Source organism: Setaria viridis, chromosome 6 (assembly GCF_005286985.2).
Source record: "Setaria viridis chromosome 6, Setaria_viridis_v4.0, whole genome shotgun sequence".
NCBI classification, from domain to species: Eukaryota; Viridiplantae; Streptophyta; class Magnoliopsida; order Poales; family Poaceae; genus Setaria; species Setaria viridis.
The window spans coordinates 11214721-11286809 of NC_048268.2; the positions used below are offsets into that span (position 1 = coordinate 11214721).

General features: G+C 46.0%; 2 protein-coding genes across 2 annotated transcripts; one reads left to right on the forward strand and one right to left on the reverse strand.

The window, feature by feature from the left end:
• Nucleotides 1-36557: 36557 nt before the first annotated feature.
• LOC117860299 (berberine bridge enzyme-like Cyn d 4) lies at nucleotides 36558-38356 on the reverse strand. The gene has a single exon (XM_034743567.2). It carries the CDS (start codon nucleotides 38287-38289, stop codon nucleotides 36679-36681), a length of 1611 nt encoding a protein of 536 aa, XP_034599458.1. The 5' UTR covers nucleotides 38290-38356; the 3' UTR covers nucleotides 36558-36678.
• Nucleotides 38357-38736: 380 nt separating this feature from the next.
• LOC117861750 (coniferyl alcohol acyltransferase) lies at nucleotides 38737-40158 on the forward strand. The gene has a single exon (XM_034745294.1). It carries the CDS (start codon nucleotides 38737-38739, stop codon nucleotides 40156-40158), a length of 1422 nt encoding a protein of 473 aa, XP_034601185.1.
• The last annotated feature ends 31931 nt before the right edge of the window (nucleotides 40159-72089 follow it).

The following is a 72089-nucleotide window of genomic DNA, read 5'->3' on the forward strand; positions in this document are numbered from 1 at the left end:
AGAGTATAAGGACAAAATTTGCTGATTTCGTGGAATGATTTCTAGATATTGTCCACAAAAAGATCAGCACCTGGTTCCTTAAGTGGATAATCTATAGAAAATATTCCATTTCCAGAGGCATCCACCTGTGCAAATATGTTTCCACATGATCACTATAACTTGAGGTGGCTACTGCAGTATCCACAGGTGGCAAATAATTACTTTGAATCGCACAACTTCTGCATGAGATTGGCTGCTCGTGGTACAGCTATCACCTGTGCATGGGGCCACCATATGAAAGCTTGCCTTCATGGCAGGCAAGTGGCAAGGGAGTAAACTAGTTCTCACAGAGATCATGCAATAATAATTTAATATCGCACAATTTTGGCGAATCAGATATCTTAAGATTGGATCATGGTTGACAACTAAGCATAATGCCACGGTATAGCGGGCAAGTGGCAATTGATTAAACTAGTCGTTAGAGGGATCATGCAGTAATTATTCAATATTTCACAATTTTTCTATTTAACTATGTCTGTGTTAAATGTTTGTGCATGCAATGCACCTATAAAAATTGATGAAAGAATTAAATGAATCAGACATCTTAAGATCATATCAGGTTTGACAACTAAGCATATGTAATCAAGTTTGCCATCATATGGCAGCTCTTACCGACATGGCAAACTAGTGGCAACGTGGTAAACTAATTCTGGCATGAATCACTCAATAACTATTTAATGTTGCACAATTTTTGCCATCTGATTTTATCTATGATAAATATGTACTATGTACACAACACACCCAATAGAATAGTTGATAGGATTAAAGTGAATCAGTTATCTTACGATCATATCAAGTTTAACAAACAAAGAATATGTTATTATTGAGGTCATCATGCAGCTCATGAAGAATCTTGGAGATGAGTAGAAAGTCAATCCCACATCTATATTATTATTAGTTTATTGTATAAGACAGATTGGATCTGAAGTCTCAGAAAATTGCTAGGATAAGACAAAGGGATCATACAATAATTATTTAACATTTCATAACTTTTGCCAATTGATTTGGTCAATGCTCAATATGTATTAACTACAGAATACGCCTAATCAAGTGGATTACAGAATAAAATTGAAGCAGATAGCTCAAGATCATATCATGTTTGCCGATTGATTTGGTCAATGCTCAATATGTATTAACTACAAAATAGACGTAATAAAATGGATTACAGAACAAGAACAAAATCGAAGCAGATACCTCAATATCATATCATGTTTACCAACCCAGAGGACTAGATATTCTGTGTACAAGTTTGCTGCACAGATATTAGCTATATATATTAAAGTACCATTAGGTCGCATCTGAAGTTTTAGAAAAATTCTTGGGAAGGACATGAAACTTGTTGCGGTTAGGTATATGGGAAAAAGTAACATGTACTTGTGATCCCAACTTTACTATCAACCAGCTTGTTTCAAAATAAATGTCCAATTTGTCTCTAGCAATTCTGGGTCGCACAATTATTTTCACTCGTCCTGTAAAGTCTGCCAACATTACTAAAAATTTTGCTAGCAAAATGTTGGGCATGATAATACCCCTTTTACAAGATTTCATTGATTGGAACATCATTTGGAATGGCAGACGTGCTCTGGTCCAAATATTGGAACATTTTGTTGGTATTGGCCCTTTGTAGGGAAGTGATAATACCACTCCACACAGTTTCATCTCTAAACTCAAATTAGTTAAAAGTATAAAGACAAACATTTCATAGCTAGAGAAATGTCTTTTAGTACCAGATCTAAACCCCCTTTTATATTGGTTTAGAAACTGGTACCGCTATGTGGGTATTAAAGGGTGCCTCACCAATCGGTACTAAACTGTTTTCCGCCCAAAAAAATAAAGAAACAATTTGTTGAATAGCTGGGAGGCACGTGCCACGTCGCAAGTCATAAGTCACAAGATTTTCACGCGTGCGTACTGCGTGGCATCCAAACCCACGACCTCAAGCCTCGCGCAACTCTTTCTTACCATCTCACCTACATAACACATCTAGAGTTGGATATGATTTTCTTTTGAAGTAACCCGTGAAGAGACCTTTAGTACCGGGTCATAACATCATACATGGTGGTGTGATCGGGTCAAAATAGAACCGGTACTAACAGATGGGACGAAAGGTCAATTTTTAGAAGTGTTTGTTGATTTTGGGCATGATTTATCTGCATGTGGGCAATCTCTAGAAAATATTCCATTTCGAGAGGCATCTTTTTGAGAAATAAACCACATGTGGAAATAGGTTTCCACATGCTGACCATAACTTGAGGTGGCTACTGCCGTGTCCACAGCTGGCACACAATTTGAATCGGACGACTTGTGCATGCAAGCCATTGGTTGCAAGTGGTGTGGCTGTCAACTGTGCCTGAGGGCCACGATACGACAGCGTACCTTCAAGGCGGGCAAGTTAAAATGGAGTATAAACTAGTTGCCACAGAGATCATGCAATAATAATTTAATGTTGCACAATTTTTGCCATTCTACTTTGGCTGTGTTAAATATATATCGTGCACACAATACAAACTAATATAATGGATGAGAAATTAATGTGAATAACATATCTTAAGATAACATTAAGTTTGACAACTAAGCATAATTCCACGGTTTGACACCTTACCTACATGGCGGGCAATTGGTAGTTGAGTAAATTAGTCCTCGTAGGGATCATGTAGTAATTATTTAATGTGGCACGATTTTTGCCTTCTCCCTTTGTCTGTGTTACATGTGTATTTTGTTCACAATGCACCTATAAAATTGATGAAAGAATTAAAATGAATCAGATATCTTAAGATTATATCAAGTTTTACAACTAAGCATAATTAATCAAGTTTGACATGATATGACAAATCTTACCCACATGGCGGACCAGTGGCAACATGGTAAACTAATTCTGACCTGGATCATGCAGTACCTATTTCGTGTTGCACAATTCGCCATCTGACTTTGTCTACCTTGCCCTAGGTTTGATCCAAGAGCTGATCTCAGTATTTCTTGCGTTGGCCTTACTCTTAGACTCTCAACGGGAACATAAATCCCATCTTCTCAATCCTATGCTCAGCGCTCACTTCAACTCGATTGGCTCCGCTTTTGGACACATACAAGAACTATTCAAAATTGCACAACTTTTGCCAATTGATTTGGTTAATGCTCAATATGTATTAACTACACAATACACCTAATGAAATGGATTACAGAATGAAATCAACGCAGATAGCTCAAGGTCATATCATGTCTGCCAACTGAACATAATTTAAAGATCCACGGGAAAGTCATAGGAGTAGATCTTCTAGTGAGTTTGTTGCTTAGACAGTAGGCATTGACGGTGGTCAAAAACCATGAGCAAGAATTCGACGAAACCCCACTTTTAACATTCAGCTTGGTGAGAACTGTGTGCAAAGAAGATCACGATCGGCAATGCAACAGTGTGTGATTATACTTTCTTTGTTCTTTTGGAAGGTGAACATTAAAATGCCTCTACACTTTTCCTGTCCAAAAACTTCACCTCAACTGCTCTATGTTCATTCTTTATATACTCTTCCTCGTACCACAAATACAGGGACGACCTGAGGTGGTTTTCCTGGAGAAGAGGCGTCCTCGGCGATGGCAGCGTGTGGACAAGGAGCCCTTAGTCAGTGGTATTTAGCATGGATGCGCTCGATGTCTATGACCCGTTGCCTTCATCTGAACGCCCGGTATATTGCCGTGCGTGACACACCCCTCAATGGGGCAAGAGGTGTGGGGGGCATGATTCCCGGCAGGCCTAGACGCCTGCTAGAGGATGTGGCTTGGCCCACCTGGATGGCAAATGGTAATATATGGAGCAAGTCACGCAAGCGCAAGGAGATACTCCATAGATCCCATGAGAAATGCAATCCTCGTATTTTTTTAACAGATTATTGAAGGCGTGAAAGTCTCGTACCCTTATTTGTTGGCCACTTGCAGTTATTTTTGCATGTAGATCAGATATAACCACTTAATTAGGTAGATAGTTGCAATCGAACTCCTAGGATTGCATTATTTTGTTGGATTTATTTTTCTCAAATGTCAGGATGGCACTATTCCTGGGATGAAGAGTTAGACATATATGTAGCTTAAATTTTAAAGAGATAACATGTGTTACATTCCTCTATATTTCCTTGTAGCCGACTAGGATTAGATCTGAAACATATCTATTACCATACCCTGTCTATATAAGGCAGGTAGGGATGCTCTCTAAAATCACAAGCCATATTCAATAGGTTATATGGTGAGAATACAAACCCCAAGCATAAGATGACGGGTATTACACTTATTAGGTGGCCCCGACTTGTTTAATCATGTGTGTCCTTTGTTCATCCATCTACCTCTAGATTCAGAGATTCCCTCCAAACAATCTACCACCCCGGGAGTATACCATGATGGAATAATGGAATTGCACCCCAACAAGGGGCACAAGCATCAAGTGCTTTTGCTCTCGTGACCTGACAGTTGTGCTACTTCTATTCGGCACGGGATGGCCTTTTCGATAATCATGCAGAAGTGGGATTGCCGTGCTGTTAGGCTTCCCATTACCGCAGCATAGAGTGGGATCCTTGCTTTGTCTATTTCATGATGTGGGAGCCGGAGCACAGCGACATCCCAAATAATTTGGGAAGTGGTGGTGGGGATGCCAAGCATCTCTTCCTCTTCGGTGCTAACTTTCTACCCTAGATTCCTTCTATATCCTTCGAATCAACGATCCAACCAAGCCCCACCGCTTAGGCTCTCAGAGGAACATGGCTCAAAGTTGCCGTCAAGTGGGTTTCATAGAGTAGGTGCCATCCATCATTCCCTGGTCCACCATTGTGAACGAGGAAGTGCTAGAGAAGGTGTGCATGATAGTGGTGCAGCGGGGGCAACATGCACCCACTGTCATCCACGTGGCCTCCTTCCTACTGCGGTTGTGACAACCTAAAGAGATCGTGATGTTCCTTGCCTTCTTCATTTTAGGTTTAGTTCCGACATTCACAGGCTTCTTATTCCATGCCTTGGAGATATGCCAGATCTGCCCCATACTTCAGAACCCCAAAGTGGTGCTGATGATGGCAACCCTTGTGCACCTCTGCGAGATGTTCGTCACCATTATCCCTTCCTTGTTTCTGTTCTAGCACTTCTTCTCCCTTCATGTAGCGCATAGGATGGGCGATCTCGACACCATGTAGTTGCTTGTGGGATGCACCTTTCACCTCTATGCCATGTGGCGTGCCGACTACATACAGTAGTGGCTATGTGACAAGTGGGATGGCTAGAATAAGTATTGGGTGTACATGGACATGTTGCCATCCATGAGCACCTGAGGCTCCCCTCCCAGCCACATTCTCTCGATGTGAGTGTGTGGCAAGGGGCAATAACAGGGAGATGATCCAAGATACTACTGAACCAAATTCGGTCCAAGATGCGGCCCTCTACGTTCTTCCGGATGGAGTGCGGCCCCTATGCTGGTACCCCACCTTCCTTCGTGTCCTTCCCATGGCATGTGCTCGAGGTTAGTGGAGGATGCGGCACTCTGGTGCTCTGGGGGTATCCATATCTTTGTTGCCCGTGGTGCCAGCGGGGAGCGTGTGAGCCCTCAACCTGTGTTACCAGTGGACCTCGAGGATTCAATGGGGAAGAAGAAGAGGCTCAGGCCGCTGAACCTCATCATCTCGGTATCCTTATTATCATCTTTTTCACCACCTCTGTGACTAGCGGCTGGTCACCTAGCAGGGGTGTGCGTGCTAGTAGTGGTTTCCTACCATCGAAGAATTTTGAAATCGTGACTTCGACCTAGACTTTGCGGGCTTGGAGCACTCTTTGCATTTCTATCTTCTCACTCTTTCCTTTTTTTAACCTTGGGTCTTCTTATCTTTAGCACTTCCACCAGAACTGTAGGGACCTCCTTGATGCATGCCTCTAGCCAGGAAGGGTGAGGCTAGGTTATGCGTGCCCTTTATGCACTAACCGAGCACATTAGGAAGTGCTATGGCTAGCACTGCGGCTCTGCCTTTTGCATAGGAGAAGACCTCTAGTGGGAAGCCACCACGGATGCTAACTGCCTCAAAAGGACCATCTCCATTTGTGCATCATGGCTCCCATGTCAGGACTTCCTCTCCTATGGGGGTGCTCCAAGGTTGCATTGGATGTGGGTCTACTCGGTGCCGGGTTTGATCCTCTCCCATATGCAATCACCTAAGACGAGACTCCTACAAACAAGGACCACACCCTACCCATACCAACACCACCGCCTATGCCTCAAGGGATCAGCCCTCTTGGTGGAGGTAAGGAAGCTGGGCATGGCGCACCCCTCGAGATGGGCAAACCCATCATGGGGCAACCAGTGTTTGTTGGGCCAGCAGCAGCCACTGTCGACCAGCACTATGTGGTGCCCCCATCGTGCTCTCCACTATCCAGGGCCACTAACACACCATATGATATGTTATGGAGGTCCTCCTTCATGTCTAGTCAATCTCTGCTCGAGGATGCCAATAATGCCACCCTATGAGACATAAGGGTGATCGAGCATAGATGCCAACTATCGGAGGCCGACCATGCCTACTTCGATGATTGGCACAAGTATCTTATGCGCGAGGTGAGCAAGCACATCTAACATGAATGGGACAACTAACAAGAGATCCATAACAAAGCTGTGAAGCAACAGAAGGAGGTCGAGGTGCTCTCACAGAAGGATGCCTCACGGACTGCGATAGTGGACTAGCTTAAAGGTGAGCTCACACACCATGACAAGACTTGATTTACTGGAAGGAGATTGTGGGTTTGCACAAGGTGGGTGCCATGTTACCCGAAGAGGCTCTCACCATCCAGGAGAGCGGCATGTCATCCTTGAAGTAGGAGTTGAAGGCCAAGTAGGGGGGAGTCACCGCGGTGGCACACATTGTTGATGCTCACTATTGACACACTTTTACCCTTGTTTATCTTCAATAATAACATGAATTTAATACGTAAACTATTAATTACACCTAATAGACCGGTCATTTTCACATATGCAACATATTTTGGTGGATGTTCTGTTTTTGCAAGGAATTCGACCTAAAAGTATACTTTTGGATAAAGCACTGAACGAGCATCGAACCAGACGAAGATGGAGGCCAACGGGCCCAAAAAAGGGTCTAGGCCGATCGGCCTGGAGGAGCCCAAGCTGATCGGCCTAGGGTCCTCTCGAGCCTTCCGACACCTATCTTTGGCAAGCAATCCTCCAAGATGACTTAAGGGCTAAGTTTGTGAAGATGTGGCAAGGATCACTTCACAAACAAAGAGGAATCAAAGAAGATCAAACGGAGCTTTTGAAAAGTCATTGAAGATCAATCTCATCCCGAAGCAACCGATGTGCCAGGCCCACATGCAAGTGAAAATAAGACTTCAAAGCACTAAAAGAGCACTAGAGGATGTGAGGGGCCAAAAGGAAGGGCCAGGTGGATCAGCCTGGACCCTCCCAGACCGATCGGACTAGGGGTTTCCTTCACCCCCTAGCCTTCCAATTTTTACCACGCGCTCTCTGGACTATAAATACCCTAAAAAATCAACCAAGCTCCACACCCAAGACAACGTACTCGATGTGAAGTAGCAGAGAAGCAGAAGGAGCTTGAGGGACACCTCTCTAGAGAGATGAGGGTCGTGCAGTTGTTGGGGGCTAGTGTAGGTGAACCTTTGCCGGCGTGATCATCCTGCGAGGAAGATCACACTGGAGTTCTGGAGTTGGAAGTCATCAAGATCAAGGTAGGATCCCGGTGGTGATCTTTTGATGTACAATCATTCATGGTGAAGTAATAGATGTGTTTATGTTCTTAGCGATCTAAGTATCTTCTTTGATGGTTTTATGCTTTATTGGGTTTACTTGCCTTTCAATCTATGAATCGATGCATGATAGATTGCCTAGGGTGTTCTTGTGGTTGTGGTAACCAGGTTTGCATGCCTGATCTACCGATGAGTATGAGATGTTCTTATGATCATACCCTTAACCTACTTCCGCTGATAGAGGTGATTGTGATAGGATCTTTCTTGTGTAAGGTGGGGGGTTTCGGGATCCGGATCGGAGGTGTAGATTTAAAGATGCTTTTTACTAAGATCATATTTGTATTGTTTTGCTATCCATGTTCAGAATTACAACATATGCATAGTCTAGGTTGCTCTAGATTACTTACCTTTGCTCTATCTGTTATCTGTCGTACATGCTTAGTAGATTGGATCTAAATCTGACATACCAAGTTAATACTAACAATGTTAGTTGAAATAGATCTTGTGATGTAAGTTCCACGGATTGATAAACCTTGGGGGAATACTCTGAGGGAAGAGCTACAACTGATCCATACACTTGCGGTTCACAAATTGGCGTGCTAACAGTTGTCAACAAGCTTTTCTACCGCTATGCCGGGGAACTAATAGTCAAGTTCTAGTTTAACTATGCAATCTCAATCAAAATTTCAGATTATTTCTTGTATATATGTTTTTGCTTTCACTAATGCTAACAGGAGATGGACGGCTACCTCTCCAACAAACCAAAAATTTTTGTGCATGATCCAGAAAAACTTTACAGGCAAGGAAGACATTTAACACAAGTAAGAAAGCTAGAGATAGAAGCTTTAGCTACTAAGGAAGAATTGGAAGTGTCTGGAACATCATAATCATCATCGTCTACTCCAAAGTCGACACCAGTAGCAAGTCCAGGAGGAACAGCAGTTGCTCCAGAAGTACCACAAGCACTTGCAATGGGAGATCAACAACCGGAGCGAGAGCCTACTATTGGGGAACTTTACATCCCGAACATCAATGACTTACCTGTCCATAAATTGGGCGGTGTTGGCTGACCATTTGGGATCGATGCTTCAAGACTGAGGATCTTGAAGAGTTCACCTTTCACTAGCAAGGAGGATGCTAATCTTCATCTACAAGCATTTACGCAGCTATGCAACACCTTCGACATGGATGGAGTTACTCAGAATCAACTAAGGGCAAGGTTGTTCCTTTGCTCTCTACTTGGAAGAGTGCTTCAATGGTTTTACTCTCTACCAGTGGCAACAATTTAGAATTCGGATGAGTTGATGAAGCCTTTCTTAACTGAACATTATTCGCCAGCCAAGACACAGAATCTCAAGAAGCAGGATAGCTACTTTTGCTCAATATGCTTCTGAGATGACCGGTGGCAACAATTTAGAATTCGGATGAGTTGATGAAGGCTTTCTTAACTGAACATTATTCGCCAGCCAAGACACAGAATCTCAAGAAGCAGGATAGCTACTTTTGCTCAATATGCTTCTGAGATGATTGCTGAAGCTCATGAGCCCTTCAATGACTATGTATGTTAAGTTCCACGCCATAATTACCCGAAGGAGGACCTAGTCTAGAAGTTCTATTAAGGGCTGACACCAGCATCAAGGGCAATTATCGAAGCATCAGCTAGAGGATCAACTATAGACCTCAGCCCAACTCAAGCTTTCAAGTTATTCAAGAAGGTTGTAGACAACGATGCAAGGGCATCATCTGGGCACCTATTCCCAGCTCAACCTACTAGAAATACACAAGGAGTGTTGCAGGTGGAGCGTGATCAATTACTCAAAGGAAAGATTGACTCGCTGATGAGGAGACTGGAGAAAATGGAGATAAAGGAAGCTTCAGCTATAGACCTAAAGGCAGCAGAAGCAAGATCAACTTGTGAAAAGTGTGACGACTACGGTCATGTCTGGAACAACTGTCTAGAGGAAGAAAAGTTGCTAGATTACATGAAGAAGGGAGAGTTGTTTCCACTATCCAACTATCGGTATGGACAGAATAGACCTTAATTCAATGCAAGCTCATCTATTATGAACACAGTGTCTCTACGCATTTAGCTGAAGGAGTTCATGGAGGAGCAAGGCAAGATCAACAAAGACATTGTCACTAAGTTCAAGGCTATGGACAAGATTCTAGAAAATATTGATAGCAAAGTGATAAAGGTTGGAAGTTCGAACCACCAAGTGATGAACATGATGAAGATGCTAGAGACTCAAGTTACATAGTTAGCTGGGCATTTTACAGGCAATCAAGGGAAGTTGCCAAGACAACCGATGAATCCAGAGTTAGCTAAAGCTATTCAAACTTGCTTAGGCAAGGAAACAGAAGATCCGGAACATCTAGCGGGAGCTAGGAAGGCTAAACCAGCTGCAAAAGTAGAGATGACTTCAAAGGAGAAGACACCTACCCCAGCTCTGAAGATTGAAACAGATGAGCCAGAGTTTGAGATGGTCGATCAAGATGACACAAAGATTCTGCCAGGGAAACCACGCCATCATCTAGGTAAAATTGATGAACAGTTTGAGAAGTTTGTTGAAGTTGTGTGCAGGTTGAACCTATGCTCGCTACTTTAAGGATATTCTGACGAACAAGCGGGAGATTCCCCAGTTCACTACAGATCCAATCAAGATGACAGAAGAGTGCAGTGCTGCAATCGCTAATCAAGCTCCCGAGAAGAAAAGAGATCCTAGATGTCCAACCATCCCATGTTCAATTGGAGCGCTCATGTTCGAAAGGGCATTATGTGATCTTGGCTCTAGTGTGAGCATCATGCCTAAAGCTATGTTCGAGAAGCTACGCCTGCTAGAGCCAGAACCAAATGCTATGTGCCTGGAGTTGCTGGACAACACCGTTCGCTATCCTGAAAGTATTGTGTGGCGGAACAGCCCGAATTAACTTGGCTAAAACGCACTTAAGTTGCCTAACATGCGATCATGAACATTAAACAAGCCAACTGGGTCGTCCGTCGGATTTCATCCGATAAACCACATACTCAGGATAGAGAAGCATTGCTCACACGAGTGTGAGCGGTTATAGAGATTACAACAGTCCCATCACAACAACATAGTTTAACATTTTATTACATCAGAGTTTTCAAAATTTAGACAGAGTTTGCAAGATTGTAAACAACAAAGAAGTAAAATATGCGGAAGCTAAACGTCGATACATAATACCATGGCAAAGCTGACCATGATATCAATGACCCCTATCCTCGCCGTCCGAGGAGGGATCCCACTCGACCGTCCAACCCGAGGGGAGCTAGGTAGACCAAGTGACGCTAGCAGCCAAACTATCGACAATACCTGAAAAGTTATACCACAGGCAAGGCTGAGCAACTAATACTCAGAAAGACTGACCCGACAGGTGATTACTACTTCACCGACTTCTAGTCATGCAGGCTTTTTGGCTGTGGATTCATTTTTGCCAAAAGCGACTAAAGTTGGTCCTTACTTTCAATATTTTAGCAACAGGTTCTAATTTATTAACAAGTCTAAATTAGCAACTTATACTAAGCAAGCATAGTTTCCAAACAATTAATTACAAGCATCAAGATTAATATCATCATCATGTTCCATCTTTACTCAGTGCAGCATAGCGATCGAGCAGTCCCAAACTGTGAGAGGCAAAAGAATCGATTCGAATTTATTAACCATACACGGCGAACCTGATCCCACGACATCCGCCCACCACGAAGGGTTGCTTCACTTGTCAGCCGTCCCCATCGATCCCTAGGTATGTGTCAGGTTCCAACTTCCTTTGGCATGCAATGCTCCACAGTCCCGGTCTCTGCTGTACTGTGACCGCACTTGCACCCACATGATGCACCATGGGAACAACGTTCCAATGACAACAGGAATATAAGTCACATCCCAGTTCAATCAGGTACTAAGCTTCCCCATCCCATACTAGGTATGAGATTAGTGCTTTCAAACACTTGATCATGAACATCGACATGTTTCGACCTTAGCAAGTTCATTACTAGACCGACTGGGCAAACCACCCAATACCGAACAATAAGCTCGTCCCCATCCATCGTCCTTATGGTTATATCATCACTAAATCAATCAACTCCTATAGCTCGCGAGTGATAGGCAATCACTCGACTTTTACCGTGTCCTATTAAGCATTGTAGGTACTCAACTTTAGCAACTAGTGTTCAGATCAAGGTACTAAGTTTCACGCATCTATGGTTTCAATCAACTCCTATAAATGTAAGTGCACAATCATAACCATCAACATATTGCATAATTTTAAAACAGGGAAGCATGTACCGAGGCTTGCCTTTAGGTTCAGAGAAAATTAGCTGGTCCTCGGGGTCTTGATCTGGCTCGGGCTCAGCTTCCACGTGATGTAGCTCTGCGGCGGGTTCTTCTTCCGACGTGGGGTTGAGCTCGTAGGTTCCGTCGGTGATATTAACTTCTACACGATATGCATATGCAGATAGTTTAGTTTTCCATGCTTCCACATGTAGGCTGCAAGATATGAATTATTGTTGAAGTGTAAGTTGCATTTTGACCACATTCACCTAAACAAGGTTCTAGACTTTCATTTTCTTCATGAAGTAAGGTGTGTTGTGGTATAAAACTCGGGGTTGACTTTGATGGTGATTGTGTACACATTTAAGGTTCTTACAATTTAGACCTCACAAGGAAGGTGGGGTCACTTCATGATTGTTCAAGGTTCATTTGGAAAGTTGTCCTGTTTCTGAATGTTTTTCTGTACCTCTTCCATAAATTACCATTTAACCTTACTATGACTTAATATTTTTCTTTATTCATTTAAACCGGTTAATCTTCCAAATTTTGTTTCCATATTCAAACAGTAACATATGACACTGAGAATTTAGCAGTATCTCAATCATGCCATCAATGAGTTACTGTAAAAATTTGGGATCCATTGGACGAGTACAAAAATAAATAAAATTATTTTATTACCTATAGGTAGCATGTACTTAACCATTTGTATCTCAAAATATACAGTGATTCTGAGGGTGAAACTTTAGTAGTGAGTTGAATGTGTGTGACAAAGACTTTAATGAATTTTTCATGATTTTTAGTGAAGGACAACTATTTTCACATATATTCCCTATTTATCTTTCCATAAAAAGGAAAGTGTGCCTTATTAAGTGTCATCCAGGGCTTCATATGTTTCCTGAGATCTATACTTCAAAACTGGAGTAGTCCAAGTGGATTCACATTTTTCTCTGCTCTAGATTACTCTCTAAGAAAAAAGATAAATTTAACCATAGATTTCATAGATAGAAGTTAAACTGTGATTTAAAGATCCAAATTAGGCTGCAAAGCATTTTTCCAAGGTTCTTCTTAATGCAACAAACATATCAGAGGTGGTTTTGTTATTTTTACATTTATCTGTGATTTACTATGATTTAAAATGACTAAACAATAATAAAGTTATAGAGCATTATGTCTAACAGTAACATTGCAAGATCATTTTTCTATGAAACTAGGTACTTCAATAAGTCCAACAAAATTTATTTGACATTTTTCTGAGCTTCCTACAGTTTTTAGTGCATTTCCAAAGTTATCATATTTATCTGTCGGAAAAAAACAACAAAACCGAAACGACTTTACAACCAGGTCCCTGAAGTTTTCGAAACTTCACACATATGCTGTCAGTTCTATTGAAAAGATCCCTGCGATGTTTTCCCAATCACACCCGTGCCCCTATGGAGTCACGGCGGCGGGCGATTTCAATTCCGGCGAACCTAGGGGCTAATCGACGCGAACAACGCGCGGGGAACATGCAGGTGCTCACCGTGAGGTGATTCGGTGAAGGTTGGGGCGGCGGAGAAGGTGTGCCGATGGCGAACGGCGGTGCGGACGAAACGGCGGCGGAGGATCCTCTGGCATTCCGGTGCAGGTGGTGCTTCGGGCGGCCAACGGTGGGGGCTGTGAGCTGCGCGCGGTCGCGGTGAGGCTTGCGGAGGCGGTGGCGCGGTGCGGGATGGTGCGAAGCAGGGAGCTCCATGGAGGGGTCCGAGCGGCGCCGTGGGGTGTGAGAGTAGGGGAGCAAAGCGGCGGCGAGCTCAGTGTGGGGAGCTATGCAGGCGGCGCATGGACCCCTTTTATAGGGCTGGGGAGGTGCGGAGGGCGAGGGCAGAGCCAACGGGTGGCGCTGGCATGGCTGGAGGTGAGAGGGGAGTGATTGCCGCACAAGGGATTGCGCAGTGGCACCATTGGCGCAAGGGGCAGAGCTCGCGGGCGCTATCTTGTGGCCATTGGCCTAGGGCCAGTCGCAGCGTGCTAGAGCGGGGTTGCCGGGGAAGCTGGTTGGCGAGGTCAGGCGTCGTCGCGTTGCGTCAGGGCTCGGGTTGGCGGAGGCGACGCTGGCCGGTGGAAGCATGAGGCGTGGCGCACCAGGGAGTGGGCGGACATGTGCAGCGTCCCGAGAGATAGGGCAAGGGGGATCGTGCGCAGGAGGGAGAGATAGGGTCGGCGGTTGATTGGGCAGCCGGGGCGCGTCGTCGTGTCACTTCTTCGCCGGTGATAGGCGAGCGGCGTGCCACTGGTGAGCCGCGGCCACGCGGCAGGCAGCATGCGGGGCGTCACGACGGAGCGCGCTCTGGCGCGCACGTTCCAAGCAGGTAGGGTGAAAGGGCCGGGTTTGGGAGCATTTCGTTTGAAATTTTTGAACTAAACATGAATTCTCGCCTTTCTAACACTTGTAGCCCTATCATCCAGCTTCAACTTTTACAAAAGGTTTTTGGTTCAAATTCGAAACCAATTTGAAGTTATGTGTCCCTAAAGTTTGGCAGAACACGAAAATTTCGGACTTAGGAATTTTGTAGTTTGAGCTGATTTTCAGGGTTTTGGCTAACTTTGGCCTGCGATTTGAAGTGCTTCGGTCGAGTTTTGAGCATAGGTCATATAAGAGAAATTGTAGGGGATTAGTAACACTAGAACTTTTATAAAGAGTTTTTCTCAGGTTCTTTTCAAATTTTGGAAGAAATTTAGTTGCCAATGTGCACAATTTGGGCTGCTTTCAGACTGACACATTTCTAGTTTGGGCTAGGTTTGACCATTTTGGCCATTTTTGACCTCATTTTTGAAAAGCTTTTGTGCAGATTTTGGCCTAACTCTAATAATCAGAGTTGTCAAGGACTTGTAGCACTAAAACTTTTATATAATATTTGACTTGAGATTGTATTAGAAATTTTGAGAAAAAGGCCTGCATAGTTGAGGAATTTCACTGTTTTCAGCACTTTTTTTTTGGAGTTTCAAAAGCTACTGATTTTGATTCTAGTTTTTGAACGTCTTCCACTCCAAACTAACAAAAGTGATAATAAGGAAAGTTGTTAGAAATGTAAAACTCTACAACGTTTAGTTTGGCAAAACTTTAAGTTTCTATACAAAATTTCATGTTTTGATTTAACCCCAGACTTGAGCTTTTAAGAGCAAAAAGGACCTTTCACTTGCTAGATTAGTGTCTAAGCCTCCTATTCCAGCTTAACCAAGTTTAGTTTAATTAGAGTTGTTACACCCTACCCTCCTAAAGGAATCTCACCTCAAGATTCGAGTGAAGAAAGGTTAGTGTGGTTTGTGCAACGTACCTCCCTGATCAAAAAGAAAACCGCGGAAGTTAGCGTTAAGGTACTCCTCTATTTCCCATGTCGCTTCATCTTCCGTATGATTACTCCACTGAATTTTGAACATTCTCATCATTTGTCTTGGAGTGTGTCTTTTCTTCTAGTCGAGGATTTTAACATGATACTCCACGTAAGATAAATCAGGTTCGATTTCCAATTCCTCATGTGCAAGAATTTCTGTCGGAACTCGAACACACTTCTTGAGTTGCGAGACATGGAAAATATCATATATTGCTGCAAGCTTCTCCGGGAGTTTAATCCGATATGCTATGGGTCCACAAATTTCCGCAACGTCATATGGACCAATATAGCAGGGAGCTAACATTCCTTTAATTCCGAAACATTGTACACCCTTGGTTGGGGACACTCAGAGATATACATGATCACCAAGCTCAAACTGTATAGGCCTCCTCCTTTTGTCAGAATAGCTCTTCTGCTGGGACCACTTAGCAGAGTTCAACACCTACGACCATACAAGGCTTCAAAAGGTTCCATCTTCAAGCTAGCTTGGTAGCTATTGTTGTATGAGAACTCTGCCAAAGGCAAATATTTATCCCAGCTCTTGTCGTAGTGAATGACACAAGTGCGTAGCATATCCTCCAATATTTAATTGACCCTATCAGTTTGTCCATCTATCTGAGGGTGATACGTCGAGCTATGAATCAGCTTAGTGCCAAGTGAAGACTGTAATTGTTCCCAAAAGTGTGCTACAAACTGAATACCTCGATTCGAGATGATCGTTTTTGGCACACCATGTATGGAAACAATCCGGTCCAGATACAGCTCCGCATACTTATGTGTGGTGTAAGTGGTGTGTACAGGAAGGAAATGCGCTGTCTTGGTAAGTCTATCCACTATAACCCATATGGAATCATGCTTGCGAGAGGTATTAGGCAATCCGACTATGAAATCCATGCTTATATCCTCCCACTTCCATGAGGGAATAGGTAGCGGTTGTAGAGTATCAGGTACCTTCAAGTGGCTTGCTTTGACTCGTTGACATGTGTCGCATTCCGAGACATAATGGGCAATATCTAGTTTCATCCCACTCCACTAGAAATTTTGTCGGAGATTGTGGTACATCTTGGTACTACCGGGGTGAATTGAGAATTTAGAGAGATGTGCTTCATCCAGGATTTGCTTCCAAAGGTCGGTAGCATTCGGTACAACTAATCGATCATGGTACCATACAACTCCCTGCCAATCTTGTCGGAAATATTTATAGCCCTCATCCTTTTGTGCTAGCTTTTTCTTGAGGAGCTTAACTTCCTTATCTGTTAATTGGGCCAGAACTATTTGATCATGCAGTGTAGGTTTGATGGATATATGAATTAACATGCCATGGGAAACAATTTCCAAGTTGAGTTTTCCTATCTCGTGACATAACGTCTCGGCAGAAGTTTGTTGCCGTCAAGCAGTTGCAATGGGCCTTGTGGCTGAGAGCATCCGCAACCACATTTGCTCTACCGGGGTGATAATGTACTTCTAGATCATAATCCTTGATTAACTCTAACCATCTTCTTTGACGCATGTTAAGATCAGCTTGAGTGAAGATATATTTGAGGCTCTTGTGATCTGTATAGATATTACAATGAGTCCCCAGAGGATAATGTCTCCACATTTTTAGAGCATGAATAACCGCTGCTAACTCAAGATCATGTGGCCGTAATGCTCGTGAGGCGTAGGCAATGACTCGGTTGTCTTGCATAAAAACACATCCAAGTCTAGTGCCGGAGGCATCACAATAAATGTCGAATGGCTTAGTTGTGTCCGACTAAGCTAGAACTGGTGCAGAGGTCAATAATCTCCTCAATGTGTGGAAAGCTTCTTCACATTTGTCGCTCCACACAAATTTGACTCCCTTTCTCAATAATTCAGTCATAGGCTTAGCTATCTTTGATAAATCTGGAATAATCACTGATACTAGCCTGCTAGACCGAGAAAGCTTCGAATTTGATGAACTGAAGTGGGCGGCTTCCAATCCATTACCTCTTGCACTTTGCTTGCATCCACTGCTATGCCGTCGCTGGATATAGTGTGTCCCAAGAATTTAACACTATCCAGCCAAAATTCGCACTTGGAGAATTTGGCATACAGTTGGTGATCCCTCAAGTGTTGAAGAACCATGCGAAGATGCTCTGCATGTTCCTCCTCATTCTTCGAGTATACTAGGATATCGTCGATGAATACCACGATGAATTTGTCAAGCTCAGGTATGAACACCGAATTCATGAGATACATGAAATAAGCCAGCGTATTAGTGAGCCCGAATGACATAACCAGGTACTCGTAGAGTCCATACCGTGTAGAGAAAGCAGTCTTGAGAATATCGCACGGTCGGATCTTGATCTGATGATACCCAGAGCGAAGATCAATCTTGGAGAATACTCTAGCTCCAGCTAACTGATCGAACAAAACATCAATGCGGGGCAACAGATACTTATTCTTTATTGTCACCGCATTGAGAGGTCGGTAGTCCACACATATGCGCAGACTCTCATTCTTCTTTTTCACAAACAAAGTTGGACAGCCCCAAGGTGATGTACTTGGGCGAATGAAACCCTTTTCCAACAATTCATGTAACTGGGTTTTCAGTTCTACCAGCTCTGCGGGTGGCATCCGATATGGCCTCTTTGAAATCGGTGCCGTGCCTAGTTGCAACTCAATAGCAAACTCGATATCTCTATGTGGCGGCATACCTGGCAAGTCATCTGGAAACACATCGGGATACTCGCATACCACCGGGATGTCTTCCAATCGAGCTTCAAGCACTGGATAGGCACAAGAATTTACGCACCCTCGGTGGGGTAAGTGTATGGTTGAGCTGCCATATCTGGGTGAATCTATGTGGACAGCTCGAGCAGAGATGTCTAGTGCCACTCGATGCCGAGTCATCCAATCCATACCCAAGATAATATCTATCCCCTCTAAACCAAGCATAAGGAGGTTTTCCTTAAAAAGGGTTCTTCCTAACTTGATAGGTACATTGAGGTTCATTTGGTATGATGCTACTTTCCCACCCTGGGTAGAGATCATATATGATCCTTTTATGTGACAGAAACTCAACCCACACCTAGCACCAGTTTTAGTCCTGATGAAACTATGAGATGCTCCCGAATCAACCAGAACAAGGACGGGTTGGTTATGGACAGAGAATGTACTCGTCATTACTGGTGCGCCTTCCGGGAGTTCTGCAAGCTTGGTGAAGTTTAACCTGCCATGTCAAACCTGCACCTTTGGCTCCTTTCCCTTGTTGCCCATCACATTACTTTGGCCAGGCCATTGATTCTTGTTGCGGGGGTAGTCCTTGGCAAAGTGTCCCATATTCCTGCAGGTGAAACAATAGTTTCCATTGGCAGGGCGTGGCGGTGGTGGAAGGGTAGGCCATGGCCCCTGCGCCTGGAATCCAGGGAAACGGGGTGCTGCCTGCGAAACAGTATCAGTGCCTGTAGTGCTGCGGACTCCCACGTGTCCTCAAGTGTATGCCCATTAGCCACGACCTCCGAGGGTGGCCACTACGGCTGCTCAGGGGGTGGGGGAACCTTTATGTGCACGTAGCTCTGGGGTATCCCGTGGTCCTGGTACACGCGTCCCACATAGATGGGCGTTGACGGGTACCCAAACGAACACAAGGTATCCCACAAGATGGCGAGAAAGCCCTCAAAGTGGAGGCACATCGAGTGCAAGGTGCCATCAACGCCAACATCGATGTACACGGGGTCGGCCATCTGGAACAAAAAGGGACAAATGAGAAATGGAATCAATACTCGGAAATCAAAAATAGATTTCTGGTAAGTTAGACGAAAACTCATAACTCAGCAAGTATTCATCCAAAATTTCTCAAATTTTACCAGCATGTTATTTTTGTAGTGTGTGACAAGTTTGGTATTCAAAGGTGGAGCTAAACAAATCTTAACAAGGTGATAAGCTCAGGTTTTAACAAGTGGTACATGCTAGAAATTTAACTGAACACAACTCTCAAACCAGAGACCCATTGGAGCTGAAATTTTACCACCAGGTTCTTTGTCAAGTGATTAACAACTTTGGTTAAAGGGTGCCTAACAGAAAAAGTCCTTAAGGTGGTCGAAAGATTAAAACGCCAACTGGTGAACAACTGACTACTCAACAACAGGGGTTCAATTAGGCTGAATAGAACTCACAACTTACTTGGGCAAACTTCATCAAATTTTATCAGCATCTTTTTTAGGAAATTTTTAACAACTTTCTTATACCAAGTTTCTGGAGAAGGCTTAAGGAAACAACTTAAACAAAAAAACTTTAACAAGTTTGGACAGCGGAGCAAGACAGTTAGAGAATCCTTATCACGCTTAAGATTTTTACAAGATTTCACAAGCAAGTTCGATTTGTGTCTTTTAGGTTGCGGCTTTTATTCATGATGCATGCATGTCCTAGTTGGCCTTACAACTGAAATAATTTCCAAAAAGCTTTGGACTTACGTAATTAGTGCCGGTGGCAAGGCAATCAATACGGCTTTCACTATAGTAACTAGATGAGTTGCTAATCATCGTTTCTTACGTAAACGCGGTTAGTGTACCTGCAGAAGATTTGAACCTGAACCTTTCATGCCAGCATGTCACGAAAGCATCCACAAACATTACCGTTCACTATAGAATCGGCACCCATGCGTTTAACACTGCATGGACAAAGCAACAACTGTGGAAATAGGCCCTTTTGAATAGAACCATATAACCCTTCGCATACTTGTGATGCGGAATCTTGCGCATGTATAATAGACATGGGAGAACAACCGTGATGATAGGCTCGTTGGAATTGAACCATACTACCCTTCGCATGATTTAACATACGGAACCTTGCGCACGTGTAATAAACGTGAACGAAAATAACCGTGATGATAGGTTCATTGGAATCGAATCCTATCACCCTTCGCATACTCACAATGCGGAATTCTGCACACGTATGATAAACGTGGGTGGAAAGTGCTGGAAATCAGTATAAATAATCAATAGTTAATAGCCACCTTAAATAACCCAAAAATTCCCCTAGGGCTTCTCGTACTAAGTTCATCCTTAACAAACTTATGAATTTTTCAAACTAGTTTCTTGAGGGTTTTATTCAGAAAAGGGTGTTTAAGGTCTATGGTTCTCTCTACCATGCTTCGAGCTCTGATGCCAGCTGTGGTGGAACAACCCGAATTAACTTGGCTAAAATGCAGTTAAGTCGCCTAACATGCGATCATGCACTTTAAACAAGCCAACTGGGTCGTCCATCGGATTTCATCCGATAAATCACATATATAGGATTGAGAAGCATTGCTCACACGAAGATGAGTGGTTACAGAGATTACAACAGTCCATCACAACAACATAATTCAACATTTTATTACATCAGAGTTTTCAAAATTCCGACAGAGTTTGCAAGGTTGTAAACAACGAAGAAGTAAAATATGCGGAAGCTAAATGTTGATACATAATATCATGGTGAAGCTGACCATGATATCAATGACCCCTGTCCTCGCCATCCAAGGAGGGATACCACTCGACCGTCCAACCCAGGGGAACCAGGTAGGCCAAGTGACGCTAGCAACCAAACTATTGACAATACCTAAAAAGTTCTACCACAAGCAAGGTTGAGCAACTAATACTCAGCAAGACTGACCCGATAGGTGATTACTACTTCACCGACTTCTAGTCATGCAGGCTTTTAGGCTGTGGGTTTGTTTTTGCCAAAAGCGACTAATGTTGGTCCTTACTTTCAATATTTTAGCCACAGGTTCTAATTTATTAACCAGTCTAAATTAACAACTTATACTAAGCAAGCATAGTTTCCAAATAATTAATTACAAGCATCAAGATTAATATCATCATCATGTTCCATGTTTACTCAGTGTAGCATAGCGATCAAGCAGTCCCAAACTGTGAGAGGCAGACAAATCGATTCGAATTTATTAACCATACATGGCGAACCTAATCCCACGACATCCGCGCACCACGAAGGGTCGCTTCACTTGTCAGTCATCCCCATCGATCCCTAGGTACGTGTCAGGTCCAAACTTCCTTTGGCATGCAATGCTCCATAGTCCCGGTCTCTACCATATTGTGACCGCACTTGCACCAACATGATGCACCATGTCCCAATTCAATCAGGTACTAGGCTTCCCCATCCCATACTAGGTATGAGATTAGTACTTTCAAATACTTGATCACGAACACTTACACATTTCGACCTTAGCAAGTTCATTACTAGACCGAAGGGGTAAACCACCCAGTACCAAACAATAACCCGGGCTCCGTCCATTGTCCTTAGGGTTATATCAGAAGTAAATCAATCAACTCCTATAGCTCGCGAGTGACAGGCAATCACTCGACTTTTATCGTGTCCTATTATGCATTGCAGCTACTCGACTTTAGTAACTAGTGTTCAGATCAAGATACTAAGTTCCATGCATCTATGGTTTCAATCAACTCCTATAAACGTAAATGCACAATCATAAGCATCAACATATTGCATAATATTAAAATAGGAAAGCATGCACTGGGATTTGCCTTCAGGTTCACATAAAGTTAGCTGGTCCTCGGGGTCTTGATCTGGCTCGGGTTCAGCTTCCACGTGATGTAGCTTTGCGGCGGGTTCTTCTTCTGGCGTGGGGTGGAGCTCGTAGGTTCCGTCAGCGATATTAACTTCTACACGATATGCATATGCAGATAGTTTAGTTTTCCATGCTTCCACATGCTGGATGCAAGATATGAACTATTGTTGAAGTGTAAGTTGCATTTCGACCACATTCATCTAAACAAGGTTCTAGACTTTCATTTTCTTCATGAAGTAAGGTGTGTTGTGGTATAAAACTCGGGGCTGACTGTGATGGTGATTGTGTTCACATTTAAGGTTCTTACAATTTAGACCTCACAAGGAAGGTGGGGTCACTTCAGGGTTGTTCAAGGTTCATTTGGAAAGTTATCCTATTTCTGAATATTTTTCTGTACCTCTTCCATAAATTACCATTTAACCTTACTATGACTTAATGTTTTCTTTATCATTTAAACTGGTTCATCTTCCAAATTTTGTTTTCATATTCAAACAGAAACATATTCCCTATTTATCATTCCATAAAAAGGAAAGTGTGCCTTATTAAGTGTCTTCCAAGGTAGATTCACATTTTTTCCTAAGATCTATACTTCAAAACTGGACTACTCCAAGTGGATTCACAGTTTTCTCTGCTCTAGATTACTCTCTAGGCAAAAAGATAAATTTAACCATAGATTCCATAGACAGAATTTAAACTGTGATTTAAAGATCCAAACTGGGCTGCAAAGCATTTTTCTAAGGTTTTTCTTACTGCAACAACCATCTCAGAGGTGGTTTTCTTATTTTTACATTTTTCTGTGATTTACTAAGATTTAAAAGGCCTAAACAAGAAATAAAATGATAGAGCATTATTTGTAACAGTAACATGTGCAAGATCATTTTTCTATGAAACTAGGTGCATCAGTGAGTCCAGCAAAATTTATTTGACATTTTTCTGAGCTTCCTACATTTTTCAGTGCATTTCCAAAGTTATCCTATTTATGTGCCAAAAAAAACAACAAACCCAAAACAACTTTACAGCCAGGGCCCTGAAGTTTTTGAAACATCACATATATGCCCTCGGTTCTATCAAAAAGGTCCATGCGATGTTTTTCCAATCACACCCGTGCCCCTATGGAGTCACGGCGGCAGGCGACTTCAATTCTGGCGAACCTAGGAGCTAATCGACGCGAACAACGGGCGGGGAACATGCGGGTGCTCACCGTGAGGGGATTTGGTGAAGGTCGGGGTGGCGGAGAAGGATCCTTTGGTGTTCCGGAGCTGCGGTGCTTCGGGCGGCCAACGGAGGGGGTTGTGAGCTACACGCAGTCATGGCGAAGCTTGCGGAGGCGGTGGCACGGTGCAGGGTGGTGCGGAGTAGGGAGCTCCACGAAGGGGTCCATGCGGCAGCATGGGGTGCGAGAGTAGAGGAGCAGAGTGGCGGCGAGCTCGGTGTGGGGAGCTATGCAGGCAGCGCATTGATCCCTTTTATAGGGCCGGGGAGGTGCGGAGGGCGAGGGCGGAGCCAACGGGTGGCACTGGCGTGGTCGGAGGTGAGAGGGGAGCGACTGCTGCACAAGGGATTGGGTGGCGACGCCATTGGCACAAGGGGCGGAGCTCGCGGGTGCTATCTTGTGGCCATTGTCCCGGGGTGATTCGTAGCGTGCTAGAGCGGGGTTGCCGGGGAAGCTGGTTGGTGAGGTCGGGCATCGTTGCATCACGTCAGGGCTCAGGTTGGTGGAGGCGACGCTGGCCGGTGGAGGCGCGAGGTATGGCGTGCCAGGGAGTGGGTGGACATGTGCGGCGTCGCGAGAGATAGGGCGAGGGGGATCGTGCGTAGGAGGGAGAGATAGGGTCGGCGGTTGATTGGGCAGCCGGGGTGCGTCGTCGGGTCAGTTCTTCGCCGGTGATTGGTGAGCGGCAGGCCGTCGGTGAGTCCTGGCCATGCGGCGGGCGGCATGCGGGGCATCGTGACGGAGCGCGCTTTGGCGCACACGTTCCAAGCGGGCAGGGTGAAATGGCCGGGTTTGGGAGCATTTCGTTTGAAATTTTTGAACTAAACATGAAGTTTCACCTTTCTAACACTTGTAGCCCTAACATCCGGCTTCAACTTTTACAAAAGGTTTTTGGTTCAAATTCAAAACCAATTTGAAGTTATGTGTCCCCAAAGTTTGGCAGAACGCGAAAATTGAACTTAGGAGTTTTGCAGTTTGAGCTGATTTTCAGGGTTTTTGCTAACTTTGGCCTATGATTTGTAGTGCTTCGGTCGAGTTTTGAGCATAGGTCATATAAGAGAAATTGTAGGGGATTAGTAACACTAAAACTTTTATAAAGGGTTTTTGTCAGGTTCTATTTAAATTTTGGAAGAAATTTAGTTGCCAATGTGCAGAATTTGGGCTGCTTTCAGACATAAAGACAGATTTCTAGTTTGGGCTGGGTTTGACCATTTTGGCCATCTTTGACCTCATTTTTGAAAAGCTTTTGTGCAGATTTTGGCCTAACTCCAATAATAAAAGTTGTCAAGGACTTGTAGCACTAAAACTTTTATACAATATTTGACTTGAGCTTACATTAGAAATTTTGAGAAAATGGGCTGCAAAGTTGAGGAATTTCACTGTTGAGTTTTTTTTAAGTGAGTTTCAAAAGCTACTGATTTTGGTTCTAGTTTTTGAACCTCTTCCACTACAAACTAGCAAAATTGCTAATAAGTAAAGTTGTTAGAAATGTAAAACTCTACAACTTTTAGTTTGGCAAAAATTTAAGTTTCTATACAAAATTTCATATTTTGATCTAACCCCTTACTTGAGCTTTTAAGGGTAAAAAGGACCTTTCACTTGCTAGATTAGTGTTTAAGCCTCCTATTCGAGCTTAACCAAGTTTAGTTTAAGTAGAGTTATTACACATTGCTGAAGATGTACCTATGAGGATCAGGAATCACTTTGTCCCTATTGACTTTGTGATACTATAGATGGGAGAAGGAGCTAAATCCCAACTCATTCTAGGAAGGCCGTTCCTGAAGACCGCAAGAGCAAACATAGATGTTGGGAAGGGCGAGATCAAATTTGATATCAATGGCACTATGAGCGCATTCAAGTTTCACCTACACTTTGAGGTATGCAACTTGATTTCTAGCAAGTATATACCGTCACATCGTCATGTCAAGCAGGAGGAGAAAAACAAGAAGGCAGAAGAAAAGAAGCCAGTAGAAAAGTTGCTATCGACTGGAGGAAGAAAGAATGCCAGCTTGTGAAGACCAAAAAGATAGCCAAGCCTGTGCCTTCATCAAAGCCAAAGATGGTGAAGAAGTGGGTGCCGAAGACTGCAACGCCAAAACCGAGCACTGGTCCGAACTGAAGAATTGAAGAATGTAGCTATAGACTATAAACGAAGTGCTTTGCGGGATGCAACCCTATCATCGAGTCAAGACTAAGCTACTGGGAGGGCAACCCTAGAGTCATTTGAAGAGTTAAGTGAGTCACAGATTTTGCTACGTCATACCTGGTGAACATTTGATAAGTTGAATCTTTGGTCAGAACAATATTTGGAGTTTTATTTGCTCAATCATTTTCTATTCCTCTCTTTTTCAAAAACCAATGACTTGAGCCATCCCAATTTTTTATTTGATTTTTCTTGGAAAACCCGAACCATATATCCCTATCCTATCAGACTTTTCATCTTGACCATGATGTTTAGCCTGACTTGTTTAAATGATAAACACACGAGTAGAGCCTGTATTGTTCTTACTTTGTAAATTTTTGACGCATGCTACGTCTCGCATGACCATAGGATTTTGGTTTGCTTAAACTTGAAAAACTCATCGGTTTTCTTAGAATTACAATTTTTCTTAGCCATATTTATTTATTTCATTCAAAATTGCCTTTTCACTTTTAGCCAAAATTAGAACCTAAACCCATTACGCCACGGTTGAAATAGAAATTGCTTCATCTCAATTCATGAGAATGAATGATATCGCTACCAACCATAATTAATGTAGTCGGAAATCCTTTCAACTTACAAATGTTTTTGATGCTTCAAAACTCCTCTAAAATATTTTTGAACTCATTTCTAGCTCTGAGTTAATTTTTAATTTTTGAAATTAGAGGAGGATTAAGCATCTAAATATGATTTGGAGGGTTTATGAGCTTCATTTACACTAAACTTGCATGGACATCGACGCGGCACCAGCACGTAGCGATCGTACATTGCTTGGGGGATGACCACACGAAGCTCCTCCATGCAGTTCGATGAACCGCGTGGAATTCCCGAAGCCGTGCAAGAAACTTCAAGGAGAGCAACTCGCTCTCGTGGGGCTTCACCAAAAAGAAGTCAAAATACGACTTCATGATAAAAAGCAAGGAAGAGAAAGCGCAGCTGAGGAATATTGAAGGGAGAATCGTCACCAACTATGATTTCGACAATGACTTTCTTTGGGATATTGGACTTCATAATGATATTTACAAGCTCCTAGAAAATATTGGGTGGATGCAATTTGCTCTTAATGGCCCCAGTAGTGTATACAGGGATGTGGCCATGGAGATATTCATGACCATGAAAAAGGTCATGCAATGGAATGAGGAGACAAATGAAGAAATTCCATACCTATCCTTTATAATAAAGGATGAGTGAAGATTATTACATATGGAGTAATCACAACACTGCTGGGTTTCAATCCAAAGGCCCTAATATATGGAGAAGTGGAAGAAGAAGATTTAAAGAAATTCTAGAAGAAAATTGCAAAGGAAGAAAACAGGCAACGAAAAAATATTTGCAATCCCATACTGCAAGTATTTCATTTTTGAATGAGCCACCGCGTCTCGAGAAGAATGAAGGAGACCAAAATTACTGACTCGGAGATGAACTGGCTTTATTTTCCAATAGTGGGAAAGAAAGTAACTGACCCCTCCTTGTTGATGATAAACAGATGGCTTGCTGAAGCCACAACAGGAACCAAAACTGTTGGGTCGGGTTGCTACCTAACCATGATTGCATCCTTTTCGAAGCTGGATATTTGAAAGGGTCCCTGAGTGGTTCATAAAAGGAGGAAGCATTGACACCCGAACAATGAAAAATGCACACTTAATTGGTGGTGACGGAGAGAATGATATACAGTTGGAGTCACCAATTTCAAGTTGCCCGACAGAAGACTGGGGATTTACCATATGGGCAAGACTAACTGACGAGAAGAGAGAATTTTATTTCCTGCAAAGAAGGACAAGAGAGGATAGAGAATAGAAGAATGCTCATCATCACAGGCAGCTCCAGAAATACCAATGCCACCACCTAGCTCAAGCTACTAGCAGACAGAGTTTCAGAGTGCATCAAACTACAAGGGAGTCCATGAAGGATGGCAGCAAGAATAGTGGCCGGAGGCACCAGCAGAGGCATGGGCACAAGGCCCATATGCATCACAATTTCAACAGTCAGCATATCCAGTACGACCAGAATTTCAGCAGCCGGCGCAGCCACCTCTACCAGCACCGTATGCTTTTCATGGTTATATGCCACCTCTCTTTCAGGGTCCCCCACCACATGCTCCATTGTCTGCTCAGTACAACCACTTGCCATAGCCATAGAGAAGTGTGCGCATCATAGGTGCATATATACAAAGAAATTTAGAAGATGCAGGTATTGTGACGCAAACCGCTGACAGAATTGAGGACAGCAACGTAACCATCGCCTATCAGTTCAGCATGCTGGGGATTGTGCTTCTAGATCAGTACCAAGGTGGAGCGCAGGGGCACTATGAGTAGGGTATCACAAGTACCAACAGCAAGGAGACGTGCCGTAGGGAGAGCCACACTATGACCTGCCGCAAGATGACCTGGACTAGAGACCGATGGGGACGAATAGAAACACACACGTGTGGTTTGAGTTTTCTTTTCTATTTTTTATTTATTTATTTCAGCATGTGTGTTGGGTGTGCGTGGTATTTTCTGTTTTACTTTTCTGCTTTATTTTTTCTTTATTTTTAGTTTGTGTGTTTCACCATGCCATGCTTGCTTAATAAATTATGCATCACCTCAATATAATGATATGTGATTAATTGTGATTGTTTACGCTCTTGTCAGGTTGAAAGATGACGATCGGTGCTGCTTTGTTTAATTTTTATGCTTGGTTATTGGAACATTGAACTAATGCTCTCCTTAACACAAACTGAAATTGACATAAATATTGGTTTATCATTTTTTGAAGCTGATGATAATTTGGACCCATATATTTTTTTATTGCTCTCTCTTTTAAATGGATTAAAGGCTCTTTTATTTTTTGTTACAACTCATGCTGACCTTGTCAATAATACTTTTTGCATCTGCTCTGCCCATCCAAAGCCAAATATTTATGAGTTGTAGATTGCAAAATTTAATTTTGGATGAATTAATTCAAGATCTACTTCTTTGGTATGAGACTTAGAAGCTGGTCATTCCTTTTTGTGTAACCTCTTGTTGCTAGCCTCTTTGTTCATGCATTGTGAATTTCTACACTGGAAATTTTGCAAACTTTGCTGGGCATCCAATTCTAAACCCAAATATCATTTTTGTGACTACCTCCTTGACCACAACCAAATTTGAGTATGAAAAATATTTCGATGAAGATTCGGAATATTATTCAGTACCTTTTCATGAAAATCAAGACTTGGAGGCAACCACTAGTGCGTGGAATAAAAAGTGGAGGCAACCACCGATCAGCTTGGGGTGTGCCCCCCTCTGCTGCCTCTAAAATTTGATGTGGACATCCCTGCAGTGGAGTAAGATAATTTTTTCCAGAAGATCGAAGATTTTGGTCCTTACATCTGCAGTTTATCTTTCTTCCTTTTCATGCTCAAGGATGAGCATCATCTAAGCATGGAGGAAGAGTCATCGCATTATCTCTGACTACTTCTGAGTAAGTAATATGTTGCAAAGAGTTCTATGGAGCAAAAAGCAAAAATATATATTGTGGAAAAAAATAAAAAGGAAAAAGAAAGAAAAAAATGATGATGAGATCCCAAGTGCTTTCAAGATTAAGGATTACTCCATACTCATTATTCCAACCATGTGCAATCCAACTATGAGGATTTCATTTGTGCTTCGCGATAACTCTTTGCTCTTGCACATGTCCACTATAAAAATGTGTGTGTTCATTCTCTCGCTCTCCATAAATAATTATTTTCCATGACCTTTTTGACAAGTCTTAGTAAGATCCATCAGAAGTCTTTCTTATTTTGATAATCTCCTAATAATAATATTTTTGGTAGGACTAACCTTCCCAAAGATCCAGATAAAGCTTTATACATATTTTATGAGTGATGTCATGTTGGAGAAGTTCTAGCATAGGTTTGAGAGACTTGATGAGCTGAAAGAATAAGAGCAATTGCAATGAAGTTTAAATTGTTGATCTCGGTTCAGCTTGTTTTTGAAAAAGTTTTTATTGAAAATTTTCTGAGGTTTGTTTAAAATTGAGAGCAAAAGAATAAATTAATAGTGGGATTTGTTTAAAAGCACTGAACGAGCATCGAATCAGATGAAGATGGAGGCCAACAGGCCTAGGAAGGGCCTAGATCAATTAGCCTACATGAGTCCAGGCCGATCGGCCTAGGGTCTTATGGAGCCTTCCGACGCCCATCTTTGGCAAGCAATCCTCCGAGATCAATCAGTTTGTGAAGATATGGCAATGATCACTTCAGGATCAAAGAGGAATCAAAGAAGATCAAGCGGAGATTTGGAAAGTCATTGAAGATCAATCTCATCCCGAAGTAATGATGTGCCAGGCCCACATGCAAGTGAAAATAAGACTTCAAAGCACCAGAGGAGACTTGAAGATGAACCAGAACACGATGGGCCAAAAGGAAGGCCCAGGCCGATCAGCCTAGGGGTTTCCTTCGCCACCTCGCCTTCCAATTTTTGCCACGCGCTCTCAGGACTATAAATACCTCGAAAAATCCACCGAGCTCGATATCCAAGATGATGTACTCGACGTGAAGCAGCAGAGAAGCAGAAGGAGCTTGAGGGACACCTCTCCATAGAGCCGAGGGCCATGCAGTTGTTAGGGGCTAGCATTGGGGAACCTTTGCCACACGTGACCACCCTACGAGGAAGATCACGCTGGAGTTCTAGAGCTAGAAGTCACCAAGATCAAGCTAGGATCCTGGTGGTGATCTCGTGATGTCCAATCATTCATGGTGAAGTAATAGATGTGTTCATGTTCTTAGCAATCTAAGTATCTCCTTTGATGGTTTTATACTTTATCAGGTTTGCTTGCTTTTCAATCTATGAATATTGATGATAGATTGATGTTGACGCTCGTTATTGACACACTTTTAGTGCTATTTAAATGTTGTTTTCATACATATTCTTATACTAACCCGCCACTTGGCACTTGAAATAACCTCATATTCGCATATGTGTTGTGTTTTAGACCATATTGTAAAATCACAGGAAATATGGCATAAATGAAGGATTTTTCTACAACTTGAACTTGGGCCAAGACTTTGGATATTGGAAGGCCCAAGCACGAGCATTGAACTGTAGGTCCGCAGGAGGAGCTGAAACTTGCATGGGCCATATCTTCCTCATCCAAACTTCGATTGGGGCGAATTTATAGGGAAAATTGCATAGCTCGACGAGATCTAAAACTTTTGTATGAAGCGCTCGAGCATTGGAGGCCAAAACAGGGCAGGCCAATCGGCCCAAATGGGTCTAGGGCGATCGGCCTGGTCCGTTTCTGGCCCCGATCATTGCGCCCTTTCACCAGGAGAAGCCCATGATGTTCCTAGGGTTATTTTCAGAAAAACTTGGCTTCGAAGGCATCCCAACCGACGCCGCCAACTATAAATACCCAAGACATTCAACAAGAGAGAGATCCCGACGAGTTTAGACCTAGCCGCCGCTGCCACAAGAGAAGAAATAGGGATTAGATCTAATTAGGAGCTTCGTCGTCGAAGGGGACCTCCAGAGGAGGGAGGAAACCCTAGGCCAATCGGCGTGGCCTAGGGTGGCTCAGGCCGATTGACTTGAGTCCCTTGCGTGCAGGGTGTACTCCAAGTGCTCCATACCCCCTTTATTCGTCAACATGTGTAAGATCATGGGGTAAAGCCTCCGTTCATCCCAACGGTTGATATGGTCCTTGATATGTAACTGCTACATGTTCTTTATGCCCATTAATGCATCATGGTCTATGTTGTTGCAATGCTTCGTTTACATATGTGAGATCTCTATCATGTACAACATATGTTCTTAGTAGAGTTTCTGGTAATCGTGGTGATTATCTTAACTCTGCGGATGATTCGATATAGTGTGTGCGAGCGAGGTGATTGATTATCCCTGCGTAGTGACAGTATGCAGTGGGGAAAAGGTCGAGCGAGCATATAACCGCTGTGATAACTAGTGAGGGCAGCAACCATCTGTGTAGTAGCTGCATATTCTTCTGAACCCAAATCCTAGGAAGGGAACACTTATATCTATCTCTGTCTCCTATCTTGTGTTAACCTTTGCTATATTGCTTCAATCTCTGTTATTAGTTTAGTTTGTCTCTCTACAATATATATACACTGAGTTTCGTTAGCAAGATTTGTATGAAGTGAGAGCCCGCAATCCATTTGTTCCACGGATTGATAAACCTTGGGGGAATACTCTAAGGGAAAAGTTACAACTGATCGGTGTGCTTGCAGTTCATGAATTGGCACGCTAACTGCCATCAACAATTGCGTAGGGTTCTTGTGGTCGTGGTGACTAGATTTGCATGCCTGATCTACCGATTATTATGACATGTTCTTATGATCATTCCCGTAACCAGCTTGCGTTAATAGAGGTGATCGTGATAGGATCTTTCTTGCGTAAGGTGGAGGGTTTCAGGATCCGGACCGGAGGTGTAGATTTAAAGATGCTTTTTACTAAGATCATATTTGTGTTTCTTTGCTATCCATGCTCAGAATTACAACATATGCATACTCTAGATTGCTCTAGATTGGTTACCTTTGCTCTATTTATTATTTGTCTGTACATGCTTAGTAGATTGGATCTGAATCTCTCACAAACACCAAGTTAATACTAACAATGCTAGTTGAAATAGATCTTATGCTATAAGTTTCGTACGCTTGCGGTTCACAAATTGGCGTGCTAACAGCCATCAACACTCATCGCCATGAAGAGAAGGTGACTCAGTAGGAACGACACACTACTGCCAGTAAGCATAGATGACTGAGCGAGTGTGAGTCGCGTAGCTTGGCATGGCGCAACAAGTATGGGAAGCTAGGGAGGACTCGACCGGTAGCTCATCATGCAATAGAGCATCATGGAGACCACTAACTAGGGGACATTTTCCCTTGTGAACACAAATGTGGGGTGCAGCCCCTTCTTCCTCGTCCTATGCTTCATCCACATTGCCATTAGGCTCGATGGCCTTGCTAACACCGTTAAGGACTTGATGACCCATGGTGAGTAGGTGCTGGCTCGCAAGGTGGCAGATTACATTTTTCCTACATCAAGAGCTGGTTCCCAACCCTATAGCTAGGACCAGCTGGTAAGGGTGTTGCGGAAGATGGAGGAGCCAACGCGCGGGATGCCGTGCATGACTTTGATGCCGAGTGGTCAGATACTTTGATCTAGTCCCAGGATTCCACAATCGGTGGTGGCAAAAAAGTCGATGATGGCACTGGGTCTTGGAGTCTCGAAGGTGACGACAGTGATGAAACGCAATCCTCCGACGTGGGTTCACCGCAGGCTTAGCCTTGGGTTTCTTAGGATTTCCACAATTTTTGCACTTTTTATTTTTCTTCCTTAGTTGTAATCGCACACTATGCTTATTCAGAACTTACCATTTTGAGTAGTTGTGGTATGGCAGGGGTAGCCCCTATCATGAGGCCCTGCTGATGTTACCTAACCTCTCCCATGCGACTCAGTGTTTCCAAGGGAGTCTTTTGGAGATGTGGCAGCGAGGCGACTAAAGAGCGACCGCTCCCTTGACACCAATAATCAAGTCGCCTCCACCTATAACCCCCTCGAGTCAGGGCAGGAAATGGGGCAATCTGACTAGCTGGTCAAAATCCTTTCCTTAGATCAAGGTAGGATCCTCATAGTGATATGGTGATGTACAATCATTCATGGTGAAGTAATAGATATGCTCCAATTCTCTTGGAATCCTTGTGCCTCCTTTTAAAATTTCATGCTTTCTCGATTGTGCTTACTTCAATCTATGATCGATAACAGATTGCGTAGGATGTTCATGTGGTCATGGTGACTAGATTTGCATGCCAGATCTATCGAGTAGTATGATGTGTACCTTGTGTTTGTGCTCTTAGATTTGTCACGCTGAAAGGTAGGATCATGAAGGGATCCATTATCTAGTAAGATGGGGGGGGGTTGAGAGTCTGGTAGAAATGTAAAGAGTTTTGCATGTCTTGCTTTGCTATCTTGCTTAGAACTACAACTCGTTCATAGTTTAGGTTACTCTAGATTGGTTATATCTTGTTCATATCTGGTATTTGTCTATATATTCACTCATGCCTAGTTTAGATCCAAATCCTTAATAAACTTGAATCATGTTGCTGTTATAAGTTACATGGATTGATAAACCTTGGAGGAATACTCTAAAGGAAGAGCTACATCTGAATCGTGCGGCTCCTGTTCACGAACTGACGTGCTAACTGCCACCAACAAGCTTTTCGTGCAGCATTTGTATTTATGACTTGTTCGTAAATTTTCAGCAATGGGTTCTCTTCTTTTCTATTTTTTATAATCTTTATAGTTCTTTTTTTAGATATATATTTGTTGCTTTGACTAACGCTAACAAGAGATGGAGGGACACCTCTTTAACAAGTTAAAAAAATTTGATCCAGAAAAAACTCTGCAGGCAAAAAAAAGACAACCCATTGCAGAATTTAGAAAGCTGGCCATAGCAGGAGCTTCCGCAGTGAAAGGTTAAGAAGTACCAAAGCAAACGCCAACACCAAGTCACGAAAAGGACCACTGCCACGACCAGCAATGGGAGACCAGCCGGAGCAAACAATCGGAGAGCTATGCATCCTGGACATCACCAATGAGCCCATCCAGAATCTGGAGAATATCCGACATCTATTCAAGATCAAGACCTCAACAATCCATATGGTGAAGTACTCTCCATTCACTGCAAGTGTGCCAAACTTTCGACATGGAAGGATTAGATGACAACCAGCCAAGGACAAGACTGTTCCCATTCTCCCTGCTCGGGAAAGTGCTACAATGGTTCCACACTCAGCCATCAGAAGTGATCGTGGTGTACTTCTAGCAACTTGAAAGTCTAGGTCTTCTGGTAAACCACCTGGAAATCCTCATGAGTCCTGTAGCTATCGGTATTCAAGCCGAGCACACGCTGGGTGTGTTAAGTTCTAATCATCACGAATACATCAAAGAAACTAATCTAGTTTACAAGAACACGAACATAATGTGGTTTTGATCTAAACCTTAACTTGGGGAAGCCATGGGTGTCTTCTCTGCGGGTTGTTGAGGAGGACAAGCAGTACGTGTAGTGCCGGTCTTCAGGTCGCCAACGGTACTTGCCGATCGCTACGGCAGTGCCTGGTGGGGACGAGGACGAACGGCGGCCGCCTTCAGAGGGATCCAATGCCCTTAGGATCGGTAGAATTTAAGTGGAAACTGAATAAGGGCGTGGTGTAGAAGCGTTGGCACCACCGTGAAGCCTCGGTCTCCCTTTTATTGGCACTGGACGCCCTGGGTCCGCAGCCCAGATATCGTTGGGGCGCCTCCGATCGCGACGCGGGAGGGAGCGCGTGATGCTACTCCCTTAGACTCCGCGCGAGAGGGACCGACATGCCGTTGCTCCCCTTAGACTCGGTAAAACGGTTTGCCGAGATCATGTTTATCAAACAGGGTGCTCGGTGGAAAGCCAACGATTACAGTCATGTTCGTCTTCCACCGCTAGGCCCTCTTGCCTTGCTTGCATCACCATCTCCCGCTGGGTGAGGCATCCCGTCTCCCGTAATACCGACAGACGCAATGCTCTTTTTTTTAGCGGAACCTATAATTCAAACTATTATTGCAACATCTGGCATGCTTTTGCTATTCTTGAAAGACACAAAGCGTCCAAGTCTACATCACTAACACTTCCACATTTTCCAAACTTTCTTGAAATGTGGCGCACAGGATTCTCAGTTAGAGCATATATAACAGTTTAGACGGCTGCTGTCTGTGAACACATGCCATATTACAAATAGACAACGTGCACAATGACTTGTCTATTTAGTCGTCTGCAAACCATTTAATTCATACATGAGTATGCAAATCGTGGTGATCAAGTATGCATTTGATCTTTGTGTGCCATCCTATTGTTGCTTACTGTGTTATTTCACTGGGACAAATATCCAATTAAGCACAACGGCAATATCCAATTCGAGACAACATGAATTTAACTCTAACATAGTAGTTGATAATTTTGGATTGGAGATAAGTGCATAGAAAAACTACTGAACAAGTTTCAGAATTTTGAGATTTACCATTATTTTTCTAGGGATTATGGGAGATCTTGAATGAATAGGTACAACTATAATTGAGTTAACTAGCTTCTTCACTGTTCATCTCTTCCTTTCTCACATCGCATCGAAACAGAAGCCTTGCTGACCACAGAACATGGCCTACGATGAGCAGGCGGAAATAGCAAAACGAGCAGCTCGCCCTCCAAGCAGAACGCCGGGACCTTGAGCGAGGAGGTCGACGGAGCCATGAGCACCTCATGTTCAGAGACGGTGCTTTGATTGATCTACTGAAGTGAACTAGTGAAGTGAACAAAAGGGAAAAAAAAGAAACAACAGCTCAGCTGATGAATCTCGGCAAGAAGAGTCACGGCTCACCTCTTCCCCTCTGTTCGCCCGCCGGCGGCGCGTCATCGTCAGTCCTCGGTCGGAGCAGCCCCAAATGATGTGGAGCCGCGGCGACAACGCGTACACGAAGGTGCTACTCTTCGGCTGCCGCACGAGCTCGTGTCGATGTGGAGACGGAGAGAAGGAAGTCACGGATCTGGAGGCCGGAGGGGACCTCGCGACGGGAGATTTCGATCTGCTCTCGCAGGGGGGCCTCGCCTCCGGTGACACCGCGGAGATGGATGAGGCATGGCGCTGCGGCGGCCCAGCTATCCGGCCTCGCCTCCCGTCGGCATCCCGTGCAGAGGGAGGGGAGCGGAGGGGAATCAGTTGGAGTAGCCGGGCTGATTTTCGCACTCGATCCGGAGGTGTGCGGATGGATCGTACAATGGGGCATGGAGGTTGTCGCCGGGTGTTGGAGCATGAGCCCGCGCCGTCGTCTCGCAAGACGAATATAAGGGCACGTTCAACGGGTGTGACGACGGCGCGCCCGTCGCTTGGCTCAAACGAGGAACTTTTTGCAAATACGCTGTCTCTCAGACGGCTCACAGACACCCGTTGAACGCGCCCTTATATTCTGTATATCGGGGTCAAGTTAAATACGCTGAGATCCAAAATTCAAAGGATTCATTGGCCATGGATAGGGTATGTGCTGGAGTCAATGGACGTGGGGTATGTGCGGAGTCGCTAACCGTGTGGGAGTCCATGTGCCATAACTATATAGGGGTCAAATTAAAGACGCTGAGTTTTCTTTACCAATGACAGCTTGACATATGCTTGCACAAACAGAAAATTTTATTCTTTTTGTTTATTGTGACACTGGGATCTAACAATTGAGCACGGGGTACATGGAAATCATAACTGACAGGCTGATTTCAAACACCTCACATTCCAATCAAATGACGCTCCGTCCTTGTGTAGCAGGAAGAGGTGGGATGCTCTGCTCATGTCTAAAGAAATCTTCAGGATCCACCATTGCCTTCACAGCCGCTAACCTCTGAAAATTACCTTTGAAGTACTTCTCCCCCCATATTCTTCCCTTTGCGTAGCTTGTCACGTTACCCTCCAATTCATTCGTCCCAAGATCCAAGTCCCTGTAGTTCACATATACAGCTCTTGGGTTCTTGGACACGTAAGGCTCCATCTCCTTGTGCAGCTCCCGGACCCACCTAATGTGCTTCGATGCTGATGGCCCATCATTGACGTACCACACTGAATAGTACTCGATTTGGAAGAGGTTCCCCTTCCGGTGCGGGAACGGCGTCGCCGACGGCGAGATGTTGCCCATCATGCCTTCCAAGGGATCAAGCGCTAACGGGCCTGCCTCAGGCTTCTCAATCCACGCCCATAAGCTCTCCCAAGCGTGCCTCGGCATGGGCTCGAGCACGTAGTCAGACTTGGCCTTCAAGTAGACGTCCGGCTTGTCAGTCCTCTCCAGGAGTACCTCTAGTGGCTTGGACCTCCAGTCGATGGATTGGTAATGAACCACATGATTGTAGACAGTGGATTGGATCCAGCTTATCTCCTCGCAGTCCTGGCGCGTCATTCCAAGCTCCGGGAAGCGAGTTCGCATGAGATGGAGGAGGCGGTGGCACGGGCCAAGATACTGGGCCACGAACCGCGCTTGCTGATTCTCAACCAGTACTCGGAGGACTATGTCACTGGGCAGGGCCGACGCGATCTCCTGCCATTTGGTTATGAGGTCGACGGCCGACTGGTTCCTTGACCGGTTGATGGTGAAGACCGAGATCCTCTCCGGAACGCGCACAAGCCGCAGCTTCCACGATAGGACGATGCTAAAGCTTCCCCCGCCGCCGCCCCTGATGGCCCAGAAGTGGTCCTCCCCCATGGTGCTCCTGTTCAGGAGCCTGCCATCGGCGTCGACGACGAGGGCATCGAGGACGTTGTCGGAGCCAAGGCCGTACTCGCGCGCCAACATGCCGATTCCGCCGCCGCTGAGGTGCCCCCCGAGGCCGACGGAGGGGCAGGTCCCGGCGGGGAACCCGAGGGTGCGGCTCGCTGTGCCGACGGCGTAGTACAGCTCTCCGACCGTGGCGCCTGACTCGGCCCAGGCCTCGGCGCGCGCCGCGTCGACATGGATGGCTCGGAGCGCGCCGATGTCGAGCAAGGCGAAGCGCTCATGGCTGTCGGCGGAGGCGGAAGAGACGCCCTCGTAGTCGTGGCCGCCGCTGCGCGTGCGCACGCGGACGCCGTGCCGGCGGCCGCAGCGCACGGTGGCCTGCACGTGGGAGTGCTCGGCGGCCTCGACGAGAGCGAACGGCCTCGGGGTGCCCGGAAGTGCGTAGCGGAGGTTCCGGATGGACGACGTCAGGAACGTTTCGTAGGACGAGGACGACGGGGTAAGGATGAGGCTAGGCGGAACCTCTTCAGCGAGACAGCTGAGGAACGCATCATCAGTGGTGCTGGAAGCTGAACAGGACGACGTGAACGAAATGCAAAGGATGGTGAGCAATTGTAAGGTGTTGCTTGTTTTTGCCGTCGTCATGACTGTTGGCTACAATATAATAGGTGGAGTCTGAAAGAAAGGTGTTCTGTGTTTACTTCTATTGGCCTACCGTTTGGTATATATATAAGAAGCCAGGGCACAGATACTAATCACCAACTCCAGTTTTTCTATATCAAAAGGAAATTGAGAATGTAAAACGAATATTTGGTTGTCTTTCTAGCTAGCACCGGATCAGAGAGCACGCTAGAACTAGTTCTTCCAAGACTCTGATCCAATAAATCAGAAAATTGGACCGCATTGCTCTCGCGAAGATTATTTTAGCCATCTTGATCATTATATATTGCAAGTAATGGTTTACCAGCAGCTTCCGGAGAGCCTATATAAGGTAGACCAATGGCGCGGCGCCAAGTACCCACCCCTTTGCTTATAACACAACAAAACATATCTACACACTACTAAGCCTAGCTAGCTTGCAGCAAGGAAACGATGGCGCAGGCCAGGACGGATTCTCCCTTGCCTGTCCGTGTCGTGAGCCGCAGCCTGGTGAAGGCCTCCGACACATCCATCAAGCCATACGTTCGCAACTTAACCAACCTCGAGATTCCAAACAACTCCCAAGGTACTGTAGCCTGTGTGTACCCCAGAGTCACAACTGGCGATTTCGGCGCGGTTGCGGAGACCTTCCACGGCCGTCTCCCGTCTTTCCTCAACTTCTTCTTCCCCTGGGCTGGCCGCATCGCGTCTAACGCCGCCACCGGCCGTCCTGAGATCCACTGCTTCAACCAGGGCGCCGAGCTCCTCATCGGAGAGGTTGACGTGCCCCTGGGGAGCCTTGACTGGACCTTGTCCCGAAGATCCCTTAGGAAGATCCTCATGCCCTACGGTGAGGAGCTCCTGCTGTCGGTGCAGGTCCTCTCCTTCGCCTGCGGTGGCTTCAGCGTCGCTTGGAGGAGCAACAACCTGATAGGAGACGGCAACACGGCCATGAGGGTGGTCATGGGGTGGACCGAGCTGCTGCGGACCGGAACCGTCGCTGGAGTGGAGCGCGACCGCCCTGCACTCTTCCAGCCCCGGGACCCACCGGCTTACAGCGCCGAGATCGCCGAGGCGTTTCGGCCGTATGAGCACGAGAAAATGGTGAACGCCCTCACCGTCGCCGATAGCACGGTCGAGCGCCTCTACTACATCGAGGCGCGCGACATCGCCGGGCTCCACGAGGCGGCGAAGCTCGGCGGCCGCCGGCGCATCTCGCGCGTGCACGCCTTCTCTGCGTACACATGGAAGGTCCTCGCCTCCGTGGTGGCCGCGTCAACCCGCCTGTCCGAGGACGAGAAGCGCTGCGGCCTGGTGCTGTGGGTGGACGCGCGGCAGCGCTTCTCGTCCCCGGAGATGCTCGCCGCGATGCGCAACTACATAGGTTTCTCCTGCGCCTACGTGCACCAGGAGGAGTACGCGGCGGCCATCCTCGAGAAGCGGCTGGCAGACGTGGCGGCCATGCTGGGCGAGGCCGTCCAGTCGAAGGACTACGACGCCAACCTACAGGATACTTCGGACTGGCTGGAGGTGCACAAGGATGGGTACTACATCGAGACGCCAGCCATCGGGCTGGGCAGCCCAACGCTGGGCCAGACGATGTGGTCCTCGTTCCCGACGAATCTGGATTTCGGCTTCGGGCAGGCTTCGCTGGTCATGCCGGTGGACGACTTCGCTGAAAGGCTGGCTTCAGGGTTGATGCTCGTCACGGCGAGGCCTGGAGGCGACGGCTCATGGATCGTCAGCGCAGAGATATGGAGGTGCCTCGCAGAAGCGCTCGAGGCCGACCAGCAACACATTTTCAAGCCTCTCACGGCGGAGTATCTCGGTTTCAGTAATTCTACTTCCAAAAAGATCCAGATATCTCGCCTGTGATCGACTCCGTGGATTGTCCACTCCCGGTCCACCTGCTACAAGTTGTTGCGCCTGCATCCACATTCTACATGCGTCCATGTTGTTGTGCTCGTGCCGTTGCTCCTGTGTTTGTTGACTTTCATTGTTATTTTTGTCAAAAAAATATTTTATTCTACCATGAATAAATAAACAAAGCACGTACTTCATCATAACTTCTTATTGGGGTATTCCGACATGGAGGTTGCTTGGTGTGATGGTGTCTTCTTATCGGGCTCTAAACTCTGCCCAGTGCCCATGTCCACGGTACGGATATTTACTACCAATACTATTGATTGCCATCCAACGGTCCAAATAAGTGAGGCACCACTAGTTCGAGTGGCTAGTATTTCGGCAATAAGGAAAGAAAAAGGAACGGCAGACTAGCGAAATTATTTATAGGAAAAAGTCTAAATTACTCTCTCAGAATACGACTGAAGTCTATATAACCCCTAAACTATAAAATCGTTAACACCTTGAGTTTCCAAAACTAGCTCATTTTTCACCTTTGTCACGCAAATGAAACCGGTTTTGGCCATGTGCACAATGGTTTTGCTTGTTTTTGTCATTGGAATGTCCATATCTGCGTCCATTGTGAAAGCATGGCCCCTTGTCGGGTTTTTAAGTGTTGGGGGTAGAAGCAGTTGAGCGTGATGCACCCCATCTTCAAGTTGCTCAAGCCGCACATGAGGTACACACTTAAGATCAACGCACTGGCGCGGCAGATCCTCATGAGCCGCGACTGCATCATCGCGTCAGGCTTCACACCCGGCCGGCTGCTACTACATGGAGATGAGCAACGCAGCTCGAGCAGGAGGGCCTGCCCACCGATCTCATCAGAAGGTACAGACACATTGCAGTGTTCATTTTGCATCACCTGAATTATAATGCCTCTCAAATGTTCATTGCATTATTGGTGCCACGCAATGCAACAGAACATGTTAGTTTCTCAGTTCATTGTTTCTTGTGTTGTCAAAGAGACATGGTCGTGAGGGACCCAACCCAGATGCACGGCCTCCAGCTGCCCATCGAGGAATCCTATGGTAGCTGCACCTGTTGATGCCCGCGGACCTGGCGTACGTCCACACACTCACGCTGAGGAGTCGTACCTCTTGGAGCAGCCAGGGCGCAGGCGTGGACGGCCCACTAGGACGTGCTTGTGGCCACTCTCGAGTTCATGGACGAGGTGCAGCACTCTGAGGAGGAGATCGCCCGGTGCTACAACGACACAGGCCGGCGCAACTAGTGCTGCGAGGCTGTGCGGATCGAGGCGAGTGAGCGCCGGGGGGCCGGCGCTTGGCAACGCCGATGAGCTTTTGCGTTGGGTTGTGCCGGCTACGTGATAACGAGGGCGAGCTGCAGCAGGCGCTAGGGCCGATGTTAAAGGTGCTAGCGGCAGAGGAAGACGCCGACAACAGAGTTGGATAATGGCTGAAGATGACCATTGCGGTCACCAAGTAAGCAAATCTGCCGTCCCCGTGGCAAAACCGGTTTAGTTGGGTACCAAAGGTGAAAATGAAACTGGTTTTAGAAGTACAAGGGGTTAACTAAACGGTTTTATAGCTTAGGGATTATGTAGACTTCTACTATACTTAAGGGGAGTAATTTCAACTTTACTTATATTCACATGGTCAATACAAATGTTTTGAGAAAAATGTAAATGTATAATACACACTTGCTCCAAGCTTGTTGGGTTCGGGAGATATGCTTGCACTTCTTGGGAAAGCACCTTTAGTACCGTCCAAACCCCCTTTAGTACCGGTTGACCCCCTTTAGTACCGGTTGTGCAATTGGTATTGCTAAGTCGGTACTAAAGGGGGTCTTTTAGTACCGATTCTGGGGTGCTTTAGTACCGGTTGGTGAGGTGAGACCAACCAGTATTAAATTGGCTACCACGTCGCGCGTGTCCGAGGCTAATTTTGTACAAGTTGGTCTCCTCAACCGGTACTAAATTCTTTTTTCTTTTATGTTTATTTTCTCATTTTCTTTTCTGTTTCTTTATTCTGTATTAGTATTTCGTATTTGTTTCCTTTACGTATACTAGTTCTAATATGCAATATATATAAAGTTGTATTTGATCTATAATATTACATTTGAGATAATATTATAAATAGACATATTGTGCATACACATATATGAATAATATTACATTGCATCAACTTTCCAAGTTCAACATTTTGGATCAACTATTCTAAACCCGAGTCCTGACAGTGATGCAGATTTGATCCAATATTATGGAACTCTCCCGTTGGATTTACTACCTCATCCAGAAGAAATCCACTGAGTTATTCTTGAATTGCCCTGATTTTTTCCATCTCGAGGAGTTCTTCCTTCATGTGCATAATATATGTCATTAGCAAATGTTAGTATATTAGATCAATGGATCTGCACAATTAAAACTAATTTATTATCAAGAAATTTCTATATGTACTCCGAATTCGTAGTCAGTTATACGCTTGGGACCTACAAAGCCATGGATGAACTCACATATGTAGTATCCACATAAATTATTCCCCGAATTCTGTCTCAAACACTATATATATGAAAAAAGAAGCTATGAAATATTTGTTGTGTTCAAGAAAGTGACATGAGATGTGCAAATTCAATACATACCGGGAATTCAGAGTGGATATGAAGTTGCTCCTTGAATTCACCTGAGTGATGTTGTCGGAAGCGAGCCCATGCTCTGTTAAGCATGTCTACGAGGTCGGTGTATTGATTTCTTAGTCTCCTCGGAGAGTTTAGGATATAGACCATACTTCGATCAACCACGATAACAAGGAGTATCCAGTGGAAGCTGTACATATATGCGTAATGAAAAGCTATTTAGTCTTATTTTTAACTGCTAGTTCGAAAAATAAAAGAGATGGGAAACACACTCACTTGAAGTTGTACGGCAGAAGTATGTACTTCTTGTAATGTTGCGTGTCCAAGATATTATATATATTCTTCGAGGTCCAATTTGGTTTATCTCTTACATTTGCCTCATTTATAACATTTGGGTCCATGAAGCCGGCTTCATACAATCCTATCCTCCAGCAAACTTGAATCTCCATCCCGCATGATACAAAATAGAATAGGAGATAAGACATCACACAATGAATAGAGCAGGGATTTTGAAGTTAGAGCAAATTAAACACTTACAGAACCTAGGAAGTGATGAGTGATTTGTCAAGAGCATCTTGATTGTAAAGGAAATAAAGTTTCTTGAGCAGCACTTTTATAATGGCATCACCACGGAAATAACGCTGATCTCTAATCCGAACTCCTAGCATGAGTAAATTGGTGGCTAAAGCCCTTCTTTATGTAGTCTTTGTTCAGGTTCTTCTTGTACGTCTGAAAAGTAGTTACACCCTTCTAAAAGTCCCAATCTTTCACTTTTTCTTCATCTACACCTTCGAATGTGAAATTTTTCTTTTCTCTACTACCATATCATTTCCTTCTCTTGCTCGTGGACTGTGCTTATAGGGACAGTGCTTGTGGGGACCACGCTCTCATTGATTTCAGGGATTTTCCAATTCTGAAAGCTTATTGGGATGTTACCCTAACAAGAAAGCCAATTTGATTCACCAATTTGGTCTTAGCATTATCCGGAATAGTTGGTTCACCCTCTTCATTAAGTTCCGTGATGATGATACAGCCCTCTAACTTCTTCTTCAGGCCTCATCTCCGATTAGGCCTGCTTGATCCAAATGGCTGAAAAACGAAAGAACTATTAATTCCCAATAATTTTGATACGTAGAGAATTCAAATCATGTTTACGTATAATAAATGCTATACCTCACCTTGTTTCCCATCATTGCCTTCCTTGGCAATTGGTTGCTCCTTATTGCCATCACCAGACATGCTGAGTCTGGCTGTGATCGACCTCTTCGTTTGGCGGATTGTTCGTGCGACCTTGAGCAATCAAGTCCATTAGGTATTCCTCATCCAATCGGGCTTGCTCGTCCTCTGATTGTGCCATTGTAACTAATATAATAAGAATTATTATAAGAATGACTATAACTTATAAAATTTTCAAACAATAAATGACTAAAAAATAAAACACTTATACAATTTGTTACAATAAATGACTACAACAATATTTACTGTAAATTGCTAGTAAATGACAACAAAAAAAGAATTAAACACTTATACAATTTGTCACAATAAATGACTACAACAATTATTGTTTACCATGAATTGCTAGTAAATGATAAAAAAGAATGACTAAATAAAACTTATACATTTTGTAATAATAATTGACTACAAAATGAATGACTAATATATATACATTTTGTAAGAATAATTGACTACAAAAATTAACATGATTTCTAAAATAATTTGGTAATTTCTAAAAGTATCAAAGTAATTTTCTAGTATTTCTAGGCATTTCTAACAATTAACATGATTTTCTAACATGGCATGTTGTACAATTTACAATTAATAGGATTTCTAGCTAATTCAAGAATTTTTCTATATTTTCTAGCTAATTCAACATTTTTTATATATTTTCTAGCTAATTAGACATTTCTAGAAATAAAAAATAAAAAATAATGACATCAGCTAGCCGCGGGCTTACGTCAGTGGAGAAGACGGAGCCTGTGGCTGGTCGGTTGTGCTTCGTGGAGGACGGGTTGGGGGCATCACTGCGGTGTCGGGGCGGCAGAGTGGGGGAGGCGCCGGTGGTCGGGTCGGCGGGTGGTGCCGGTGTCAGGGAGGCCGGCCGGCGGCGTGTCGATGAGGAGGAGCCCGACGTGGAGTGAAGGAGGTAGTTCCGGTATGGTGGAGGAGGGGCGGTGGCGATGGAAGATGGGTGGCGGAGTGGAGGAGGCGCCAGCGGCCGGGTTGGGGGTGGCACCGGTGTTGGGCGGGAGGCGGCCAGCGGCGGAGTGGAGGCGGCGCCCGTACGGTGGTAGAGGCCGGGGCTGCGGTGCTGGACAAGGGGTGGTGGCGGTCGAGGAGGATGGGCGGCACCGACGTGGAGGTTGGGCGTCAACGGCCGGGGGTGGCGGAGGCGCGCACCGATGGACGCGACGGCAGCGCACGGCGTAGGAGAAGGTGTCGGGGGTGTGACACGATGGCAGCGCGTGGCATGGAGGAGGGGCGGGGACGGAGGATCTGGTGAGAAAGGGGACAACGATCGCAGCTAAGTGTTGGGGAGGAAGGGGATGGGGTTTTCATCCCCCCTCCTTTAGTATCGGGGCTCACCCCAACCCGGTACTAATGCCCTTTAGTACCGGTGGTGGTGGTGGTTACCACGGGTACTAAAGACCACCCCTTTAGGACTGGGTGGTAGCTACACCCGGTACTAAAGGGGTGTGCTGCGCGCGAAACGAAAATACACTAATTTAGTACCGGGTGTAGCTACCACCTGGTACTATAGGGGTTGTAGCCCACTGTTTTAGTTCCCGCTAAGACAAATGTTTTATTTCCTTTCTTTGAAATTGCTATTATATTTATTTATTGCGTAGTAAATCAAATAACGTTCATAAAATTGCAAAAAAATTGTTATCTTGATGTTGATTAGATCTACATAATAAAAATATTAGATGCAGTTAAATATCAAACATAGTAAAATTTGTAATATTAAGATTGTAATAGGTTATAAATGGTTATAATACTTATGTTAACTTAAAAATTAGAAAAAATAAGTATTTGGACCATGCAAAAATCTAGAAAAATAGTGCCTGTAGTGTTATTAACATGTTTACCATGACTTAGTCATGTACTCATTTAATTGTATCTAAATTTATTATTTAATATTTAATGTGCTAAAAAAATCAAAATAATTAATATTTTAACCATATAAAAATTAGTTCTTTTTTAATACTCCATAGAGCATTATTACATTACTTTGTCACCTGACCAGAATACATTGTATATCATTACAATGCGTTACTGCATTAATTTGCCACTTGACCACAAAACATAGAATAATGGTTCTAATACATTAGACATCATCATCTAATGGAACGTTAATAACGTTTCTCTTGATGAACATGCCTTGGTTGTGATCGCGGCATAAGTATGGAGCATCGTCTTTGGCTAACAGGATGCTTGGTCAACCTTGACTGAAAATGGAGGAAGATCATCGAACTGTTCATCATCTTTTAAAATATCAGTTTTGTCCTCAACTCCAACCATTTTTCTTTTCCCTAGAAGAACTATGTGACGCTTCAGCTAGTCATGTGACTTATTAGCACCCTTCTGTTTTGGTTTGCTTGACATGTCCTTCACATAGAAAACTTGAGTCACATTATTGGCTTGGAGGAATGGTTCATCTCTGTATCCAATCTTGTTGAGGTCCACTATTGTCATCCTATAGTTGTCTATCGTTACGCCTCCTCCAGTAAGTTTCACCCATTAGCACCGAAACAGAGGGATTTTCAAAGGTCCATAGTCGAGTTCCTATATCTCCTCAATGACACCATAGTATCTGCCTTTTCTTCTATTGTTGTCTATTGCATCTAAAAGGACGCCACTATTTTAGTTTGTGCTCTTTTGGTCTTGGGTTGTCGTGTAAAATGTGTACCCATTTATCTTATATCCTTGTAATGTCGATACTAAGATAGATGGACCCCTAGCCAACCATGCTAGTTGCTCTTCAATCGTGTCATCACCCATTAGTTGTGGCAGCAACCATGAGGCGAAAGTGTCAATGTGATGACGTGTAAACCAGGCCTCAGTCTTCCCCTTGTTTGCGGACCGTACAATGATCTTGTGCTCCTCCAAGTATGGAGCCACCGGAGATAATTGTTGTAGGACTGTCAAGTGTGCTTTACAAAATGTACTCTCATCGATGTCCATCCGAGCTTTACTCCCTAGTGTGCCCTTTCCCTTGAGTCTCCCCTCATGCCGTGATACAGGAACTCCAATCAAACTCAAGTCATAAATAAAGTCAACACAAAACTCAATGACCTCCTCTGTTCTATATCCCTTTGTGATGCTTCCTTCTGAACGGGCACGATTGCAAACATACTTATCAGAACTGCCATAAACCTCTCAAAAGGGAATATATTGTGTAGAAATACTGGACCGAGAACAAAAATATCTTCAACAAGGTGGACTAGAAGGTGGGTCATGATATTAAAGAAGGAAGGTAGACAGACCATCTCAAAGCTGACAAGTCATTGCATCACACCATTCTACAACTTTAGTAGATTGTTTGGATGGATTTCCTTCTGAGAAATCATGTTGAGGAATGCACATTGCTTTAGGATTGCCATTCTCACATTCTCTGGTAGAATACCCCTTAGTGCAAACGACATCAATTTTGTCATCAGGGCATGGCAGTCATGGGCCTTTAGATTTATGAATTTCTTCTCTTTAATATTTATTATTCGCCGTATATTCGAGGAGTAGCCCGATGGGACCTTGATACTATTCAAACACTCAAACATGCTTTCTTTCTCTTCCTTGATGAGAGTGTAACTGGCAGGATGCATGTAATGTTCATCATCTCTCTTTTCTGTATGTAGGTCATCTCATTGTTTCATACATTTCAGGTCTTGACGTGCTTCAATTGTATCCTTTGTCTTTCCATATGTACCCAGGAAGCCAAGCATGTTCACGTAAAGATTTTTTATCAGGTGTATCACATCGATTGCATTACAGATCTCAAGGACTTCCCAATAAGGTAGCTCCTAAAATATAGACTTCTTCCACATGGGTGCATGTCCGTTCTCGTCGTTCGGAATAGGTTGGCTACCAGAGCTCTTGCCAAAGACTACCCTCACATCCTTTAACATAGAAAATACACGTTTACCATTACGGTGAATGGACTTAGTACATTTTTCTTCCCCCGCTTCAAAATGCTTCCCTTTCTTTCTTAATGGGTGCTTAGCAGGAAGAAATCGACGATGGCCCATATACACGACCTTCCTATAGTGTTTCAAATTCATGCTACAAGTATCATCTAAACAGTACGTGCAAACTCGATATCCCTTTTTTATTTGTCCGGACAGATTACCAAGCACCGGCCAATCATTGATGGTTACGAACAACAATGCTCGTAGATTAAAGGTCTTCTTTTTATCCTCATCCAACACACGTACACCTTCTTCCTTCCATAACAGTAAAAGTTAATCAGCCGTAGACGTTTTTTCGCAGCTTGTAGAAGCAAGTTCATACAACTATTCAGCTCCCTGGGCAAAATCACCCAATTGCTGCTTGTAATAACAAGTTTGCACAACTACAACAAGCTATTCAGCTCTCTGGGCAAAATTGCCCAAAGACAGCTTGTATTAACAAGTCTGCAAAATCATAATGAGATATTCAACTCACTGGACAGAATCATCCAATCGTGGCTTGTAGAAGCAAGTCTGCAGTTCACAAAAAAGGTTATTCAACCTTACTAGGACAAATCTATCCAATCGCAGCTTGCAAAAGCAAGTTTTCAGCTTGTCAAGGAGTTATTTAACGCCTAACGACAACTTACTGGACAACTCTGTCCAGTGCAGCCTGCGAAGATGAGTCAGCACTTCTTCAGGGATTACCTAATCACCTGACAAACTTCTAATTTGGCTATTTAGCCTAAATCATGGCTTGTATAAACAAGACCGTAGTTCCAAGCTTTCGAGAGTGTAACATTGATACAACTCAGAGAAGTTTTAAAAATAGGCTATAATCATTGAAACCCTGAAGAGATAACTTGCCCACTGGTCTACTACCCAGATACCTTGAGTACTCGTGCTCCACAAAAGGAGGCATGTCCTAAGTACTCTACATCATGTATCTAATGAGGCTCATCAAAGAAACCTTGTGTGCAGACACTTACATCTACCGTATGAGCAAATATCAGCAAAGATTAAAGATACACTAAAAAAACAACAAGTTGAAAGCAGCAGAGATTGCAATAAGATTTAGAAATATTTACATTACAAAGCATTCATATCATGTTTTCAATACAAAACTAATGTTTACTTTAATACAAAACTACTCAAGCACTAGATGATTGGCTACTTCTTCTACAATGGGAGCTAGATCAGCTTGAGGATAGAAAGACTTGACGAAGCTCAGCAGTTGCTTGGAGACAGACTTCGCCATCTTTTGAATAAAGCCGGTGAATTTCCCTAGCACGTCTTTGAGTACTTCAGATAGCAAACGCAGCTCTACACCATCAACTGGAGGCTCCACCATATCCACTATTGGCTGGGCTGCCTTAGATATCTCCTTCAAAATAAGTTTGGAAGTTTCCAGCTCAGCATCACGCTCGGATGGTCTTTATGACATTGACCAGATCAACCTCGCCATCCTCATGCATCCGCGTCTCCTTCTCCAGATGATGCTCCAACTTCTCAACGTGACACACCAGCTTGTCATGTTGATCTGTCACCCGGTAGAAAGCATTCTACTAATCAGTGATTGATCTTCAAGCTCTGGTTCCAATTTCTTATATTCTGTGCAACATTAGCACAAGGTCAGCAAAATCGTTAGACAATTAGTAGTCGAAAGATATCGAAGGAGAGGAGACTACCTTCAATTTTCTTATTGAGAGACTTATTGTGAGCAACAAGACACTCCTTCTTGTCCTCTAGATCCTGAAGTATGTTCTAGAAGATTGCCGTCATGTTGTCGTGCTTCATCATCAAGCGAGAGGTATACAATTTTTCCTTAACAAGCTCTTTCTCCAGTGCTTTAGCTCGGAGTACGGCATCACCATACCCTTCGAGCATCTCTGACTTGCGACGGGAGCGATTGATCAAGTCCTGGAACTCAGAAATTAGTACTCGAACCATCAAATGAGTACAAGCTAGCAAAGCAAGGCAAATTAAACTCACCTCCGCATAAGTACCCAGACGATGGTACATCTCCATGATAATAGCTATCATCTATGGGTTCTGCAGTGGATCATTGACCAGCCGGATGTCCTCTAGAGTAATCTTCCTATCAGTGCTAGTCCTAGCTTCCGCGCTTGCATGAGGGACCATCTCAAGACATGTCAACATCCCCGCTAGGGAAGATACATTGATAGCCATAGCATCAAGAGCTGTCACTGCCTCAACTTCTATCTCTAGCTCAGGGGCTACATCTGCAGTCATGATGCTAGAGGTAATCATTGCTTTACCACCAATTCATTGCTCCAGGTCTACAGAAGTAGTCGCTACATCCACAGCAGCTGGCACCTCCTCGGGTACTTGATGCCTAGAGGTCGAGATATCAACATTGGCCACCACACCAGAAGCAGCCATCGCCTTTTTGGGTACTTGTTGCTCGGGGGCTGGCACTACAACATCAATCAAAGTTGATATGACATCTTGCATCAACGTAGCTACAAATGATACAGCACCTGGACTACTTGCTATCGTGGGTGTTCCCCTGTCTGCAGACTTGCTTTTGGGCTGGGACAACATCCTGGACTAAGAGGCTACCACCATCAGTCATGGGCCTCAAGCTAGACCATCCAAGGTTCATATAAGAGGATTTCCTATGTAAAACAAAGCTTTAGCGATACAACAAGTCAATTTTGTGTTTCAATTAGTACTCCGCAAGAGCATAAAAGATTGCCTTGATGATCTCCTCAACTTTAGCATGGGTTCTCCAGACAACCATTGTGGCTTGACAACTACAGACGATGCTTTCAGAGCGGCCTACACATCGACAATAGGATCTTGGCTAGCTTCGAGCTCTGCCTCTACTACTTGAGTTGTATCTGCGACAGCAAGGATCATCACCTGAGGATCACCCGGAACAACATCTTGAGGCTCCAGATCATCTTCAATTTTGATCACCTCCTTGATGACTGGCAACCTGTCTTGCGCAGCTAGAGCAGCTGCCTTTTCAGATCCAACACCGGCTCGAGTACCTGCAAACCACCAATGTCATCTTGAGTTGACATGGTGGTGATATTGGAATCGCCTACTGGGAGTACATAATGTTGGAGGTATGCCCTAGAGGCAATCATAGAGATGATGATATTCCATTGTATCCATGTTATATATTGTGTTCCTTGAATATCCATTAAATGCTACTTGAATTGATTTGCAATTATGTGAATTGTGTGTGAAACTCTTTACTTGTATGATTATTCTAAAAGTTGTCTCTAGTTGGAGTTCATGTGAGGACACACATGAATATTAGACTAGCACATGTAGTAGTTGATGACTATATTTCACAAGTCATGGACATGGAGATGTCAAACTAATAATGTGGGCACGTGTAGAGACATGTGCTAGGACTGACCCAACACGAGTTACGTAGTTCTCTCTTTACACAACGTGTACGCTTTGTCCTTAGACCTGAGACTGTTACATGTACTCAAGATATGGATCGACTTACTTAGGGACTATCAAACACTACACCGTAACTGGGTAGTCATAAAGGTAGCTTTTGGGTTTATCAAGAAGCATGCTGTGAGGCATGGTCAGTCAAGATGGAATTTTCCCCTCTCTATTTGAGAGAGATATCTCTAGGCCCCTCGAGTGATCGGATCCGGAAATGCATGGCCATGCTACATGAGGTTAAGAGTTAACCTAGAATGGGATTTCGAATCACAGCATCGAGAAAGAGTGATCGGCTTGGAGCTAGACCAAATATCGTGAGGCAAAGGGAATGGCATGTACGTGATGTTGTGATGGTTCGTCTGATATGATCTTTGTGTGTGTATAGGAGTTAGTATGGCTTGCTAGAGGCCGCTACTAACTATTAGCCGAGTAGGAGTACTCGGGCCATGTCTATACGTATATGAACCTATAGGGTCACACACTTAAAGGGCTGGAAGCCCAATTCGGATGTGATCGGAATTGGATCAGGTTTAGGAGTACTAATGGGCCTCGGACCCAGAGGCCCGTTAGGAACCCATATATATTGAGGGGTGGGAGGGCGTCCTATGGTTTCTCCCTTTCGCACCAGCAGCAGCCGCGCCTCCCACGCCCTCGCCTTGTTGCAACTCGCGGACCTAGCAGTCTGGCTTGCGACGCTTCCTCCCCGCACATGTGGATACCTTGGAGGTGTTGCATCTATAGCACTTGGACGAGCTGCTACACGAGAGCTTCGACAAGGAACCTGACAAGCCGATGATGAGCCACGCCACGAGGAGGGAGTCGCTGCTTGTGGACGAGCTGCTGAGTAGCTGCTCGATGTCGACATGTTCGACTACACTGTGTCAACGTGTGATCGACTTCGCTGCCTCGACGTGTATCTACAACTTCCGCACCTGTGCGTCGAGTGGTAATCCCATGATCTATAACAGCAGTTATTCCTGGTTTACGCGGTAGAAAAATTTTGTTTTGCGCTAGCTAGCCTACCTCGTATCCCAACCCATAATTCCTCAGGATCTTGTCCTTCCTCATAAGTAATTACCACAGGAGGCACATCTTCTGCGGTGACAGACTTCTTGACGAGCTTCTTCCCAACTGTAGACTGCTTCTCCTTTGGTGGTGGAGGAATTGCAGCTTCAAGCTCATCATGAGCTGTGCACTTCCTCGATCTAGAGGATGACCCGTCCTTAGCAGATGGCTAGGCTTTGACTTCAAAGTCCTCCGTAGCATCGAACTAGTGCTGCGGGAGGCCTCGAGTACTTCCTCTTCCTTGTCATCGCTCCTTACACTCTCCACCATATGCACGTGAGGAGTAGCTTCACAAGTATCTCCCGATCCGGGAGGAGGAGTAGAGAAGTACAAAGCAACATCTTCCTGCAAAGAAAGACAAGTTAGCAAACCCAACAACATCAAAATAAGTACTCAAGGGCTACGACCCCGGGTACTTATAGGTTTTGGTGGGTTGGCGGCATTGAATTCCCGCACAATAGTGGGGATCTCGCCCACATTTTTGAACATCTATTTCAATCTCACCATAATTTCATCTATGCTGAGGTCAATAGGAGACAGTCTGGATGGATGGTATCACTGCTGCAAGGGCTGGATTCCTCGCTTCATAATACTGAAGGCTACTCCAACTCCAGTGAGCCCTTCTTGCTTCAGCTTGGCTATTCTCTCAATGAGATCGGGTAGTTGGAGGCACTCCCTATGTGTTGGTTCATCAAGCCACTGGTTGTTCCAGGAGGGGTGATGTCCTATCAGCTCGGGTAGTTTTGGCTCATGATTGCCAATATAGCACCATTTCTCCTTCCACCCGTCATTGGAATCTATCAGCTCATAATCCAGATATTGATTGATGAGTTTCTCCCGCATCTGCATACTTGCTCCTCCGACTACTTGAGTATAATCCCTCATCGGTTGCGGCTTTACACGAAATTTTTTTTTGGAATACCTAGAAGTGGGGTCTGATTCCCAGAAAAGATTCGTAGAAATGAACATATATGGCAGTATGGAGAATTCCGTTGAGATTGAAATGAACCAACTCCAACTTATAGTAATTCAGAAGACCCTAGAAAAAGTCAGTACCAGGCAGTGCAAGACCACGCTCGATGAAGTGAGCGAAAATTACCATTTCATTGGAGTGTTCCTCCAATGGCCATGGATTGCCGTGGGCAGATCTCCAACTGATGATGTCTTGATTTTGGAGCAGCTTGGTGGCCGCAAGCGCCTTGACTTTCAAAGATGACTTTTTCCAAGCGCAAGTAGGAGGTGGCACCATAGTCTGATTAGTTTTCTGGTACTTGGGCGCCGGCAACTAAAGATCTTTTCTCTTGCTAGATCCTTTCTTCTTCTTTTCCACCTCGGTAGTGAAGGACCGAAACGGCGACCAGAGGGGGGGTGAATGGAGGCCTCAAATATTTCTTTCAAAATCTTAGGCTGCTGTCCCAAATTCAACCCCAAATTCAAGCAAGCGGAAGATATGAGATCCACGAGCCAACTGGGTGGCTGGGTGGCTATGGTAATGACCAATAAACACAGCGTGATCCTCGAGAAACAATCCAAGCGAAGCCTTCAACGAAAAACACCTCAAGGATGAGAAACAACTCAAGCCAGGCCAAATCTGCGAGCTCCGGGTGGATGGTCCGCACCCCAGAGGTGGACGGTCAGGCCCAGTTGGACGGTCTGCCCCTAGGGGGCGGATGGTCTGCCCCTACCACACAGAATTCCAGAATTCCCTGAAAACGGATGCACAAGCACGAAGTCGCCCGAAACCCGATCAAATCAAAGCCAAATGCCATGAAAATTTAACCAAAGCATCACAAGACATTAGAGAAGCTACTCCTAAAATTTGATCCTCAAAAGATCTGTCAATCAATGGGATATCCAAATCTTGTGAAGAACACCACTTTTTCAACCCTGAAAATTGAATCGCCCCGATCTATGAACTTGTGAGCTTTCAATCGAATTCCTTTGGTGGAAAGACTCAACTCACATCCTAGTTCATTGCAAAACAATCAGTTTGACTCAAAGCCCCTCAGAAATGACGAATCAAACAAAAACGTGATGGAGAAGAAGTGAAGAACGCGAAGAACACAAACGGGAATTGCAAATCCAAATGGGATGGAACAAGATGGCACGAAATACATCATTGGATTACTTCACCATGTCCGGTTACAAGCCACTCCTTAGCACAATCCAAGCTAGGATGGCAAAAAGATCAAATCAAAGATCCCTCCTCTCTCCCCTAACATCTCTCCCAAAGCCTCTCACAAACAAATGAGTAGACTACCACCTACAAGCCCAAAGAGATGGCTGCCCCAAACAGCCCTCCTATACATGTATAGGCATTTGGAAAATGTCCAAAATACCCTTACATTAAGCACACAACCCAAATACCCCCCAGTGGTAAAGTCATCTAACTTTTTCTTCGTTCATCGGACGGACCCGGCGCCTTCACGACTTTGCTTCACCTCAACGCATGCTTCGTGATGGTGCCACATGTCCTCCGACTCGACGCCATCCGGCCGCACCGAACTCATCCCCTAGTTTTGTGGCCAAACCGGTCAAACCCTCTTGCACGCCCACCTGGCATGACTCACCCCCAGTTTTGAGGCCAAACCGGTGAAACCTCTTGCACGTCCCGCAAGGCATGACTCACCGATGTCAACTCATGTCCAGCCTCCTCCAAGCCTTCGACACCTCCAATTCTTTTGCTCCCGGCTCCCAGGCCACCTACTCGACTCGCCTCCATCCTGCTTGACTCGACCGATGCCGTCTCCATCACCATCCGTGTACTCTTGCTCTTCCATGCACCATGTGGATCGCCCATGAGTCCACCTGGTGTGGCAGAACCGCCCTAATTAACTTAGCTAAAGCACAATTAAGTTGCCTGACACGCGATCATGTGCTTTAATGAAGTTAACTCGGCAGTCCGTCGGATTTCATCCGATAAACCACTACACAGGACCGAGAAAGCAGATCTCACACGAAGGTGAGTGGTTCCAGAGAATACAATAGATCATCCAGATTAAACCAGTGTATTAATTTATTACAACATTAGGTTCAAAATTCAAACATAAATTGCAGAGTTCTGAAGTAGCGGAAATAAACAACGGAAGCTAGCGCCGAAGTCGGACGTCACAACGAGGCCGATCATGACATCACTGGTCCCTGTCCTCGCCGTCCGAGGAGGGATCCCACTCGACCGTCCACGCAGGAGGAAGCTGGGGAGGCCAAGTGCCACTTGGGGCAAACTCAGAGACGTCAACATCACCTGAAAAGATATGCCACAAGCAAGGCTAAGCGACTATGCTCAACAAGACTTAACCGACGGGAGGTACTAATCCACCAACACTAGACATGCAAGCTCTCTGGCTCTAGGTTTTGTTTTGCCAAAAGCGATTAGTATAGGTCCTTACTTTCAATGTTTGAGCCACAAGTTCTACGTTCAATTACCAATCTAAGTTAGCAGCTATACTAAACAAGCATAGTTTTCCAAGCAATTAGTACATATAACCATGTTAGATCATCAACATCTTTCATTCTTACTCAGTGTAGCATTCGAATTTCTTAACCATGCATGGAGACCCTAATCTCACGACATCTGCACACCGCGAAGGGTCTCTTCCTTTGTCGACTGCCCCCGTCAATCCCCAGACCCGTGTCAGGCTCACTTCCCTTGGTACAAGGCTCCACAGACCCGGCCTCTGCCATTCTATGACCGCACTTGTCACCACATGATGCACCATGGGAAAACTCAGTTTCCAGAGACAGTGGAACGAACCGCTCACGTCCCGGTTCAATCAGGTACTAGGCTTTCCCATCCCATACTAGGTATGAGATTAGTACTTTCAAACACTTGATCATGAACACCATCACTTTTCGACCTTAATCCAATTTCAAGTAGAAAGATAGGGAAATCCACCGACCACCAAAATAGTTCACAGAGCCCTGCCCCATCCATCGTCCTTATAGTTGTTGCAAAAATAAAGCAAGCAACTCCTATAACTCGCGAGTGACAGGAAATCACTCGACTTTTACCGAGTCCTTTTTAAACATTGCAACTACTCGGCCTGTCATACTAGTGTTCAGATCAAAGGGAAACTAAGTCATGCATCTACGGTTTCAATCAACTCCTGGAACATAAATGCACACACATAATAACAGAAGGCATGCACAAGTTTAGAAAAATTGGGTTATGCTCTGGGGCTTGCCTTCAAGCGCGGCGGTAGCGAACTGGTCCTCGGCGGGCTCAGGCTCAACTCCTGCAGGCAGCTGCTCAGCTATGACTTCGTCTTCCGTCGCCAGGTGAAGCTCGTAGGTTCCATCGGCGAGGTTCAGCTCTACACGAATGCAATGCAAGGATAAACCACTTAGACGGTGATTTCAACAATATTTACTTTATTGGATTCTACTCAGAACGAGGATTCCAACCAAAGTGATTTCACAGTTTTTTGATTTTTCCTCGATTTAAGATGTAATTTCCAAGCTTCTATTGATTTGGAACGAGTTAAAAGAGTCGGATCGCGGAAAACTTACGATCTGACCCTTAGACTTAAGGAATAACTATACTGGGATCCTCAGATTTAACGCAGAGAAATCCTCGGAATTTTACACAGATACCTGGGTCAAAAGAAAAAGATACAACCGAGCCCTCGGGTGAGATGGACAACACTCGGGTGAGTCGGGCTTGGCGGACAACACTCGGGCGAGTCGGGCCAGGCGGACAGCACTCGGGCGAGTCGAGCCAGGCGGATTACACTCGGGCAAGTCGGAGAGGGTCCAGTCGCTTCCTCCGACGATTCAGGGTCGGGAAGAGTTGTAAAGGGGTCGGCAGCTCACCTCCGGTCCTATTGATGAGGTCTCGGGGTCGGGATGAAACAAGCTGAGGCGGAATGGTGGAAGGCGGTAAACTTCGGGTGGCGGCGATCTGACGAGACAGGGGCCTAGGTGGCTCCTTGAGCAGGTCGGCGAGCTCTTCGAACGGGTCGGCGAGCTCCAGGCGACCAAGGCGAAGCTGACGGTGAAGGAGTCGCTGTGCGGGGCTGGCCAGAGTGGCAGCTCCAAGTGCGGGGGTGAGGTTCGGCGGTGCTCCGGTGGCGGTAGTCCTTCTCCTGGACAACAAGCAAGCTCTAGAGCTGTGCGAGAGGATGGCGAAGCGGCTGGTGGGGTCAGCAAGGTGCGGGGTTGGGCGGAAAGGGGGAGCTCCACAGAGAGTTCAGGTGGCGGCGCTTGAGCGCGAAGCAGAGGAGTGTGCGGCGGCGGAACTTGAGCGAGTGGTGGTGAAGGGAACTCCGGTAAGAGGCTTCGATACCCTTTTATAGATGTGTGGAAGAGTTCGGAGGAAGGAAACAAGCTCGAGCGGCGAGAAAGATCGAGGGAGAACGAAGTGCTCTGTCGCGGTGGCGATTGGTCGACGTTTCCATTGGCGAGCTCGAACGCAATCTTGCCCTGGTTGGGCAGCAAGGATTTGGGGCTGGGGGCAAAGAGACTTTGCTGGGTGCACGGATCGCTAGGTCTGCACGTGTGTGTGGTCGCGGCCATCAATGGCGGTGGCGCCATTGGCAGATAGGAGGGAGGGAAGGGCACTGCAGGTGAGGGCGCTGCAGGCGAGGTGATAGGGCGAGCGGTGTGACTCAAACATGCGCGGGACTAGCGACTCTGCCGGGGCACACCACTGGCGAGGCGGGGGAAGGAGCTGTCACGGCCTGCGCGGTGGTTGGCGAAGGCGGCAGCGTCGCAGGGCACGCGCGCGGGCAGCGCGGCCGAGGTGTGACGGGAGGGCTGGAAGGTGTTGGGGCGCGCGGCCGGGGATCCGGGTGGGGCAGATGCACGTGGGAGGCGAGGCGGCATCGGCACTGCAGCGGCCGGTCTTTGATCGTAGAGTGGCCGGGGCGACGGCGGAGCTGCGGGTAGTGCGCCCGGCGCGGCTGGCGAGGCCTCGGGCGGGACGAGACGGAACAGAGCGGAGGACCGCGGGTCGTCGTCGGGCGCGACTGGGGAAGAGGCGTGCTGATCCATCTTGTCGCGACCGGCGACTGGGCGAGCCGGTACTCGCCAGCGAGGTCACGCCACACGGCGGCGGCGCTCTGGAGCGCAGCGCACGCGCGCTCTAGCGCTGTCTGGCCGACGGATCTGCGAGATTCTTTTTCGGGCCCACCTTCAAGCCTCTGGATTTCCCAATTTTCAAACGTACCACGTTGACTCCCTTTACAAGAGTTGTAGAACACAGACCAAGGTCCAACTTTGGCAATTTAACCAAGTTCAAAAACGCGATGGATTTGGAGATACAAAGCTCCAAAGTTTGGAGGAACGCCTATTTTCAGGACTTAGAGAAAAGCGGCGGCTCGGCTAGTTTTCCGGGTTCGGGGCTGATTTGAGCTGTAGATTTGGGAGGCTTCGGAGGTGAATTGGACCAAGGTCTAATTACAATGTTGTTATAGGAACCTAGTTCTCCAACTCTTGGTTGGACAAATCTTTAAGTTCCCAAGCAGAAACTCGGGTTACGATTTTTGGGAAGTGCTTTAAGCTTGTGAGGGAAAAAGGGTACTTTCACTTGCCTTAATGGTGCCCAAGTTCTTCTTTAAGCACAAAGGACTTGCTCTCAGGATTAAAACACCGTTTAAGCACCCAGGTTGTTACAGCCTACCCCCCTTAAAAAGAATCTCGTCCCGAGATTCGAGTGCAAGGACAACTAGTGTGGTTGTGTGTCTTACCTCCTTGGCTGAAAAGAAAATCGCGAAAGTGCTTATTTAGATATTCCTCTGTTTCCCATGTCGCTTCATCTTCAGTGTGGTTACTCCACTGAATCTTATACATCTTCACCACTTGCCGTCTGGTGTACGTTTCCTTACGATCAAGGACTTTGGCATAATATTCTGCATAGGTTAAGTCGGGTTCAATTTCAAGTTGTTCCTGCTCCAAGATTTCGGTCGGGACTCGGACACATTTCTTCAGTTGGGAGATATGGAAGACACCGTGAATAGCTGAGATCTGTTCGGGTAGTTGGATCCGGTATGCAACGTATCCGCATATCTCCACAATCTCATAGGGGCCAATGTAACGGGGAGCCAATTTCCCTTTTACTCCAAACCGTTGTACACCTTTAGTCGGTGAGACTCGAAGGTATACATGATCACCAATATCAAACTGCAAGGGTCTGCTCCACTTGTCGGAGTAACTTTTCTGCCATGATTGGGCGGTCTTGAGGTGTGCCTGGATCACTTTTACTTGTTCTTCAGCTTCAATCACCAAGTCGGGTCCGTAGATTCTTCTCTCTCCGGCTTGTGACCAACTCAAAGGGGTTCGACACCTTTGACCGTACAAGACTTCAAACGGTGCCATTTTCAAGCTTGACTGGTAGCTATTGTTGTAAGAAAACTCTGCTAATGGCAAGCATTTTCCTAATTCTTGTCAAAGTGTATGACGCAAGCGCGTAGCATGTCTTCTAGGATTTGATTTACCCTTTCGGTTTGGCCATCAGTTTGAGGGTGGTAAGTGGAGCTACGAATTATCTTGGTGCCAAGTGACGATTGTAGTTGTTCCCAAAAGCGTGCCACAAACTAAGCACCTCGATCGAAGATGATCGTTTTCGGAACACCATGCAAGGAAACAATATGGTCCAGATATAACTCTACATATTTCCGGGCTGTATAGGTAGTGTGAATAGGAAGGAAGTGTGCCGTCTTAGTGAGGCAATCCACTATAACCCAAATAGAATCATGGCATTGAGAAGTAACGTGTAATCCCACAATGAAATCCATGCTGATATCTTCCCATTTCCAAGATGGAATAGGTAGCGGTTGCAAGGTACCTGCTACCATTAAGTGGCTTGCCTTGACACGTTGACACGTGTCACAGTCCGAGACATAGTGCGCAATTTCTGGTTTCATTCCACTCCACCAAAAAGTTTGATGGAGGTCATGATACATCTTATTGCTGCGAGGATGAATCAAGAACTTGGAGAGGTGTGCCTCATCTAGGATTTGCTTCTTAAGATCGGGGTTAGACAGAACAACGAGTCGGTTGTCATAGTACACTCTCCCATTTTCATCTTGTCGGAAATGCTTATACCCCTCATTTCCCTGTGCCACTTTCTCTTTAATTAGCTTTATTTCCTCATCTTCTAATTGTGCCAGCCCAATTTGGTCTTCCAAGGTAGATTCAATGGAAACATGACCGAGGGTGCCATGGGAAATAATTTCCAAACTAAGTTTTTCCATCTCATGACATAGGGTTTCTATGAAGTTAGTTGCCGACAAACAATTGCAATGGACCTTGCGGGTAAGAGCATCCGCCACTACGTTGGCTTTGCCAGGGTGATAATGCACTTCGAAATCATAATCCTTGATCAGCTCTAACCATCTTCTTTGGTGCATATTAAGGTCGGCTTGAGTAAAGATATACTTGAGGCTCTTGTGATCGGTGTAGATGTTGCAATGAGGGCCCATCAAATACTGTCTCCATATTTTTAAGGCATGAATCACTGTTGCCAACTCAAGATCATGTGTAGGGTAGTTCAGTTCATGAGGCCGTAATGCTCGTGAGGCATAGGCAATGACTCGGTTGTCCTGCATAAGAACACATCCAAGTCCAGTGCCGGAGGCATCACAGTACACGTCGAATGGCTTAGTAGTATCAGGTTGAGCTAAAACTTGGGCAGAAGTCAAGAGTCTTCTCAGGGTGTGGATGGCTTCTTTACATTTATCACTCAACATGAATTTGGCTCCTTTCTTTAACAACTCAGTCATAGGCTTGGCTATTTTTGAGAAATCCGGGATGAATCGCCGATAATAGCCTGCTAGACCAAGAAAACTCCGGATTTGATGAACCAAAGTGGGTGGCTTCCAGTCCATGACCTCTTGTACTTTGCTACGGTCGACTGCTATGCCACCCCGAGAGATCATGTGTCCCAAGAATTTAACACTCTCTAACCAGAACTCACACTTGGAGAACTTGGCATAAAGCAGATGATCCCTCAAACGCTGAAGAACCACATGAAGGTGCTCGGCATGTTCTTCTTCATTCTTCGAGTACACTAAGATATCATCAATGAATACCACAACAAACTTGTCCAACTCAGGCATGAACACCGAATTCATGAGGTACATGAAATAAGCGGGTGCATTAGTGAGTCCAAAAGACATAACCAGGTACTCATAGTGTCCATATCTTGTGGAGAAGGCTGTTTTGGGAATATCACAAAGTCGGATCTTGATTTGATGATAACCAGAGTGAAGATCTATCTTCGAAAATACTCTGGCTCCAGCTAGTTGATCAAACAACACATCAATGCGGGGAAGAGGGTACTTATTTTTGATGGTAACCGTATTGAGAGGTCGGTAGTCCACACACATGCGTAGACTCTCATCCTTCTTCTTCACGAACAAGGCTGGGCAACCCCATGGTGAAGTATTAGGGTGAATAAATCCCTTCTCCAAGAGTTCATGCAGTTGGGTTTTTAGTTCGGCCAGTTCGGTGGGTGGCATCCGATAGGGCCTTTTCGATATAGGTGCCGTGTCTAGCTGTAGCTCAATAGCAAACTCAGTATCCCTATCTGGTGGCATGCCAGGCACGTCATCTGGAAATACATCGGGGTACTCACAAACAACAGGAATTTCTTCTAGCCGAGTTTCCTTCACAGGATATGCGCAAGGATTTTCGCAATCGGGATGGGACAAGTGCAAGGTAGAGTTGCCGTGCAGGGGTGAGTTTATGTGGACAGCTCGAGCAGATACGTCTAGTATCACCCGATGTCGGGTCATCTAGTCTATACCCAAAATGATGTCTATCTGTGGCGGATCCAACCCGGATTAGCCTGATTAAAGCACGGTTAAGTCGCCTAACACGTGACACTCATGCCTTAGTCAAGTTAACAAGAAGTGCCGTCGGATTTCATCCGATTTGACCACTTAACAGGACCGAGTTAGCAAACTCACACGAAGGTGAGCGGTTCCAGAGAATACAACAGGTCCACTGAGTTAAACAAATTTGACCATTTAGTTCAACATCAAAACGAAAATCAGAGTTTTACAAGGTTCAAAAGCAGCGGAAAGATAAAACAGCGGGAGCTAGCGCCGGGGTCGATGTCCTTGATGAGGCCGATCAGGACATCAGTGATCCCTTTCCTCACCGTCCGAGGAGGGATCCCACTCGACCGTCCAACCTAGAGGGAGCTGGGGTGGCCAAGTGCCAATGGGAACAAGCTCAGGAGCGGCGACTTCACCTGAAAAGAAAGCCACAAACAAGGCTGAGCTGCTAAGCTCAACAAGACTTACCCGATCGGTGGTAAACTACTCCACCACTTCTTAGACATGCAAGGCTCTTTGGCCGAGGGTTTTGTTTGCCAAAAGCGACTACAGTGGGTTCTTGCTTTCAAGTTTTAGCTCAAGTTCTACGTTCATTAACCAGTCTACATTGGAGACTTAGGCTAAACAACCATAGTTTTCAACAACAAGGCACGGAGCAAGCATCGAGTTCATATCATCATCATGTTCCATCTTTACTCAGTGTAGCATGGCGATCAAGCAGTCTCAAACTATGAGAGGCAGACGAATCGATTCGAGTTTCTTAACCATGCATGGCGAACCTAATCTCACGACATCCGCGCACCACAAGGGTCGCTTCCTGTGTCGGCCGTCCCCATCAATTCCCAGGCACGTGTCAGGTCCAAACTTCCCTTGGCATGCAATGCTCCACAGCCCCGGTCTCTACCGTACTGTGACCGCACTTGCACCCACATGATGCACCATGGGAACCTCATTATAGGGACAGCAGGGGTATAAGCCACGCCCTAGTTCAATCAGGTACTAAGCTTCCCCATCCCATACTAGGTATGAGATTAGTACTTTCAAACACTTGATCACGAACACCAACACTTTTCGACCTTAGCAACTTCATATAGACAGACAGTGCAAACCAGAACGTCTCTCCTATAATAGCTAGTCGGGTTCTAGTAGCGTTTCCTAAGCGAGCGGGGTTAGTGTACCTGCAGAAAACACAACCACATGAACCTTTCGTGCCAGCACCCACGAAAGCGTCCCCAAGCATTACCGTTCACTATAGAAATGGCACCCATGCGTTTAAGGCTGCATGGACAGCACAACCACCGTTGAAATAGATCCCCTTTGAATGGAACCGTATAACCCTTCGCATACTCGTGATGCGGAATCTGCGCACGTATAATAGACGTGGGCGAACAACCGTGATGATAGGCTTGTTGGAATCGAACCATAGCACCGTTTGTATGAATTAGCTTACGGAACCTGCGCACGTATGATAGACGTGGGCGAAACAACCGCGATGATAGGGTCCTTTGAATAGAACTCCCTATCAACCCTCGCATGCTCATGATGTGGAACTCGGCACACGTATGATACACGTGGCGAAGTGTTGGAGGTTAGTAAGATAACCAATAAATATTAGCCACCTAAAAATAACCCCAAAATCCCCTAGGGCCTCTCGTACTAAGGTCATCCTTAACGACCGTACGGGATTTTTCAGCATTTTTCGTTTTGCAAAATTTTATTCAAAAGAAGTGTTTAGGACCTATGGTGTTCTCTGTCTTGCTAAACCTGCTCTGGTACCAGCTGTGGTAGATCCACCTCAGATTAGCTTGATTAAAGCACGGTTAAGTCACCTAACACGCGACACTCATGCCTTCGTCAAGTTAACACGAAGTGCCGTTGGATTTCATCCGATTTGACGATTTAATAGGACCGAGTTAGCAAACTCACACAAAGGTGAGCGGTTCCAGAGAATACAACAAGTCCACTGAGTTAACAAATTTGACCATTTTAGTTCAACATCAAAATGGAAATCAGAGTTTTACAAGGTTCAAAAGCAGCGGAAAGATAAAATAGTGGGAGCTAGCGACGGGGTCGGACGTCCTTGATGAGGTCGATCAGGACATTAGTAATCCCTTTCCTCGCCGTCCGAGGAGGGATCCCACTCGACCGTCCAACCCGGAGGGAGCTGGGGTGGCCAAGTGCCAATAGGAACAAGCTCAGGAGCGGCGACTTCACCAGAAAAGAAAGCCACAACAAGGCTGAGCTGCTAAGCTCAACAAGACTTACCCGATCGGTGGTAAACTACTCCACCACTTCTTAGACCTGCAAGGCTCTTTGGCCGAGGGGTTTTGTTTGCCAAAAGTGACTACAGTGGGTCCTTGCTTTCAAGTTTTAGCTCAAGTTCTACATTCATTAACCAGTCTACATTGGCGACTTAGGCTAAACAACCATAGTTTTCAACAACAAGGCACGGAGCAAGCATCGAGTTCATATCATCATCATGTTCCATCTTTACTCAGTGTAGCATGGCGATCAAGTAGTCTCAAACTATGAGAGGCAGACGAATCGATTCGAGTTTCTTAACCATGCATGGCGAACCTAATCTCACGACATCCGCGCACCACAAGGGTTGCTTCCTGTGTCGGCCGTCCCCATCAATTCCCAGGCACGTGTCAGGTCCAAACTTCCCTTGCCATGCAATGCTCCATAGCCCCGGTCTCTACCGTACTGTGACCGCACTTGCATCCACATGATGCACCATGGGAACCTCGTTCCAGGGAGAGCAGGGGTATAAGCCACGCCCTAGTTCAATCAGGTACTAGGCTTGCCCATCCCATACTAAGTATGAGATTACTACTTTCAAACACTTGATCACGAACACCAACACTTTTCGACCTTAGCAACTTCATATAGATAGACAGGGCAATCCACCGACCACCAAAAGAGTTCACCAGGCCCTGCCCTGTCCATCGTTCTTATAGTTGTAACCAGAAGGAGAACAACCAACTCCTATAACTCGCGAGTGATAGAAAATCACTCGACTTTTACCGAGTCCTATTAAGCAATGCAACTACTCGGACTCCTCAGGCTAGTGTTCAGATCAAGGGAACTGAGTCATGCATCTATGGTTTCAAACAACTCCTGTACTTAAATGCACATACAAACAAGGAAGGCACGTGTAAGTTTAGAAAGTTGGGCTCATGCTCTGGGGCTTGCCTTCAAGCGGAGGGGAGGAGAACTGGTCTTCTGAGGGTTCTGCTGCAGCTCCTGCGGTCGGCGACTCAGCTACTGCTCCATCTTCTAGCACCGGATGCAGTTCGTAGACGCCGTCGGCGAGATTTAGCTCTACACGAATGCAAATGCAGGAGTTAGCACTTAGACGGTTATTTCAACCGCAACACTTGCAAGTTTTAGCCCAGAAACTTGTAGCAAAGCTACAGAAAAAGTGGGGAAGTTTACTTGAGTTGGTGGAGAGCAAGATAAAAGGGTCGGATGGGAAGAAACTTATGATCTGACTCTTAGACTAGAGGAATAGCTATGCTGGGGTCCTCAGACTTAACGCAGAGAAGTCCCCAATTTTTACACATATACCCTCGGGTCAAGGAAAAGGAGACAGCCGAGTCCTCGGGCGAGGCGGAAAAGGGTCGGCGAAACAGACAGGGTCAAACGAGACGGAGAAGGGGTCGGGCGAACAGACAGGGTCGGGTGAGATGGAAAAGGGGTCGGACGAACAGAGAGGGTCGGGCGAGACGGAAAAGGGGTCGGACGAACAGAGAGGGTCGAGCGAGACGGAAAAGGGGTTGGACGAACAGAGAGGGTCGGGCGAGATGGAAAAGGGGTCGGACGAACAGAGAGGGTCGGGCGAGAAGGAAAAGGGGTCAGCAGCTTACCTTCGGTTTATAGGTGAAGCTTTGGGATGGGGAAGGAGCGGACTTGGGCAGCGGCGATGTCCGGCGGTACTCCGACGGCGGCGGAGCTTCTTGTGAGCAGCAAGGAAGCTCTAGCACTGCATGGAGGAGCAAGCAGCTGGGTGGATGGGGAAAGGAGGGCGTTGAGTGGAGAGGAGAGTTCCTCAAGAACTTAGGTGGCAGAGCTCAAGCACGAAACAAAGGAACAAGGTGGTAAGGTAGCGATGGCGAAGGGAACTCCGGTAGGACTCGGGTGTTCCCTTTTATAGCTGCGCGGGAAGAGAGGGAGCTGGAGCAGCACGAAGACCGGGAAGGAAAAGAATGGAGTGCGCTACCATGGCGGCGATTGAGCAGCGATGGGCGGTGGAACAGGACTTCGGAGATGATGCCTTTGGCCATTGGGCACTAGAGACAAGGTGGCGCAGGCGCGGTTTTATTGGTGGTTGCGGTTTGGCGGAGGTGGGCGTCATCGTGCGGCGGATCTGATGGGTGTGACAGGGGGAACGGCGCTATAAGCGAGGTTGCACAGGTGATAAGACAGGCGGGCTGCGGCTGCGCGGGCGAGCGCGAAGCAGTGGTTTGCCGGGGCGCAGCTCTGGCAAGGCAGAAAAAGGAGCTGTCACGACCGGGGTCGGGGTTGGCGATGGAGGAATCGTCGTGTAGCGCAGTCCGGGGCAGCGCGACTGTGGAGAGGCGGCGGAAAAGCCGGAAGGCATCGGGCCTTGCAGCCGGGGGTCCGGCGGGGTGATGATGGGCATGAACCACGAGGTGGTCTGATGCAGCAGGCGGCAAAGTTCTGCCACAGTGGCGATGGAGCACCAAGGCGCGGCCGGCGAGGGCGCGAGCGAGACGGGGCGCTGCAGAAAGGTTGCAGAGGGGCTTCCGCTGCGATTGGGGAGGAAGGCGCGGGAATCCATCTGGTCGCGGCCGGCGACTGGGCGGAGCGGCGGGGGTCGGAGGAGTTGAGCCACGCGGCGGGGGAACTCTGAAGTGGTGCAGGCCGCCCGAGTGCGTTGGTCTCGGGAGATCCGGGGAAAAAGATTTGCGGGTCCACCGGTCAGTCTCAGTTTATCCTCTGCTCCGGATTGAAAGGAGACACTGTGGGTGAGACTTTGAAGGATCCGGCGGGGTGGGTTGGGGGTCTTCAGGGGTCGGAGCTGTGAACCGGTGGAAAGGGGTCGGGTTCTTAGGGGTCGGGACCGGAACTGGAGGTTGAGCACTTAAGCTCGGGGGAGCTGAGATAGGGGGATCAGGGACTCGGATTGAGATTAACTCGGCGGATTTGACCAGGGCCCTTACACTATCCCCTCTAAGTCGAGGATGATGAGGTTTTCCTTAAAAAGGATCTGGCCTAACTTGATAGGTACAAGATTAATTATCTTGTCTGAAGCTATTTTCCTTCCCGGGGTCGAGATCATATACGACCCTTTGGTGTGACCAACGCTCAACCCACATCTCTCACCAGTCTTATTTCCAATGAAACTATGAGATGCTCCCGTATCAAACAAAATAAGAGCAGGTTGGTTATGGACAAGGAATGTACCCGTCATCACTGGCGCACCTTCTGGGAGTTCTGTCGGACTGGTGAAGTTTAGTCTTCCTTGTCGGATCTGCACCTTGGGCTTCTTTCCCTTGTTGGCCACGGTATTCCCCTAATCGGGGCACTAATTCTTGTTTCTGGGGCAGTCCTTGGCAAAGTGCCCTACATTGCCGCAGGTGAAGCAGCGGTTTCCATTGGCAGGGTGAGGCGGCGGTGGTAGGGTCGGCCGGGGCGCCTGCGGCTGGAAACCAGGGAAACGAGGTGCTGCCGGTGGTGGAGGGCGAGCAACCAATCTCCTAGGCTGCGAGGGCCTGCGAGGTGCTGGAGGGGGAACCATTCTGAACTTCCGAGCGGGCTGGCTCGGTGATGCCATGGGAGCTTTCCACTTCACATCGGCCTTGAGGGCCTTCATACAGTCTTCTTGGGAAATTGCTAGATTCACCAGCTCATTGTAGGTATCCACCTTGATGAGATTCAACCTTTCCTTGAGCTCAAGACTTAAGCCCTTGTGGAACCTGTCCCGCTTCTTCTCATCCGTGTTCGCATGATAGCCAGCATATCGGCACAGATCGTTGAAGGCCTACGCGTATTGCAGAACGCCGTGACTTCCCTAGGTGAGAGCTAGGAACTCGTTGAGCTTACGCTCTAGCAAGCCTTCCGGGATGTGATGGCCCCTGAAGGCGGTCTTGAACTCATCCCAGCCGACAACGTGGTCGGCTGGCAGCATAGCGTGATAATGGTCCCACCAAAGACGGGTGGAACCACGTAGTTGCTGTGCTGCGAAGCGGGCCTTATTCTGGTTGGGGCACAGGGCGGTGAGGAGCTGAAACTTGGATTCAATCATACGAATCCATGCATCAGCATCCAGCGGGTCCTTTGACTTGTGGAAGGTCGGGGGCTGCGTGCCCAGGAAATCCTCATACCGAGCAACCTGAGGGTGCGGGGGACCTCGTCCGGCCTGCGGTGGCTGCTGCTACTGCTATTGTTGTTGTTGTTGTTGTTGTTGTTGTTGTTGCCCCTGGACCAAGTATCGCAGGAGCTCGGTTTGGGCAGCCAGGACGTCCACGAGCGACGGCGGAAGGGGCGGTGGTGGCGGGGGTACCTGGTTATCCCCACTGCCACTCGGGGCTGATCCGGAGCGGGTAAGGCACACCATCTGCAAGAGTATACTTTTCCATTAGCCACTTAATCCGAAGCTTGCTCAATCATAAGGACAAGGTTATGTGCAGAAATATAAGCATCCATCCTACCAATACTGAGAAAGATAGCAGTATTATCCTTCATCTGGTAGATGCATATCTCTTCCTTGCCATCTTAGTCAGCAATTAGCTTGTTCCTGGCGCGCCAATTGTCAGTGTCAAGAATCACGGGTCAAGACTCAGGCAAGTAAATTTGTTTTCTATGCGCGTAAGGCTCGGATGGTTGCCGTTGGGTCCCATCGATGATCCAGCGGTCGGTCACTGTAGCCGAGCACGCGAGACGTGCGTGGCGACCGACCACTGTAGCCGTACATGTCGCGGCTGACGGGCGATCTCTATAGCCACGCGTGCTGACTGGGGGCATGGCGAAGCTCTGTCCCGTGGGTTCGGATACGTCCGACCGTTAGCGCCCGGGGTCGGGCGAGATGAAGCCTTGCGACGAGGGGTCGGGCGAGGCGGAGACCTGCCACGAGGGGTCGGCCGCGTCCGACCCTGTGACCCGGGGGTCGGCCGAGTCGGCGGAGGTCACCTTTGCTGGAGGTGGGCTGAGTTGACAGATCCAAAAGAGCTAAAATTTCACGAGCGGCTACAGCACAAGTTCTCACGCAGGTTTGATATTCAAAGCACATCCCAAAAGTGGGCAGAAGTGGGCGCAACAGTGAGATGAAAACAGGAACTGAATCTGCCAAGATAACCGCTACCAAGATCATTTCATGACAAGTGTCTTAACACAGGAAGAATACTCAATTCAAGGCTAACCTATTACATCACCATCCAAAAATATAGGTTGCCGAGGAGTACAACAAAAGACCAACTTACTACAACCCTAATGTAAAAGTCATCTAAGTTGCCCACGAAGGAAACACTGTGCGTCGGAGAAGGGGCGTCACCAACTTCAAAGTCCATGCTCGAGACTCCCTCTATCTCCTTGGGGTCTTCCTCCTTCTCCTCCTCCATGGGGTCATTCCCCCCCTGCTGCTCCTGTGCATGGATGGCATTGATCTCGGCGTGGTGCTCATCCAAGTGCGCATTAGCAACAGCAAGCTCCATCTCAACCTCTAATGTTGAGATGGTGACCAGCGGGTGCAAGGTTACCAACGCCTCCATGTTGTTCACCCGGTCAAGCCAAGCTATGTCCAGCCTGTCCCTAGCGGGGAACAAGCCAATCGGATCCAAAAGGACCTTGAAAGGGTGTAGCTGGCAAAACTGGATAAGGGCCTGCAAGGCAGCGGACTCCCAAGTATCCTCGAGGGTATGACCATAGGTCAAAACCTCAAGCTGGGGCCACTCGGGCTGCACTGGGGGTGGAGGTACGACCACTCGCACGCTGCACCGCTGCACTCCGTGCTCCTGGTACTCACGTCCCGCATAAAGATGCGGCGACTGGTACCCAAACCACCTCAAGGTGTCCCACAAGATAGCAGGAAAACCCTCAAAGTGCAAGCACATAGAGTAGGAGGTGCCATCCGCGCCATGAATCACATGCCTAGGAGCAGCCATCTAGAACCAAGGATCGATAAAAGAACGTGAGATTAAACTCGGAATGAAAAATAGATTCTGGTAGGCTAGAGAAAAAGCTCATAACTCAACAAGTACTCATCCAAAAATTCCCAACTTTTACCAACATTCTCCTCTGATAATTGGCAACAAGCTTGATATTCAGAAGTAGAGCGAAAACAGATCCTAACAGGGTGATGCACTCAGATTTTTGACAGGTGGACATGCTGAAAAAGGCAGCTAGAAAATCCTTAACGCAAAGAAAAACTTAAATACAAAGGCAAGGTTGAATTAAGGGTTCGGGTTCGTGGATTTTAGTTCATGATGCATGCATGACCTACCTCGTCCTCTCAACCAAAACAATTGCCAAAATTTTTTGGACTTACATGGTTAGTGCCGGTGGCAAGGCAACAATTACGTCACTCTCTATAGTAACTAGTCGGGTTTCTAATATCATTTTCCTACACGAGCGCGGTTAGTGTACCACAGAAAAATACAACCGCATGAACCTTTCGTGCCAGCACTCACGAAAGCGTCCCCATTCATTACCGTTCGCTATAGAAATGACACCCATGCATTTAACACTACATGGACAGTGCAACAACCGTGGAAATAGGCCCCTTTAAATAGGACCATATCACTTTTCGCAAACTCGTGATGCGGAATCATGCGCACGTATCATAAACGTGGGCGAACAACCGTGATGAGAGGCTCGTTGGAATCGAACCATACCACCCTTCGCATGAATCATCATACGGAACCTTGCACACGTATAATAATCGTGGGCGAAAACAACCGTGATGATAGGTTCTTTTGAATAGAACTCCCTATCAACCCTCGCATACTCGTGATGCGGAACTCGGCGCACGTATGATACACGTGAGCGAAGTGCTCAAAGTTAGTAAAATAACCAATAGCTAATAGCCACCTTAAATAACCCAAAATTCCCCTAGGTCCTCTCGTACTAAGTTCATTCTTAACGATCGTATCAGAATTTTTCAAATACACTTCTTGCAAGTTTTATTTAGTAAGGTGTTTAAGACCTATTGTCTTCTATGTCCTGCAAACCTGCTCTGATACCAGCTATGGCGGAACCACCCTAATTAACTGAGCTAAAGCCCAATTAAGTCGCCTAACACACGATCATGTGCTTTAATTAAGTTAACTCGGCAATCCGTCGGATTTCATCCGATAAACCACTACACAGGACCGAGAAAGCAGATCTCACACGAAGGTGAGTGGTACCAGAGAATACAATAGATCATCCAGATTAAACCTGCGTATTAATTTATTACAACATTAGGTTCGAAATTCAAACATAAATTGCAGAGTTCTTAAGCAGCGGAAATAAACAACGAAAGCTAGCGTCGAAGTCGGACGTGACGACGAGGCCGATCATGACCTCACTGGTCCATGTCCTTGCCATCCGAGGAGGGATCCCACTCGACCGTCCACCCAGGAGGAAGCTGGGGAGGCCAAGTGCCAATTGGGGAAAACTCAGAGACGTCAATATCACCTGAAAAGATATGCCACAAGCAAGGTTGAGCGACTATGCTCAACAAGACTTAACCGACGGGAGGTACTAATCCACCAACACTCGACATGCAAGCTCTTTGGCTCTAGGGTTTGTTTTGCAAAAAGTGATTAGTGTAGGTCCTTACTTTCAATATTTTAGCCACAAGTTCTACATTCAATTACCAATCTAAGTCAGCAGCTATACTAAACAAGCATACTTTTCCAAGCAA

Coding starts and splice junctions, on each gene's coding strand:
- LOC117861750 (XM_034745294.1), top strand. CDS start 38,737: ATGGCGCAGGCCAGGACGGATTCTCCCTTGCCTGTCCGTGTCGTGAGC.
- LOC117860299 (XM_034743567.2), bottom strand. CDS start 38,289: ATGACGACGGCAAAAACAAGCAACACCTTACAATTGCTCACCATCCTT.